Consider the following 72,089-nt stretch of genomic DNA (forward strand, 5'->3'; position numbering starts at 1 on the left):
AACAACGCCATGCTCCAGACCATCGCCCGGCTCTCCTGCTTCTCCCAGGAAACGCGGAAGTGTACGAGCGCGACCTCCTCTTCTCCGGCGTGCACGGCTCTGTTTACAGTTTCTGCGATCAGCGTCGCTCATACATAAAACTTGTTTTCCGAAACAGTTCCAGTTTCATGATGTCAGACTCGCCATCGGTCAGTACTAGCTCAGAAGCTCACGGCTACAGAAACACTCTGAATGCGCAAAAGGGAGAAGCTGATTGGGCGCAAGCACGGAGAACCGCCTTACGAAAGCAGCTCGTCAGAATGATTGACAAACAGACCCACCAGTTATTTAGGTGATCCACCCGGAAATCAAAATCCTGTATTCCACCTTTAACTCGTTATCACGGCAAAACGGAGGAAATAAAAAAGTAATGAACCATGTCCTTTTAGGGTTTCCGTGGTACCGCAATTAGCCACCACAGCTAGCTAGTTTTATTGATCATGTCGGGTTTCTTCCGATGTCAATAGCGTTGGACACTGCTGGCATATTAGTTACGACTTGTGTCAATTACGTAGGATATTGCTGTGTTTTTTCATGTCTTCTCCTTAAACTACACCGTCTCACACACATCATTCGAAACACTATGCTATTACTTTGAAGGCTCGTTGAAGGCTTTTACTTCCTTTTTTTAATTTTCATTGTGCAAGTTGGATAAGGGGAAAGCAGCCGCTTGGCGCCGCTGTGTTGTGCAGAATTGCAATTCACTTCATACGTCAGTGAAATAGGAAATACCCCCGAAAACGAGTGTTTTCTTTGTACAGTGTGAGCAACAACAATGAATCATACTTCATGCATGGACCGGTGAGCCGTCAGGGCCTGCACGGCCTTCTCTGCTGGCCTATAAAGTATCTGAATTACAGACTGATGTAAATTATATTTTGTCCATGAATACTTATTGAATAATTCCAAACGGTATGTTCCAGTTCCTTTCATAGATTTCCCGTGGTTGCGCTGCTTCCAGACATGTTTTTTTTTCATATTAAATCATTTAATCAATCAGATTTCAGGCATCATCTGTTGCTAGGGTCAAAGAAATCTGCCCGAGGCCTTCACTGTCCGTTCCTGATGGCGCAGTGAAGTAAAGTAAAGCGTCAAGCAGACAGTTGCTTCAACCAATCAGACTTCGAGTTGGCGACTCAGCGCCTACACCAACAACAGCAGATCCAGGCCTTCTGATTTACATTCACCAAGAGATACAGTAGGTGGCGCTATGCACCTAAGTTGTTGGTCGCCACCTGCAATTATTCCAAAGAAGAAGAAGAAGAAGAAGACCTGAAGAGAAATAAAACTTAGGCCAGAAATCCCACAGGGCAGCTGGACTTTCAGCCCTGGCTTTATGGAACTGATAATCTATATGACAGAGCAGTTGAACTCTTTTTGAGGAAGGAAAGGAGGATGGATTTTGTTTTCAAATAATCGGGATTTTGGTGAGTAAAATGTTCCTCTTTTCCTAAATAATATTGCTGTTTTATTAAGTTGTTGATGCTCATTGTATGTGCACAGATGTAGTAGGAGACTTGTGCTCTTCAGCAAAGGCATTTATTCTGGCTGCACAAGTATCTATCTGCTGTGCAACAACTCTTTATGTGCATATCTGCATAATAAGATTTTTTTTATATACATAAAGTAGTTATTGAGAGGTGGATTGGTTCGGGCGGATGAAATGCACGGTCCACCACTGATTCTAAGTCATATGTTTTAGGCTTTCTCATGAAAAAGAATCTTTTGTATGATCTAATGGCACACAAATGTATATATTGACCTATTTTTATATTTCTGCTTTTATTTTTCATTATGGCAGTTTCGGTCGTCCACAGCGGGATACAAGCTGTACAATCTGAGGGAGACGGAGTAAACAGACACACAGCTGACACACACTGCACTAATCAGACACACAGGGGAAACAACCAGCAGGCCAAGAGCACTGAGACACAGAGCAGACAGGTGACACAAAATAAATCTGAAAGTGATGCAGACTTAACACGGACACCCTCAGCCCTACAGAGAAGAGAGCGAAACAGAACATGGATGAACACATGGATGGAGGGACAGAATCCTCCCAAAATCAAGTGTGGATTGAGAGACTGTCGTGGAAACCTATATTTTCAATGAAGTTGCTTGATGTGAGTCCTCTGCCACCCAGCCAATACTCGTCTAAAAAAACATACAATAAAATAAAACATGTTCCACATATAATTGACCTTCAAATAGTTGAAGATCTGTTTGTCTTTTCCTGTTTTAGGTGGTCATTCATACTGCTTTTGATGTGGAACTTTGGTTGCGGTGCAGTATGGACAGGATGATTTCTACTGTCACTGTGCTGCATATATTAACACATTCAGAGGACACCATTGATGTGAAAGCCCAGTCACAGTGCTATCTCGCTACTCTTAATTGTTATGGGTGGAAGTAATACTGAGCTAAACAGTGGAACCAATGAAACAAAATTTAACTCCATAATGAAAGTGAATTCTTCCATATTATCTTTAAGGACACCAGAGGTCTGAGAGAGAGTCTCAAGAGGTCTGAGCAGGTTTGTGAGGAAATTCCCTCAAAGCATCCTGAACATGACAGCAGCTCTGAAGTGGCTGTTAGCACCGCTCTTCTCCTTCTCCTCTGGAAGTCCCATGAAGTCCACACTACCTACCAGGTTCTAAACTACTGCTTCTTTGAAAGCCAGCTCTAAAGTTGCTGACTCCACTATTACGAGGGCCTATGAACAAGCTCCGTCCGGACCGGGAGGACACTCCTGTCGGTCCTGCCCGTGGACTGGCTTCAGTTCTACTGCTGGGATCCGTGGTTCTTGTGCTGGACCGTCCAACGGACTGTCCTCAACATAGTCCTAGGCTTTACTTCTTATTGTCTCATGCTAGCTGTTGCCAAAGCTGTCCGTCCCTGGGAGAGGGATCCCTCCATACTGTGGTTCTCCCCAAGATCTCTTCTTTTCCCACTGGGTTTCTGGAGTTTTTTCTTGCCGGATGTGAGGGTCGAAGGCGGTGGTTGCTTTGTTTTGTCTCGTTACTGTAAATATTGACATATTACCATTATGCTTATTCACTGTTTTTACTTTTACCGACCAATGTAACATCTTGAAGCCTCTGAGGCAACTGTTGTTGTGATACTGGGCTATACAAAAATAAATTGATTGATTGATTGATTGATAAAAGTAAACATTGAGAAGATTTTCATTTCATAATTTAATTGTGTTGGTCTTTTAGTGAGAAGATTGAATTAAAATAAAAAGTCATTAATTTTAATTGATATTTATAATTGTTTGTAGCTTTAGTTTGAGTAAACCTTTGCAGAGTAATGTCTTAAAGGGCAACTCTGGTTTTTTGACACCTGGACCTTATTTCTAGGTGTGTCATGCTCATATACTCACTCAGACAAACATCGTGCAGCTCGGAGTCCTTCAGAAGTTATTTACATCCAACCGATTTAGCCGCACTTAACGTGGGTCAGCTAACCGACTTTGGAGCTCCTCTCCCCAGCAGCACTTTGAGTCGGCCTCGGCTGTCGTGGCGCCCGGGCGTCTGACTTCCAGGGGCCGAGTTGGAAAACGGCCCAGAGCTGGTCCACGGAGCTGGTCCTCCGCCCAAAGCCGGCGGAGACGCACGGCTCGCGCGCGTCCGCTGGGCCGCTCCTGGATGCAGCTCCTCGCCGGGACGCTACGGAGCTCCGGTGCCCAGCGGCAGCGGGGCACACGGGGACCCTCCGTGCTGCTTCTGGAGCCCTCTCCACAGCGGAAGGATCCAGATCTCCGCCGCCCAGCGGTTGCGCGCTCTGGGTCGGGCCGCAGGGCCCTGCCGGAGGCCCCCCTTCCGCACGAGGTGTCAGAGAAGAGCGAAGTGTAGCAGATCCCATCAGAGCAGAGCAGAGCTTTGAGCATCCAACCCCGGACCGAAAGGCAACCCGGGGCCGCCACGGGGAGCCCCCGCCCGGCACGGCGCCCAGCGCCGCCACCATGGTGGACGGTTCCCCCGACCCAGCGGCCCAACCTCCAGACCCAGTCGGGCTCCGCGAGCGGGCGACCGGACCCAGGTGGCCACCTGAAGACGGTCGGACGGCGAGGGGCCGTCCGGGGGCCCGCTGCTGGGGAGAGGAGCTCCGCAACATTCCCATCCGAGCTAATTGTAGCTAAGTTAGCGAAAAATGTCGCTATGATAACTTTATCATCGCTTTATCATCGTGAACCAGCTCTGTCGCTTTATGATAACACTGGCGATGGATGAAGAAATATAGCCGAAATGAGCGAATTTGCAGAGATGATGTCCCGCGCTGAAGCTCCCTTGCCGTGGCCCCGCTAAATCAGTTGGATCTAAATAACTTCTGGAGGACTCTGAGCTGCACCATATTTGTCTGAGTGAGTATATGAGCATGCACACACCTAGAAATAAGGTCCAGATGTCAAAAAACTGGAGTTGCCCTTTAATGTGTTGACAATGTTTGTTTTGTAGCCAATTGTAGAAGCAGGGGCAATTTTTTTAAAATGGGCAATACGGGCAGAAAAGCACAAATTTCACACAGTGCATTTAGTTGACATTGTATTCATACCTACTTAGTCACTTCAGTCTAAACTGTTGGAGTGTATTTTCATAACATGGGAGAAAGCTATGCTTGCTATTTTAGGAATTGTTCATAAGTGCATGTTCACAGACTAAATACCAGTTGCGCATTGAATTTTTGTCTCTAAGTCTGTTGTCATTTTATTTAATGGTGTTTGGTAATACGGTTCTGTGTGATACTGACATGTTCTTATTAATCATACGCAGTCATAAGCTGGACCAAGACAATAAATTATGAAAAATACCTGAAAAAAAAGTATTCTGGCTCTGATGAAAATGATGAATGTGCCTTTATAAGAACGCCAGATAGATGGATGGATGACTGATTGTACTCCAAATGTAGTCAACCTTGTAATATACTTTCCCCTTAATTGCTGTAATTACCTGAATAGTAAAATTGAGTTGAGTTGAGTTGAAAATTGAGAAAAAAGCATGTGGTCTTGTTTGAAATGATCCGTTACATTCATCTGTGCTGCACTTTGTCTCTAAAAGCTGTTCTGTTTCATCCCTCCTCACCACCAAATGCAATCAGGAGTGAAAGAACTTGAATGTTCCCTTGGCACATGTGGATTCAGGTATGTATACCAACAGCAGCAGTATGTATACCAAGAGTGGTGCCCACACCTTGGGCCGCCCTGAGGGAAGTTCCCTGGATGACACCAAGACGTTTTTTCTAAGTGGTACAGCATGAAGGCATCCACTGGGTGTGGTCCTTGGCTCTGGAGAGGCTTCTCGGTGAGGTTGGACTCTGGGATTCCTGATGGCTACGTTGGGATATATCATTCAAGTGCCAACTTTCATTTTTCAGTGTGAGTTTAGCAAACAGCGGTAGCTGCTGATCGGCAGGAGGTGAGGTTGATCTGAAGTGGGAGTTTCTAACTGTGAGCCATCTATCAGCCCACATCCTCCACCGGCGTTGCAAGGCATCAGGACAAAGCTGTGGTGTCAGACTGTGTGGGTAATTGTCCTTAATGATAAAGACGACGGAGAGGAAAGTGCTGGAACTCAGCGGGCTTTATTCGTAGCAGCACACAAAACACAGGAACGCCGTCTGCTCTCTGCAGACCCGACTGACTCGTCGTTTCAGAAAACACCCTCCACAGGCCATGTACAGTAAACAGCGCCATCTACAGTATTGGCGTCAACAGTGCACATCATTTATATACATTTTCTTCTCAACACCACAGCTCCTCCTGTAGATTTAAACTTAAGTTTTTATTTCTGTTCTTTATACCTTTTTATGTTCCTTTCTTTCGAACATTTCAGTACAGCCATAAAAAAACAAACAAAAACAAAACAAAAGCAATACACTCAACTCACAAGTCCAATCGCTGAGGCGGGCGTACATTCCTTTTAGGACGCTCCGTGTGTACTGAACTTGGAGGGTTCACCAGAGTCTGATCAAGCTCCACTGAGCTCTGGCGATTCTCATGCATCTGACTACAGACAGGAGTGACAGTGTCTGTGGTACTCGCATCATCTTCAACAGTGTAATCCCAGTGCCCATCAGAATTAGTCACATTTTGCTTTGGAGTGACATTGTTTCTCTTTGCATCCAGCAGCTGATTTACATGTCTCTTTACACATGTTCCATTTAGAGACACCATGTATGTGACAGGACCCAGCACCTCAGTTCTCACACCATCCAACCACTTCTCACCTCCCCTGTAGTTTCTGACAAGCACAGCCTGACCCACAGAGAAAGCTGAGTTTCCTCTGCTGTCGTGGCTGGTCAGGGACATCCACCTGGGAAAACTGAGACACCATCGACTTCACCAGAGAAAGCCTAGTTCGGACCTGTCTCTGTAAAAACAACTCTGCTGGTGTTTTCTTGGTCGTGGTGTGTGGCATATTGCGGGAGCTAAACAAGAAATTAGCAATACAATGCTGCAACGTCATGCCACCAACCGCTCTGTTCTTGTGCAAAGACTTTTTAAAGTTTTGGACTAACCTTTCAGCCAAACCGTTCGAAGCAGGATGATAAGCTGGTGTTTTAATGTGTTTTGCAGCATTCATCCTCAGAAATGTCTCAAATTCACTCAAAGTGAATTGAGGTCCATTATCTGTTACAATTTCTTTTGGCAACCCATACGCTGCAAACAAGGTTCTCAAAGCTTCGATAGTTTTGCTGGCAGTTGTGGCATGCATATGGATTATTTCAGGCCAACGAGCATACGCATCCATAACCACTAGAAACATATGTTTGTGGTCTTCTGCAAAATTCAAGTGGATTCTCTCCCATGGACCCGCAGCACTTTTCCAAGCATGCACATAGGGCTGTCGCGGTAAACCGGTATTGACGATAATCGTGGTATTAAAAAATGAAATTTCAATATTGTGTTCAAAATGCGCACATGACAATATCGTATAGAGCAGGGGTGGGGAACCCTGGTCCTGGAGGGCCGCAGACCTGCATGTTTTCCATGTCTCCCTGCTTCAACACAGCTGACTGCAATGAGGCTCGTTATCTGGCTTTCTGCTGGACTTGGCCATGAATCTTGATTCGATTCAGGTGCCGGCGTATCTGTAACACGGCTTTCTGTTTTCCTCATTTTTCGACACGACCGTCTTGGAAATCGTGTTAGCTTTAAAATCCTTTTGAGAAAACTGCTGTGCGTTTTGTTTTGTCACTTCCTGTGCCAGCCCCATGTCATATGCCACCGTCACCGTCAAGTCTTTTGTGTGACCGGCAGTTAACAAGCGGTCGCGGAGCTCTGTGCTTTTAACTCCGCGCACGAATCTATCTCAAAGAGCATCGTCATTAAATGTCCCAAACTTGCAAGTTGCTGCCAGCCTCCTCAAACTAGCCATATACTCACTTACAGATTCGTCTTCTCTCTGGTTCCTTGTATCTTGTATCTTTCTGCTATGAAGTTTGTCTTCACCACAAAATGTGTGCGCATCAACTCGATGAGCTCTGCCAGACTTTTTTCAGACGGCTTTAATGGCGCACACAAGTCTATAAGCAGAGTGTGGTTCTTTTATCCAACCACCGTCAGGAACACTGCTTTTGACTTTTCATCTCCATACTTGGGCCCGTTCGCTACGAAGAACTGTTCTAGCCTTTCCAGATAGGCTTCAAATCCTTCTTCGTTTTCGTCAAAGTAAAGGTCTTCACTTTTTCCAAACACCACCGCCATTTCCACACGTCCTCCCGTCTCGACGGAGTCTTCGCTTCCTTTAATTACTTGCCAAAACTCTTTTCACCTTCAGGAAATCCCATCCTCGTCGCCAGAAGTCTGTGGTGTCAGACTGTGTGGGTAATTGTCCTTAATGATAAAGACGACGGAGAGGAAAGTGCTGGAACTCAGCGGGCTTTATTCGTAGCAGCACACAAAACACAGGAACGCCGTCTGCTCTCTGCAGACCCGACTGACTCGTCGTTTCAGAAAACACCCTCCACAGGCCATGTACAGTTAACAGCGCCATCTACAGTATTGGCGTCAACAGTGCACATCATTTACATACATTGTCTTTTCAACACCACAAAAGCTGCTTTTTTGTTTGTTTGTTTTTTTTTAATAATAACAACTTTTCAAACAAGTATTGTTTTATAGCAGTGGCACATCCAGTCTGTGACCTGGTCAGAGGACACATCAATATTGTGTTGGGAATCCACCTAATGGCTAATGTGGCTGTCAGGAGTAGTAACAGTGGCGGGCCGTGCATTTCACACTAAGGCCTTCAGAACAGATCCGCCTGAACCAATCCACCTCTCAATAACTATTTTGTCTACAAAAAAAATCTTATTATGCAGATATGCACATAAAGAGTTGTTGCACAGCAGATAGATACTTGTGCAGCCAGAATAAATGTCTTTGCTGAAGAGCACAAGTCTCCTACTACATCTGTGCACATACAATGAGCATCAACAACTTAATAAAACAGCAATATTATTTAGGAAAAGAGGAACATTTTACTCACCAGAATCCCAATTATTTGAAAACAAAATACATCCTCCTTTCCTTCCTCAAAAAGAGTTCAACTGCTCTGTCATATAGATTATCCGTGCGTTTCAGTTCCATAAAGCCAGGGCTGAAAGTCCAGCTGCCCTGTGGTATTTCTGGCTTAAAGCGATACTTCAACATTTTGGCAAATTGGCCCATTTAGGGTAATTCCCCTGTCATTTAGAACAGCGTACTTACTTTATTTGTGAGGGCGAGCTGTTGTTTATTCAGCGGTGGGTCTGAGGAGAGCTTCACGGCGGACATAATGGAAGTGGATGGTACAGTTGCTTCCCTCGTCAAACTCATCAAATACACAATCCAACAACCCCAAAACACTTTGGTGGACACGTTATAATCCACACATTCACTACGCTGTGAAACACCTACAAATAATACTGTAGCGTTACGACACTGAAGCAAATACTGGGAACTACTTTTTCTTATGAGATCACTACGCCCAGACGCCATGTTTAGTAAGTAGTTCCGTCTTAGCAATCTTCGCAAAAACCACTCAATCTGGTAATTTTGCATTAATATTTCACAGCGTAGTGAATGTGGGGATTATAACATATCCACCAAAGTGTTTTGGGGTTGTTGGATTGTGTATTTGATGAGTTTGACGAGGGAAGCAACTGTACCGTCCACTTCCATTATGTCCGCCGTGAAGCTCTCCTCAGACCCACCTCTGAATAAACAACAGCTCGCCCTCACAAAAAAAGTAAGTACGCTGTTCTAAATGACGAGGGAATTGCCCTAAATGGGCCAATTTGCCAAAATGTTGAAGTATCCCTTTAAGTTTTATTTCTCTTCAGGTCTTCTTCTTCTTCTTCTTTGGAATAATTGAGGTAGGCGACCAACAACTTAGGTGCATACCGCCCCCTACTGTATCTCTTGGTGAATGCAAATCAGAAGGCCTGGATATGCTGTTGTTAGTGTAGCTAGCTAGAAGGCGCTGGGTCGCCAACTCGAAATCTGATTGGTTGAAGCAGCTGTCTGATTGGTTGAAGCAGCTGTCTGATTGGTTGAAGCGACTGTCTGATTGGTTGAAGCAGCTGTCTGATTGGTTGAAGCAGCTGTCTGATTGGTTGAAGCAGCTGTCTGATTGACGCTTCACTTTACTTCACTGCACCATCAGGAACGGATAGCGAAGGCCTCGGGCAGATTTCTTTGACCCTAGCAACAGATGATGCCTGAAATCTGATTGGTTAAATGATTTAATATGAAAAAAACATGTCTGGAAGCAGCGCAACCACGGGAGAACTATGAAAGGAACCGGAACATACCATTTGGAATTATTTATTACTTATTTATGGACAAAATATAATTTACATCAGTCTGTAATTCAGAAACTTTTTAGGCCAGCAGAGAAGGCTTTGCAGGCCCTGACGGCCCACCACTGAGTAGTAATGATAATAATAATAATAATAATAATAATAATAACAAAAATAATGATACATGGTTATCAAAAAAAATCTTGGTAAATGAAACTTGATGCATCAGATCAAATATGCAGCAGATGAGCATGGGAGAACTCACTGCACCGTCAAGACACTGTCATTGGAGGATCTTCCAGTAATGAAGTGAGGTGAATGGGCTTCATTAAATGTCTTTTCAGATGATCAACCAGCTGTGCTTCCTCCCATCTCATGAGGAACCTCACAGGTCATCTTGTGTTTGAGCCAATAGACAGCTGCACTAATATGATGTCTTGCTCCACATCCATTTCTCTGAACAATACTTTGGATCTATTTCACCTAAACGCTCCTCCCTCCATAGTTCTGCTACATTCAACCCCCTAGTGGAAGAGGAGGCACATAAGGTGAATCTCAAAATAAAGTCAGAGACCTCTCTCACTTTGAAAAGTTTAAAAGAGGCTCCCCATTCTGTGAAATTACTCTTGGTAGCAGAAAAGAGAGCTGGAGGTGTTAATTTCATGGGTTAGGTCTTAAATTGAGCTCTGCAATTTTCTTCCTGAGTAGATTAGAGGAAGGTCTGACTGTCCCCAGGTGAGGTGGTCCTCTGCTCACTGTGACTCATCATATTCTGATTCCTTCCACTGTGCCTCCACCTCCACTGATCCCCTGCGACACATCGAGCCCTCGGGGGCCAGACGGGGCTCAGGTCTGTCCCCCGGACGGGGCCCAGGTGGGCTGGACTGGGGGTTGGACCTCCAGCACATTTGGAGATTATGTACATTTGTTTACGAGCGCATGAGCTCCAACCCGGCAGTGAGATGCATTTCATTACTTCAATCTGATGAGGTCAGTGTGTGTGTGTGTGTGTGTGTGTGTGTGTGTGTGTGTCTGTGTGTGTGTGTGTGTCTGTGTGTGTGGCAAAAGAGAGCAAGGACGGTCCTTTTATTAATTAGCAAAATATTTGAGTTATACTCACAGTAACAAACGTAAGTACATTTAATTTGTGTGGCACTTTTCACAAATCAGTTTTTTCGGGCTAAAGCCATATTTGCACGCGACCAGTGTTACCTTGGGACCAGTGGTGAATTGTCATTATTGCAGAGGATGTCTGTGATCTCAATCCAGTGTGAATGCACCATGTCTGTAATATGTGAAGTGCAAATATGTAAAGTAAAAAACTATCTATTATCCTGTGTATTTATCGTTTCATCTGAGGAAACACATATAATTTTTTTTAAACAGTGTCCCACTGCTCATGTATCCACCTGTCTCGCTCTGTAGGACTGGAAGCGCTGTGCTCTCCTTTCCTCTGTCTCGATTGGGAATGTGTTCCATCTGGTGGTGTTCAGGTGTTGGTACGTTGCTCAGAGCTGGAAGCATAGTCGTCTGTTAGCTTAGCTTCAGGTTTGGGGCAATTTGTTTGCTGGATGATCGCTGGGTGGTCTCTGCTTCCAGGACGGTGGAGGGGCGACTGGAGTGCTGTGCGTCTGGGATGGATGGTTACTGTACTGCTGTTACAGAAAACAGCAAAAAAACTTTCAAACTTCAGAACAATAGACTGAAACCTTAAAAACACACAAACACACCCAGAGCACGTCTAAGGCCTCGTCTATGAAGCGGGACAACTTGCCACGGATCGATCCTCTTTTTCTGGGTTGACATACCCAAATGTGCACCTACCTAGAGAAAGAGTTCTACTAAGGTAGATACCAACCAGGGCAATTCAACCCAGGGGTTTCCAAAGCTGATCAGTGTAAAACAGTCTCAAAGTTAAATGTTTTCAATAAAGACGTGGCTCTGGATCCACTTTGCCTTTTTCTACAAATGGCTCACCCACAAATCAGCTGGGACTTTCAGAAAAAACAAAACAAAACAACAACAACAACAACAACAAAAACAAAACAAAACTCCAGTATCTCACAAAGCAAATGCATATTGTTGGACTGGATCTCAAATCAGCTGCCATGTCGGCTAAAGATAAAACTGGTATGGATCCCATTCTATGATTATGTGGTACTAAGGATATGTGGTATATTCTGGAAGACACTTCCTAAACAACGGAATGATGACTGATTGTGTAAGGGAGCCCCAATTGTTTATAAAATGGTCAACATCACTTTAAATGATATGTATCTCATTTTTTTTATTCTCAATACCAATGTATTTCAGAATCAGAATTATTTTTATTGGCCAAGTACAGTTGCCCATACCAGGAATTCGATGTGGTGGAGAGACACCAAGGCAGCCATTTGCAGTTGGGGCAGTACTGTGGGATCAGTTGTGGAGTAGTAATATGTGACAAGATGAACTCTCAAATCACAATAAAGATATGTTCCAAAGGAAAAAAATGGATTGTAACTTTTGTCCCCAATTCAAGGACTTCGAGTGTCTCTCCAACAGGGAGTGTCTTTGGAGGACTGCTGCATTTTCTCCACCTTGACAGACTAGTGAAGATGAACGCCCCAACAACATTAATCTTTTACAGATGGGCTCGGATTCAGAATCAGATAAGGATTTGCTGCCTGACAGAGTCATGGACGCGTACAGAGCCTATCTGTCATTAATATGCAGGACTGGCGGTCAGGAGCACATTATGGTTTCCCAACAACTCCCGTCCTGAAAACTGCTCGCTGTGAGAGACTAAAGAAGAAGCGTCAGCTCTCCTCTTAGACAATACCGACAAGCCAGTTGGTCTCAGCAGGTGGTTGAAAAGGAGGCATGGCCACAATAGGATAAATATTTGTTGTGAAAAAGAGAGAAATTTGTTGTTAACATGAACTGCAGTTACACATTGAGTTCATATATACTCCCCTCTGGCTTGAGCCCTTTTCCTTATGTAAAATAAAATTTGATTAATGTAGATTACAATTTTACTAAATTTAATCAGAATTAAACAAAATTACACCCCAACAACCCTGTGATTTGCTTAATAAATGTAATCATTTGAAATCACTGATTTGAATGAAAACTGACCAAAGTAAAAGCCTTGACTGACTTCCTGTTTGTGCTAAATTTTTTGACAAGAGTCTGAAACCTGTGGCTCAAAGCAAAGAGGACAAAACTGCTTCCTGCAGTCTGTGTCTGCTCAAGTTCCCTTGTTTCCAGCAGGAGACACTTGTATTATAATCATAGTCAGTAGCGGCCGGTGGAGCGGGGCGCAGGTGGCGGGAGCGCTTGTTTCGTTCGCCTACACCGTCAGCGGCGGGTGGTGCTGCGTTAATTCAATTCCGTATTGGCGGAAGCGCTCGTTTCCATACCCGCGCATTCCAGGCGGGCGGTGTTGAAGAAACCAGTTTATTAAAAATAATCGTTGCCTACCTATTGTGTTGTTTGGAAAGCGCCTTGAATGTGCGGGTGTGCAAACGAGCGCTCCCGTCAATGCGGAAGTGAATTAACGCCGCACCGCCCGCGGCTGGCGGTGTGGGCGGACAAAACAAGCTCTCCCACCACCTGCGCCCCACGCCACCGGCCGCTACTGATTATAGTCCTAATAAAAATCACCCTCATGGGAGCAGCTGAAACAATGTGATTTCAGTCAAATCTGAACACTTAAACACACCGAATAAACAGGAGAGGACTTCCTTTGTGAACCGTAAAGACAGAAACCACGACATGCCGTCAACTCAGCTGCAATGAACACATACTGTATGCAATCATTTTTAACACAGACAGGAAGACCAAACAAAGGCAAGCCTAAGGTTTCCAAGAATCTGGTTTTGTTTTGTTATCAGAAGGAACCTCGTGGTTTGACACCAACAAATCCACCCCCACTGCAGTGAGAGACATGAGGAAGACAGAGTTTGACTCTTTTTATCTCCAAAAGCTCCCTGAAAGGTATTTCCTCTGCATTCATTGTATTTGTAGCAAATAAAGCATTTCTCTTTTGTAAGTCCATACTTGCATTTTGCACATTAGGATGACATTAATTGCAATTAATTATTTTCTCAATAACAGCATGTTAGCAGAAGCAGATACATATGTTGGGGTAAATCCCAGGATTCCTCACTGACTGATCACACTCAAATTGTACCCTCTTCTCAGTGAGAGATTTTCAAGTGACTGAACACAAACTTATGGAGAAAAGTTGCAAAGTGAAAATGAGAAGCTTTGTTTTCAATGGGCATCCTCGCCTGGCTATAATTCCTAATTAAATTTTCTCATTGAAAGCTCATTTCGGAAAGGTAGCGAACGGCGCTCCCTCTGCATTGTAATTGAGTTGGAAATGAGCAGCCGGCGCACTGAGCCGGCCTGCCTTTTAAAGAATAATGGCGTCATTTGTTTGGTGTCCATTAACAAGGAACGCAGTTTTATTAATTCCTCAACTTGGTTTCCTGCATCTTCCTAATTAATTCCATTTTGTTTTTCCCGCTAAGGAAGCTTCTGCAGATTAATGGTGTGGAACAAAAATGTTGTCGGAATGCTGATGTGTTTCATCTACATGGGGTGAAATTTCTGTCATTAGATACAAATGCCTGATGACGACAACTTTTTTATTCTTCATTCCTTCCCCACACGCTGCCAGTGTCGGGGTCCTTTGCCCGAAGGCTTCATTCTGCCTCTGTAATTGATTGGACCTACCAAAGAAATCAAATGATTGCTATGGAAGGAAGGAAAAAAAAAATAGGAAAAAAAGAGAGTCATGTGTCTTGGCACCCACAGAGACAAAATATGCTCATTTTATGTTGGTCTTGGCTGAAATGGATTTTCTACCCTGGTGAAAACCCATTTCTTTGACAACATAAGAGAGGAAAATAATACAAACACATTGTTTGGATGTGAGTATGTACTTCATTCTGTGGAAATTGTTTATTCAGTGTGATTAAGAAAATTTTCCACACATTCAGCTGTCCATACAAGATAAACATGCACAGATCTGTTAGACAGAGCTGCTTCTTATAACTCACAATCAGAGCTTGTCATCATCAAAGTCCAGCTTCTTTGAAGTAGAAAATAAGTCAGGCAGCTGAGGACGGAAACATCAGAAGCATGAGCCGGAGCTACAACTCACACCAAAAACAGCAATAAATGCTATCAGAAGAAAAGTTCACACATTTTCCTGAAAGACTTAACTAAGTGTGCAAAGCAGCTTTCAAAAAAGTGGCCATGTTTGTTTTTTTCAGTCCGAGTTTCCATGTTTTTATTGAAGGCCTTATGGACGATTTTCCTGGAATTCAAAAACCAGTGACCGTTACCCCCAAATTCCACAGTGTCCGTCTGCGCTCCGCTCCGTTTGTTCAAAACCCTCCGCTCCGCTTTGCGCCGCTGCGTCTCTGTTCCGCCGGCCGGAGAAGCAGAGCAGCGCAGCGCTGCTGAGCATCGACCTCCAGGAGCTGAGCAGTCTGGGCCACACCGGCTTCTTTCTCTGTACGTCCTGTAGAAAGGATGACCGGGGTCAGATAAAGTTTTATGATTCTCCACTTCCCGACATCAGCGTCTCTTCATCCTGGTTGTTGTGCTTCAACACGCTGAATTTCGTGCGACAGGATGTTGACATTCAGGCCTTTCAGAATAAAATGCATACATGGTCCTGAATATGTATTTTGTAGAAAACACGAAATTTATGGACAACAGCCTACAAATGGGCCATATATGCAGCTGTGTAAACATTTAGAAACGTTCAACAATAGCTTGATTACAGGCAAAATAGAAGTTAGTCATCTAAAACTTGAAAGTGTGTTTTAATTTTAGTTTGCCCGCTTTTTAAAGTGTACATTTTAATCAGTATGGTATGTCTATTCGTGATATATCTGAAAATTAATGTGAGGACAAATAAAACATCTTTAAACAGTTTAAAGTTTTCAATAAAGACTAAATTATTTTATTTTGTATAAAGCCAGAGGTTGTTGGAGTTCTCTTTCCTGTTTGGTGCATCTGAACTGAGGAAATTTATGCGTACGGAGACCTGACGGACCGGACCGGAGAGAAAAATAGACCTTGGCTCTATTTTGGACTGACGGAGCGGAGCGGAGGCTGTGGAATCAGCTACAGTCATTAAAATAGCAACGTATTTGCTGCGGGGGTCGGAGCGGAGCACAGACGAGCACAGCAGAGCGCAATCGGACGCTGTGGAATTTGGGGATTAGTGCCTTATTGAATGATGCGCCTGCTCCAGACCATCCTCCTGCTCCTCCAGGTAAAACACCCATCAAATTCCGGGAGTGAGCGTGCACAAGCTCATACTGCTCACCTTTGCATGCACGTCACTGTTTACAGCACTCAGCATCACTCAAACCGTCCGTTGCAGACTTTCCTAAACATTTTAATGATGTCAGACTCGAAGTGGAGCTCATGGGGTGATTCAATACTCGTATGCATGCGCAGCCAGCAGAGCCGGCCAGCTGCAGCATGCTGAGCGTCTTTACGTTAGCGCCTTCCTAATGAAAAATCATTCACACCACCTCAAAGTTTTTCACTTTACCAAGAAGCCACATTGAGACAAAGTCATGGGAGACCTGGTCAAGACAATCAGATAAGGAAGGAATAAAAATTTAAGTGCAATTAAAACATGGCAACAACATTCCGTTGAAGAGTTTGGGTAACTCTATGTATGAAAAGATTCCACTTGGAATGCAGTTTCTAATTACCTCCGCCAGGAGGTTATGTAATCACGTTGGTTGGTTGGTTGGTTGGTTGGTTTGTTAGCAAGATCACGGGAAAAGTAATGGACGGATTGCAATGAAACTTTGTGGAAAGGTGGGTCTTGGGCTAACTTAGAATACATTACATTTTGGTGAAGATCTGGATCACTGTCTGGATCCAGGAATTTTTTAAAGGATTCTTTATCATTGAGAGGTAGGGAGTCTTTCACATGGTTGGTTAGGCCCGCCGACAGGGGGGACAAACGCCTGGTTCACAGGACGCGCCGCTTCTGATGCCGAAGTAGGAAGCGCCGTGCACCGACTGTCAGATCGGCGCCCCTGTTCACCTCTCTGACGGTTCATACAGGAGGCGTAGCGGCTCGTGGCGCTCCGCTCCTCTCTATTTTCTCCACGAGCCGAGCGCCGCGGACCGCCAGCTGTAAAGCTGGACGGAGCAGATCGCACCACACAGGAAGTCTGGAACGGAAAATATAGGAGAATCCGGTCCATTTTCAAATTAAAATCAATTAGAATAACATAAATTATGTTGCTTTTCAGTTTTCCTTTTCAGATAAACACACACACACACACACACACACACACACACACACACACAGGGAGAGAGGGCGACAGAGAGAGGCACCGCACGCTGCAGCACTCAGCTCCGATCACCCCCCCCCCCCCCCCCCCCCCCCCCGATCACAACTATTATATCTGGTGTTCTCATGGTTGTTGGTGACTGGTTTGAGCTGTGGTGGAGGTCTGCCTCTCTGAGGGCCACATTCTGGTTATATTGTGCCATGACTTTATAGTTAAAGTGGCAGCATCACTTAAAAAGTTAAAATGTTTTTCGTAGTTGCAAAGGTCAGGATGTTAATAAATCCTGGTTTCTGTTGGTAATACTATCATCTGTGATGCCAACTAAGAGACATTTAGGATCCCACTGAATGTGAATATTAAAAATAATTCATTTAATTCAATTCAATTCAGCTTTCTTTATATGATGCCAAGAAAAACACTTTGTTTCTCGGCACTTTTACAGAGAAAAACCCTAGAGTTCCACATGAGCAATGGAGACTGAGGAACGGATGACGCTTTATTAAACAGAAATTCAGCTGAAACTTAAAGCAGAGACTGTGTCAGCCTCCAGCACTGAAACTGAGCTCTGGTTCCACATGACAGGAGCCTGATAGCTGGAAGCTCTGCCTCCATTCTACTGTGAGAGAACCCAGGATCCTCCAGGAAGAAGCACCCTGAGATCCACTGTTCTGCTAGATCATATGGGACTAGCAGTTCCTCAAGACCTGATGGGGTCTGGCAGTTCAAAAGGATTTCAAAGTCTTTTCTAGATTGAACGGAAGCTAGTATTGAAGTAATGTGATCTCTCCTGCCAGCGTGTGAGCATTTACAATGCTCGACCGATGCCACTGCAATTTAACACAACACCACATACGAAGAACATAGTTACACATCTTACAATGATGTTTCCAGCAGAGTAGTGAAACACTGGGGTCCATTTTGTTCTCTGTGCAATGCACAATTCACAACTCCATGGAATATAGTCTGATTGCATATGGATGTGTTCCTGGCATTAGACCAGACTTTCTGCCACTGTAAATCCTCAGTGGAAATGTTGAAATCCTTCTGGCATGTTTGTTTTGTAGTTTGTGATGTTATAGGTGACTTTAAGGTCAGGGCTCTGCAGTGCTTGAAGTTTCTGAAAAAAGGTGCAGGGCCAATGGGGGACACCAATGCATTCTTGATCTATCGAGTCTAAAATAACATTAAAAAAAAAGAATCCATGCCACCCCTCTTCTTATAGCGTTCGAATGCTTTGCTGTGATTTGGAGTGATGTCAATGGCAGCTGGTGGTAAATTTGTTAATTGGGGCACTTCATCATTCTTCTATTTCAGGAAATATTGTGAGTGTTAACTTAAATACAGCAGTTTTTAAACCAAAGAGTAATGGGTAATCTGGAAGGAGCATCAAGCCGCAGCCATCAAACAGCTGGTTGGTTTAATTTGATGTCCTTCATTTATATTAATGAGCCACTGGTGGAATTGTGACTAAAAAGTGCCCTAAACTGTTTGTCTGCTCTTCTGTGGCAGATTATTTATGGAAAATGAAGCAAATACATGTTGGCTTAATATTAGTGACCGAACCAAGGAGAACAAAAATCACCACAGCTCAAGGGGCAGAATCTGAACCGGGGACCTCATACAAGTATTTGGGAATCATCACTGACAATAACGTGCCATTTAGGAAACATATTGACAGTCTTGTGGCAAAGTGTAAACTCAAACTGCCGCTCTTCTTTAGACAGGTCCTGTTTTCAGAGATCATCTGATCTCCACAACTTTTTTATCTTTTTTGCTGAAAAGCGCTGAAAGGAAGTGGGCTGGGTGTGTCACTGTGCTCCATGGTTCATCACCGGTTGTGGTCACAGGGTCCTTCACCCTACTGTACACTGCTGCAGCCGTCCCTCCTTGTCTGACCTGAGACAGTACTGGCCCACGGCCCCCCTCTTTTTGCCAGGCGCCACTGCCTGTTGCCTGTTGCAGTGTGGTGAACGCTGGCTATTTCGAGAAGGGTCTGGCTGCGGCCTGGGCGTTCCTGGTCGAGTTTCATTGACCAATCATATATTTTTTCGTTGCTGCAATATTGGACTTCACCAAGAGAGGCAGCAATGTGCCGTGAGGCACCTAGTCTGCCGGAAATTAGCAGAAGAAGAAGAAGAAGAAGTACTGAAAACTTGTTTCGCCCTGTCTTTTTCCTCCCAGAGAGAAGATTACCAAATGAGAGGTTATGTCAATAAGTTCATTTTGTTGATTATGATTTGACAACGTGTCACTGTATATCTCTTGTGTTGTCTTTATTGTATCCTAATATGATGTTCATCATCACGACAAGCTCAGGAGCAGCTAATGCTAATGTTCGTCAGCCCATGAGCAGCGCGGCTATTAGCAGCTATCAGCTAAAGGGTGCAGCAGACTTGTAACGTTCGGCCTATAACCAGTGCCTTCAGTGGGCCGGTACACAGTACCGGCCTGCATTTCTCAATTTTACTCACTGGCGTTCCGGGACTTTTTACCGTGTACCGGGACTTCACATGAGCTCATGACGCCGGGCTCACACTGGATGCGGTCCAGCTCCGGTCCGAACACCGCAACCGAGTAAAGAATGGCAGTTTATTGATTTAATTCATAATGATCTGTGTTCCTCACCGGCTATTTTACCTGTTAACAGTCGAATAAGGGGGCGTACCGGCACTTATTTTTTCACTCAAAGCACTTCCCATAACCAAGTGGGCTTTAATTAGGATGTCATTGTTTTAGTAAGGGATAATGTAGATCAAGCCGGCCACTATAGAGAATAAACCCCGGCCGGGTGCTGCAGGATGCATTATTCAGATGATCAGCTGACCTGATCATTTGAATCAGGTGTGTAGGATTGAGAAACACTGAGCTAAAGTTTGCAGCGATGACTTTAAGGCCTATTACCACAGTGCGTTGTTAATTCGGATGTCATTACTGTATTTTATGTAGATAAGGGTTTTGTGGATGTTTTTTTGTTTTTTTCAAACAGTCATGCAATATTGATAAAGTTAATTAAAACACGGTGTGCATCATTTTTTGAATGGGTGTGTATGTAGACATGTATTGTACAAGCACTTTGAGTGACTGCAATGACTACAAATATGATATCGGTACAGCATTTGAAGGGTGAAGATGTCTAAACTGAGACTGACCGATTGATTCCATATGTCTGTTATGTACAGCGTACAACGTTTCATCTGTCAGTGTTGTTAAGCGGCCAGAGGCCCAAAGCAACAAGACCCCAAGACGAAGGATGCAAACTTCTTCACTGCCCCTTTTGCCCTCTTTACAATGGTGATTATTCAAAAGTGGAGACACATCTACAGTCTCATCTTACAACAGTGGTACAGCATGGAGGTATGTTTACTGCTTGCTAATTCATTGCTGTAGAATAGTCACCTTTTATTATTATTATTCAAACAGTGGTCAAGGAAACAAGTGTTGGTACCAGATGTTAAAGGCATTTTTTTTGTGTGTGTCTTTGTTCTTTCAGATCTCGTAGAGTCTACATGCAGACTGGGATGTAAAAAAGAATCCCACTACCACTGCTGTGCCTGCAGTCTGCTGTTTTGTAAGAAAACAAACTGCAGACGCATCTCAGCTCCTGCCGCCCTCGGCCAGCACCAGGTCAGCTGCCTGCCGAAAGACCACTGCAGCTCCAGGTTCATATGACAATTTAAATACAGGAATTGCAACTTACGCATCTTCCAAACCTTTTCAGTAACCTGGCAAATTCCATTTCCAAAGGACCATGGAGGACACCTTTCTTGGCTGACGAGGTAAAACTTGCAGCTGGTATACAATTCTTTGCATTTAGTAGAGTTGTGTAGGAGCCAATTTATGGTTTCTTTCGTTCACCACCAGGGGGAGCAGTTTAAGGGCATAAATAAGGCACTCAGGTGTTTGGGTACAGGTGTGCACAGAGGGACAGGAAACAGTTTTTCACCAATGTCCAAGCGGCGTGTGGAGGGTGTTCATGCTGTATGGATCCTGGAATGATTGACACTTGGAAAATAAATGGGTCACAGCACCCGAATGTGGAGAGAGTGTGGACCCTTTGATTGAAGCGCCGTGCGGGCACGCGTCCAAAACGATTCTCCCTCTGCACCCTCAGGGAACTCAAAGTGTACAGCCTAAAGGAAAAGGGCTGTACAAGTAGTATAAACACAGACAAACATTCTTGCTTGATTTGATTACAATGTCCTTATACCCCCCCAGGGTGCACCTCACCGGCATATGAGCAGCAGCTGTGGGGTTTTTTGTTGATGGTGAGCTGCAGTATATTCAGAAATTATGACTGTTGACTGAACCACTAACACACTTTTTTTTTTTTTATATTTATTTCAGTATGCATTGTATACAACACTGCACATACCATTTGATTTCAGTGAGGTAAGTTCTTTCAACTCAGTTGGATATGTAACTTACAGTTTTGATCATTACCATGGACCAATGGGCCATACGCCTAACTTTTTTTTGCAGGTTGCTGGAGGAGATTCCAACATAGTCGACATCAATGACTGTGCTGCATTATAACATGTATTTGTAACAAGCTAAAATACCGTACATTTAAAGCTTAAGTTAACTTTACAGGTGGACATGCTCTCTATCAGAAGGTGGTGGTGTGCAAAGCTCCTGGAGATATTTATGCCTGAAAGATATTGTATACTGTGTCCATACATTATTTGCTCATATTTTGTGTTTATGAAGATGGACGCAAATGTCTCATCTCTTTAGCCCTTGCAGGACAAGCCGAGTCTGCCTCTCTGTCTGTCCCTCTCATGATAATGAGTGGTTGATGTAGGGAAACGTGTTGAGAACCTGGATTAATGAGTGGTTGATGTAGGGAAACGTGTTGAGAACCTGGATTAATGAGTGGTTGATGTAGGGAAACGTGTTGAGAACCTGGATTAATGAGTGGTTGATGTAGGGAACGGTGTTGAGAACCTGGATTAATGAGTGGTTGATGTAGGGAAACGTGTTGAGAACCTGGATTAATGAGTGGTTGATGTAGGGAACGGTGTTGAGAACCTGGATTAATGAGTGGTTGATGTAGGGAAACGTGTTGAGAACCTGGATTAATGAGTGGTTGATGTAGGGAACGGTGTTGAGAACCTGGATTAATGAGTGGTTGATGTAGGGAACAGTGTTGAGAACCTGGATTAATGAGTGGTTGATGTAGGGAACAGTGTTGAGAACCTGGATTAATGAGTGGTTGATGTAGGGAACAGTGTTGAGAACCTGGATTAATGAGTGGTTGATGTAGGGAAACGTGTTGAGAACCTGGATTAATGAGTGGTTGATGTAGGGAACAGTGTTGAGAACCTGGATTAATGAGTGGTTGAAAGCTTCTTGAGTGCAGGTAATGCACGCCCCACCTGGTAAGGTGTAAAAAATATGATGGGCATGCCAACTAGGAGGAATGTTGTCTCATTTAATGGGAAGAACGATCAGGATCTTTCTAACGATCTCAGTGTTTTTTATAACTGTTTTAATGAGAATAATTTCAGCTCTGAGGTGTTTCATTTTAAGAATGCTTCTTGTGCCCCCCCTAGTGTCCATATTGATAAACGTGCTGTCACAAAAGCCTTTCGTTCTGTTAAAGAAAAGAAAAGCCCTGGTCCAGATGGGATTGGAGGACGGCTTCTTAGGAACTGTGCCGTGCAGTTGACAGACATTTTCACATACATCTTCCAACTGTCACTACAGCTTCAGATTGTTCCTCGTCTTTGGAAGGATGCTATTATTGTTCCAATCCCTAAAACTAAAACTCCAAAGATACTGAATGATTTTCGACCAGTAGCACTCACTTCTCTGGTGATGACATCACTTGAAAAACTGGTTAAGTTATGGATTCTGTGCAAGAAAGGCTGGATCCCCTGCAGTTTGCCTGTAGACCAAGCCGTGGTGTGGAGGATGCCACAGGGACACTTTTAAATCTTGTTTTTAAACACCTTGAAGGGGCAAAATCATTAGTTTGTTTACTTGTTGTTGATTTTTCCTCTGCTTTTAACTGTATCCAGTAGGGCTGCAGCTATCGATTATTTTAGTAATCGATTAATCTATCGATTCATTTGGTCGATTAATCGATTAATTGGATTAAATATATATTTTTTTTTTTTTTTTTTTTTCAACATTTCTTTTTATTTTATTTTGGCAAGCATAAAACTCACCACGGACAGAAAAATGAACTACTATTAATGCTTGCAGTAACATTTATTAAACTGCACAAGAACACTCATTGCTAGGATGAACATTGCACTTTAAATTCACAAATTATTTGAATAAAAAAAATAAATAAAATACCTAATAGAGGGCTAAGGCCTTAACTTCATTATAAGAAAAAGCACATGAAAACTGATTATTAAAGAACACTTCAAGTACAGCAGGCAATATTCAGTATTATCAAACAATTCCTATTGATATTAATTTCTATCTGTCTTGTGCAAAAAACAAACAAAAATAATAAAACTCAGGCTGAGTCCAAAACAGCACGTTCACCTTTATAAACTGACAGCTGCCCTAAAATTTAAAGTGCATTCAAAGGAGTGCACAACAACAATTCCAGAATAGTCACTTTTTTTTTTTAACATGGACGTGGTGCTGTTATAATCCGCCAGCTCCGCTTGGCAGTGCAGACTTTGCACCGAGCTCTTCCCTTTTTTTCATTTAAAATTGTCCCAAACTTTTGACATTTTCTGGCGTTTTCTTTGTTGTGCTTCCTCCTTTTCGCCAGCATTTTCTTCATTCTGCTCTTCAACGCCCCGACGCGCCGTGAAAATGCATCTGACGTGTTGCGACAACGCGCCGCGTCCGACACGTCCGCGTTACATCGCTGGTGGAACGCGCGTTCCCATTTGTTTTCAATTGTATTTTGACGCAGCTCCATTTCTCGCGTTGTTTTTCCGAGCTGTGCTCCACCTGCTTGCTCCGACATGTCTGTGCAGCTCACACTCTGGTGTGGAAACATGCTGCGCTTTAGTTCCGGGCGCTACACGCTGGCGGTTTCACGGTAGTTTCACTGTACACAATTAATAAACGAATCCTCGAAGCAACAGAATTTAATTCGAAGCTTTTTTATAATCAAATTATTCGATTTATTCGATGAATCGTTTCAGCCCTAATATCCAGCCACATGTTCCAGCAAGCAAACTTCTGAATTGTCTTAATATTGATCCAGGCTTGGTCAGTTGGCTGATGGACTTCTTAACTCATCGGTCCCAGCAGGTTAGACTGAATGGGACTCTGTCGGATGTTTGTTTATCATCAACAGGATCGCCTCAGGGCTGTGTCCTATCACCACTTTTATTTGTCTGTACACTAATGACTGTCAGAGCGTTTATCCAGGTCGCCACATTGTTAAATTTGCAGATGACTCTGTTATTGTGTCACTTTTAAGACAGGGAGATCCTGTGCATGGCCCTGTTTTATTGGACTTTGTAGAGTGGTGTGACTCTGCCTTCTTCAACATAAATGTGGATACAACTAAAGAAATGCTTATCCATTTTGGTAGGTCACCTGTTGTCCTTCCTTCTGCTCATATTAACGACCAAGCTGTGGGACAGGTGGAACAGTACAAGTACTTTGGAACTGTCATCGACAGTAAACTGAGCTTTGAGCCTCAAGTTGATGCAGTGTGTAAAAAAGCACATCAACGGATGCACTTTTATCGAAAACTTAGAAATTTTAATGTGAATAACTCTTTTATGAAAATGTTTTATTCGTGTTTTATTGAATCCATTCTTACCTTTTCTTTTATTTGTTGGCATGGGTCTCTTTCAATCAAACAGCGTGTTAATGATATTGTGAAAGTGTGCAGCAAAATTGCTGGCACTGCTTTGAATGACCTCAGTGAGGTGCATCAGGTCAGGTGTATCAGGTCAGGTGTATCAGGTCAGGTGTATCAGGTCAGGTGTATCAGGTCAGGTGTATCAGGTCAGGTGTATCAGGTCAGGTGTATCAGGTCAGGTGTGTGTCATTGCTGATCCTTCTCACCCCTTATGGCAGGAGTTTTCATTGCTCCCTTCTGGATGCCGACACTGTGTTCCTCAATGTAGGACAAACAGATTCAGAAAGTCCATGATCCCATGTGCAATTGGTCTTTTAAATGCTGCTTAAATTATGCTGATGATTATGAACTATGTCAACTGTATTGTTTGTGTTCTGCAGGTTTGATATGTTGTGATTGTTTGCTGCAAATCGTTTGCTGTTTGCCTCTTGGGGAATAATAAAGTTACCCTTGAACCTTGAACCTTGTTGTTTGCTCTAAATGAATGTTCAACTGATGATCTGAAATTTGATCTCTGCATTTAAAACTCCTCTGAGCTGCTGACGACAGAACAGAATGGGGCAGAGTAGAGTAGGGTAGGTGGAAACGCACCATATGTCTCTGGGCTGGACTGGGAACGCCTCAGGATCCTCTGAGAAGAGCTGGAGGAAGAGTCTGGGGACAGGAAGTCTGAGCATCTCTGCTTGACTGCTGCCCCCGCGACCCGGTCCCAGATAAGCAGTTGACGATGGATGGATGGATGAATGGATGGATGGAATCTACACCAGCAATTTTAAGTATAATCAACAATATCTGATCACTGGCAGAATATTAAAAGCAACAGCAACCAAGGTTGTTGTGGAGAAAAATAACTTTCTAATTCCTCTGCAGGCTCTCTTGACTGTCTGCATCCAAACTTCTCCTTGCTCCTACTTACTTCAGCATCATCAATCAAAAGTTCACATTCTGCTTTGAATTTGCATTTCAGGGCCTGATGCCAGGTATGCTAATAGAAAAGACAAAGCGGAGACAGTCCCTACCACTACATGCAAGTGAACGAACATATTCACAGACAGCTGTAGAAAACTTTATCAAGTACTGTAATGAGGACCATTTAATATTTGGAAAATCACAGGCAATGGTTACACGGTTTATTCCGAATTAAGCAATTTCAAATAACATTCATGAGTTTGGTGTTTACAAAGGAAAAATGCTGGGGTCTGACAGAACAGGGCGCAGACAAGATGTTCTTATGTCAACTGCCAGTGAGTTTACTCTCTCGATTAACTTTGATAATCCAGCTTTAAAAATGTCCGCATTGTTATGCCTCTGTTCATTGGCGTGTTTCATTATATCCATTTCTTTTAAAGCTCCAGTTAAATGAATTGTCTTTGGACCAGTCTCATGCTTGCTTAGGGCCACATCTTGGAATATTGCATTATTGTGAGGGAACAAGCATGTGCAGAATGACCGGAATGAAGTTAAGGTGCAATCGACAGTTTAGATGTCTAATTGAGAAACTTTTAAATGAGAATAAACCAGCCAGTTTTTTCAGAATGAAACTTCATTCCAAATGAAACTTTGTAATTTACATAAGAGTTTCCCTCCAGATCTTTCAGAAATTGGTACTTCACGATGAGGGATTACAGCGAAGTGGGCCCAGGGCGAAGTGGGCCCTCAGCCGACTCAGCCCCACGCGGCCCCACGCTTCTTTTCTCACATACTCACGCCACACATTGAAAACTCAAAAAAAAATTACCGGTAAATTTGTCTGGTGCGTCGCTGCTATGGAATCAGACACAAGCCTGTCACATACCTGTCAATCAAAAAAGGGAAGGGGCGGGGCTAAAATAGCACAACAACCAACGAAAACAAGCATTGTTGTCACGTGAGTCTGCTGGAGGGAGAGCAGACGTCATCTACGTGGACGCCCCATTCACGCTGCTGTGTGTCGCATAGAAGTGACCATGAATCGGTCAGCTTTCAACTTCTGATGGAGTTTATTATAAACATCATACATGGAGGACACACAGACATAAACTGAATGAAATGAAGTCATAAACTCTTCAGACAGACAGAGATTTTTATTGAGAGAATTGGTTTAAGGATGTTTATTGTACTTGATTGTCATCAATATTATGGTTGTATGATTCTGATCAGTTCTAGTAGTTTATAGTAGTTTGTAGATATGCATATGGTTTTAATGAGACGGATGTTGCGTCCAAGGCTTTCCTGTTTATGGTATTTATCATGTTGAAACTTGGTATGAATCAAAATAAAATACAATATAATAATTCATATGGAAACAGCAATACTGTGATGATTAAAAGATGACAACGGCAATAATAGGCAAAATAGCAACTATAAAATTTAAATATCATAAAAATATTAATTAGAGTAATTGTGATAAAAACATGTGATAATAATAGATATAACAGTACAATACTATAATAATGCTGATGGGGCCGACGAGGTCAGTACCGACTTGTTACTGGTTACCACTATTCACACATATTCAGCATTAGTGCAATATCTCTTAGAAAACAGGGAAGACAGACAGGCAATATGTACCATTTAACTACTATTAAAAACCATAACTGACAGTCATCGCAGAACAGTTGAATTACAGATACTATTGAATATTTACTAGATGAGACAAGGCCCACCAACACTGTTCCTGGAGAACCCTTGTCCAGCATGTTTTGCTTCTCTCCCTGCTTCAACACGGGATACAGTAGAGGTATATGAAATCCGTTTTATTTTTTCCCCAATTCCGTTTTTTCCGTTTTGATATTTCTGAATTTGGTATTTTGTTTTTTATGCTCATTTTTACCATAAAAAAAGGTGTCTGGTAAGTGGAAATGAATAAATGTCCACAATTTAATAGGATATAACAGTCCATTTAATGTTTAAAGTCCTGCAACAAAGAAATACTTTTCAATTAGTCGCATGCGTCTTTGCGAGGATTTACAAAAAAGCTTTTCCCCTGAGGCATAAAAGTCCGTGTACTGTTCTGCTCTGCATTTAGCGCTTAGCGTGGAGTTTCATAACTGTTTTGAATGTGTGAGAGGGGAGGGAGCAGCTGGCTTGGACATCGTGTTGTTGCGTCGCGTCTCGTCGTGGCTGGAACGCACGTTCACATTTGTTTTCAATTGTATTTTGACGCAAAATCGCGGAAAGCATTGGGCGGTGTGAACGCAGCTTTAGCATGTTAGCAGCGCTGTGGAAGTGACGTACACGTTGCAGCAGCTCGGGCGGTCCCCCCGGCATGTTTGCTTTGCACTATAAGGTTCCATTTTCTCCCGGAAACTGAATTTCAGACCAGATTAGGACGAATTCCGCAATATTCCGCGTTTTATTTCAATTCCGTTTTTATTGGTCATTTCCGCGATTCCATCCGCGATTCCATTAACACGGATTTCATATGGCTCTAGATACAGTCCGGTCGGCACCAAACCAAGTGGGCCCCGGCCACAAACCCGGGATACAGTCAAGTAGGCATCAAGCCAAGTCGGCCTCGCGGGGGGGGGGGGGGGGGGGGGGGGGCTCTCAAGTGGCCGAATTGGTCGGTGCCGACTTGACTGTGAGCTGCTTACCAACTCGGCCAAAAGCCTCTTTTTTTTTTGATCATGATGGCTGCGGTGAGAAGCTGTTTTGATTCCACCCTGTTAGGAAAAAATCAAAAAGAAAAAAAGAAAAAGAAACAATCCATGAAAGAATGTAATTTTTTTTTTTTTTTTTTTTTTTTTTTTGTTAAGGGACCCCAGTCGCGTACCTGTCGCTACAGGTGGGCCGTAGGGGGACTGGCCCCCCCCACAAAGGGCCCGTGCCCCCCCACTGGAGTCCCACGCACACACCACCGCCACCCCCGTCAATAGCAACTTGCTATTGTTGCTACTCCCCCTTGCTCCGACGTTACTTGCGAGTACCCCCCCCCCGCTGAACGCACATTTGTGCCCCCCCATACATTTGATATGCCCCCCTAGAGACTGACTGATGTCCGGCGACGGGTGTGCCCAGTTGTACCTTTTGTTTTTCCTGACAGTGCAGAAACTTAAATAATGGTAAATGGATTTCAATTCTACATTTTCATCACTCCGAAAACCAGTAAATTTTGAACAATTAATGTCTTTGTTCAGTCCACCCAAGTGGCTTTCAGACCCCAGACGAGACACCACTGTAAGCCTCTCATCCAGCTACCAGGCCCAGGCATCCCTTGCTCAAATGATTAAAACATAACATTGAGTACGTAATGAATGCTAGCTGTTCACTGTTACGGCTCTTTTGCTGAACCTGCACTGCATGGCTGCTCTGTATTTTCTTTAGGACTGTTCTGTGAATTGTTTTTCCTATAGAGTGAATTCTGCCACGTCTTGGAAGCTGCACACCTAAGATTAAAACTGGAGAAGAGAAAAAAAGCTTATTCTCAAAGGACTTTCATGATGCTAACTATGCTGTGCAGAGGAGTGTAAAAACGGCCTCCGTGCAGACAGCCAGGGCATCAATGGCAATTAATGCAAGTGGTGTCTCAGACAAGGAGGCTAATGAGTTTTAATATACATGCAGGTGAGGGCGAGCTGAGTCGCTGAAGCCCTTAATGAACCCATGACAGCCTAATTAGCCACAATTTACAATTCTGGGATTCTAATCAGAGGCACTGAAATGCTGCCACACATCTTTGTATGAATGAGTCTTTTTAATGCTCCGATCTGCTGTCTTGATTGATAATTGCCTGTTCTTTCTCTCTTGCTTTTCTTGAATGTAGATCGTCTCTCGACCAACTCTGTAACGATGGGGAAGATATCTTGATAGATAGTCCTTAATATATGTACACACACTTAGAAAACACCAGCTTTGCTGTAATCAACACAAACGATTGGCTTCATTCTCAGTTCTGAGAACTATTCTGTTGTATGAACTATGAACTATTCTGAGGTTTGTCGTTTTGGGTTTTTAGCATTTCCAGACTTCATTTTTCATACAACCCTTAGACACATACAGAAGGAAAAGCTCACAGAAGAATAAAGCAATCTTTGTAAAAGGCCATACAAACACTGTTGGAGCGTTCTGGTCTGAACCTGGTTCCTGACAGCTGTCCATTCTGCAGTTACGTTACCTTCCCTACTTAATCCCATCATGATGCCTGGGCATTAACGCCTGCTGCATGGATATAACTGCGCTCTCCAGGCGTGAAATTACAGCTAATCTTTTCAGTAGCTTCTACACCATGTGTAATGTCCAACTAAGCAGATTCCCATCTTGTCCTTGCAGAGGTAAACACACGCAGTGTATATCAGTTCCATCACGGCTGAATGATTACACACTGTGGTAAGAGTCCAAACAAAGGTGAAGCGTGTCGAAGCATTATGGATATTCTCCGCGGTGCCCCCAAACAGGGTTTAACACAAAGTTAGGCCGCTATTAAAGCACATCCTCATGTTGGCAGAGCACTGGGAAGACTGCACTTATAATGATTTCAAAGTAACTGTGAATCATGAACCAGTGACAGACCAAATAGAAATAACAAAACACAGCAGAAGACATTGCACTCTGTTAGCCAGTGGTCCTGTTCAATGACTTTTGCTTTGAGAGTCAACAAAAGTGCAAGTGTGCCACAAATGAGCAAACATCAACCAAAAAATAGAATAAAGAACTTGATGTACAGAATACTTTGACCTTTTTTAACTAGATACTAAAACTGACAGGCATGGCACTCACATCTGTAAACAAAGTAAATAAATAGAAATTATATTCAAGCTTTTCATGATTAAATAAATACAATACTGAAGTCAACACATAAAAAAGGGAAATCTAACAACAAAGCATGAGTTCAACGATGAAAAGAACTCTTGGAAAACTATGTCCAGGTTCGGACTCTGGGCTACCTGAGGTCTAGGCTAACATGTAGATACAGTTTGGGCATTCTGATCACCTCCTCCTCTCAACTGCCTCAATCTTGTTACATTTTAATTTCCAGTTTTTCTGGAGGCAAAATCACAAATGACATCCTCTTGACCAGCTTTGTTATGAAGAACTGCAAGTCCACCACCAAGTCATTGATGATCTGAGGTAATTAAAAAAAAAAATCTAATTCAGTTTTGGAAAAGCTCGTTTAGCAGAAGAAAATGACACAGATGCATAGGACGCAGGCAATCTTGATAGCAACCTAAAAATTTGGAGAAAGCTGACATTCCTGGTTTTCTGAGGACTGGTTCTCACAACTGGATAATCAGGCTGAATTCTGTCCTGATCTCTTAGGATCAGAGCCAGCCATGGCCCGACTGACACGGTGTCAGCTGTTCCTGTGGTGTGAGGTTGTTAATGTCAGAGCAGAGATATTATACCTTGTGCTTTTGTATTTGCAGATTGTTTTTATTGGTTCATTGTGTGCTTTCAGCCACTCCACGCCCTTGTAATGAAGCTCATATTGGCAGGACAAGTCCGATTCACCAAGGTGTTGGTGGTGCTGCTTTTAAAGCTCACTTCTCAGATGCCAGTGTGTGCTGGAGGCTGTCAAACATGGAAACGTGGCCAGCTGGGGTCAAACTCTGTGAAAGGAGGAGGAGGGGGAGTTACAGAAAACCCCTGTTTCAGCGTTTTCAGTCAACTCATAAATGACAGGTTTTTCTATAATTTCTGGATAAACAAAGAACTTTTTTTTTTTCTTACTTTTTGTCCAAATGCCATCTAAACAATCCCAAGGTGAGGACATGAAGGAGACTAAACAGTCTGTAAACTCTCAGATAAGCCTGCTTGGACCAGTGGAGGAAGTGGGTGAGCTACAGAAATTAATAGAAAAAGACAAGAAATAAAATAAAAACTGTGTTTTAGAGAGACAAGTGGCTGAACTACAACAAAACATGAGAACAGATGATGTGACTGGGCTCAACACCAGATGCCTCGCTTATGTGAGAGTTGCAGTTGGAGCCTGTGATGGAGGAATGCTCGGAGGAAAGCTCGGAGGAATGCTCTCTCTGGGGCAACAGGTGCTCCAGTTCCGCGCTTCAAAGGATTTTCATGTCAACAGCAGCACCGTCTCAGCCTGCCACGCACTTCCAAGGAAGGTACAACACAGCCAAACTGACTGTCATTATCCGGTTTGTGAACAGAGAAGACAACAGTGAAGTGTTCAGCAGGTGGAAACGTTGGAGGACATCCTGCAGGTCTGCGGTGGTGGAGCGTGGCTGAGCTGGACGGGAGCGGGCTCAGGGACAGGTGGTGGGAGGACGGATTGGGATCACCTGTGGCTGATGGTTGATGGTTTCACCCCCTCTCTCATCTGGTGCTGGAGGGACTTAAAACAGCCGCTCCAGAAAGGAGGGGCAGATGTCAGACATCTGCCTCGCCCATTTTAAACATGAGAAAGCCAAAAAGCTGAGCTTGTGCAGCTTTTGATACGTTATTTTTTTTTTGCATGTTTCTTTGCTAGCAAGCTTGAAACATCTGAAAAAAACAGGGCTATTGTCTGGAACCCCCACTTTTGAGGACATTTGTAGAGGCTATAAAGAGTGCCAGATCTCCCATACAGCAATTTGTGGTCAAATGTTTTCTGAGTCCTCACTGCAGTTTGAAACCACAGGCCGCAGACTGTAAAGTCTTCAGGCCCCGACATCCTCCACAAGAACAAGAACACAGCTCGGCAGGATGACGTCATCAAGCTGCCCAAGAAAGTTCGTCAGCCTGCTGACATTTCATCCTCCAGCCGAAGCGAGAACTCAAAGGCCACGCCCCTCTGAGGCCACGCCCCCTCAGTGCTGGCTCCGCTTCTCCAGCAACTTTTTCCAGCAACTCTCCATGGCTGATAGTGTAACAGTGGCGTTTTTATGGAAGAATTGGTGGAGGATTACTTATTGAAGCTTGTCTTCCATGAGCAGATGAAGAAAAGAGGACTCCAGTCTCCTGGTTCAACACAATTCACCACTTCATCATCCTCATTCAGGTATTGTTGACCATTTAATCTCTTGTCGGTACATACACACACTTCATCAAAGATTTTTTTTTTTCCCCAATCTAAACAACTATCCAATCTTGAATGTTAAAACAATGATGTCAGAAATTTCATGATTTAAAAAAGTAGCTTGTATTTGTTCCAGGTGGCTGCTTCACTCGGTAAAGTCAAAAAAACAAAACAACAATAAGCTGAATTATGAAACACCGGACAGCAGCAGCCTGATCACTGTGGCTGCTGTCTTCAGTCACCAACTTCTTAAATAAAATGTCTTTTAAGACAAGAATGTGTGTGAAATGTGGAAAGTGCAGTTTAATAAATAATTATAATTCTGTATTGCCAACAATTTAGAACCATTTCAATGTTGTGAATGATGGCTTTTCCTTAGAAACGAACACATAGAAGCGCCGACTGTGAGTATTAACAAATGTTTGATAAGACCTGTGATCTGAAAAGAGCCTGAGGAACCTGAACGCCTCACAGCTGCAGCTTCACTCCTGAGATCACTGAACATCAAGATGAAGATAAAGCAACAACAGAACAGTAAACAGCTGCTAAACCAGAAACTAAACCTACCAGAACCATGTTTCCCTCGTTCCCTCCAAGCCGCCGCCTCGCCGCTCAGATCCTTCCTCTCAGAACTGAACCGTCCGTCAGTAACAACCTTTCCTGTTCTGTCTGAGACGCTCAGCTTTTAAATCTTCTTTCCACCGTCTCAGAAGTTGAGATTGCGTCTTGTCGACTGATGTTTTAGCACGAAGGAATTGTTCAAATCCAGCTAGTTCGTCGGTGGCTAACAGCTAAGCTAACAGCTGACTGAGGCGTTTAGCAGCAGGATGCGTTTACGTAGTGTCCCTGAACGCAGCACGGTGCAGCACAGAGCGGCTCAGGTTGTTCACTGAATCAGAGGGTTTCAGGTGTTTCACAGGTAATGAAGGCGGTTTCGCCATCTACCAGTTTTTACTGTTTGTAATGATGGCTACAGGAACTTAATCATATTTACAGAAGAAGATTATCAGCGAGAAGTATTGAAGCCTTTAAACAGGACCTAGAAATCCAAGACTGGAACACTGTGATGAGAGAAGAGGATGTGGACAGTGCTTATAACTTATTCTTGGACACATTTTGTAACTTATATAATAAACATTGCCCTGTCCAAAAACAGAAAATAAACAAAAAACGTGAAAAATGTCCCTGGATGAGCAAGGGTCTGCAAAATGGTTCTAAGAAAAAAAATAACTTATATAAACAGTTCTTGAAAGTAAGATCAGAGGAAGCTGAAAGGAAATATAAAACCTACAAAAATAAACTAACATTGTATTATGAACAGATTCTAAATAGAAATAAAAGCAACATCAAAGGAATCTGGAATATAATGAATGGATTACTCAAGGAAAATAGGAATAAAGGTGATACATACCCAGAATATTTTATTGAAGATAGTAATGAAAATTATAATATGCAAAGTGTTGTAAATAATTTCACTGAGTTCTTTGTAAATATTGAGCCTGACCTAGCAGCCAGAATCCAGGATAGGAAGGAATTCACTCACTCATTAACTGAAAGAAATCCTAACAGTATTTTTTTGTCTGGCGTTAATGAAGAGGAGATCAAAGCAGTAGTCAATAATAAATGTTCTATCGATTGTTTTGATATAGACATGAGAGTTGTTAAAAACGTCATGGACAGTATCTTAAAACCATTTACTTATATATGTAATATATCTCTGCAAAGTGGGAAATTCCCTAATAAAATGAAAACTGCAAAGGTAATTCCAATTTTTAAAACGGGTAACAAACACATCTTTACAAACTATCGTCCGGTCTCTCTCCTCTCTCAATTTTCAAAGGTGCTTGAGAAGCTCTTTAGTAATAGACTTGATCATTGTATTGAAAAACACGGATTGTTGAATGAAGGCCAGTATGGTTTTAGACCTGGTAGGTCTACATCTATGGCCATTATTGATGCAGTAGAGGAAATTTCAAATTCCCTCGATAAGAAAAAAAATCACAATTGGAATATTCATTGACCTTAAGAAGGCATTTGACACGATTAATCACTCTATTTTACTTGAAAAATTGGACAGGTATGGTATACGAGGAGTGGATAAAGAGTTATTTAACAGAGAGACAACAGTTTGTAAAGATGGGTAAGTACAAATCAACACACAAACATATTAAATGTGGAGTACCGCAGGGTTCCATACTGGGTCCAAAATTATTCAATTTGTATATAAATGTTATATTTAAGGCATCAACACAACTGAAACTGATTTTATTTGCAGATGATACAAACATTTTCTATTCAAATGAAAGCTATAATGAAGCTATAAACTGTTAACAAGGAATTAGCTAAAATAAAAATATGGATGGATAATAACAAGCTATCACTGAATCCGCAAAAAAACAAAAGTTATGATGTTTGGTAATTTTAAGGAAAGCACAAATATGAATATAACCATTGATGATACAATTATAGAAAAAGTAACTGAAATTAAGTTTTTAGGAGTAATTATAGATAAGTGCTTAAATTGGAAAGTGCATATTAATTACACTCAAAAGAAAGTGTCAACAAACATAGCAATAATCAACAAAGCAAAGTGGGTACTGAACTATAATGCTCTCTATATTCTTTACTTTAGTCTTGTTTTTCCGTATTTGACTTATATAATAGAAGTATGGGGCAACGATTATAAGAGTACACTACACCCACTGGTAATACTTCAAAAGCGTGCACTACGAATCATCCATAAGACGGATTATTTGGAACACGCAAATACACTCTTCTTGCAGTCCAAAATACTAAAATTTTTAGATTTGGTGAATTTCTACACAGCTCAACTGTTATTCAAAGCCAGTAAAAATGTTCTTCCAGCCAATATTCAAGGCTTATTTATGGAGAGGGAAGGTGATGGCTTCAATCTGAGGGGAAGTGGTAAATTAGTACCACCAGCAATAAGAACTGCAAGAAGAAGTATGTGTGTGTGTCAGTGTGTGGGGTTCGTCTGTGGAACAGTTTAGGATGGAGTCTAAAACAAAGTACAAACATTCATCAATTTAAGGCTAAATACAAGGAAAGTATATTATTGCAGTACAGTGAAGGATGAAAAGTCTTATTATAATTTTTGTTAGAAAATAAAGACTATACATTTCATTTTATTTCATCGGGGATATTTCCTTCTAACATAGTTAACACTATTATTGGTATTAAGCAACCACCAATTACAGATGGTACAGTATGTACTGGGGGTGGGATTGAATAAGTATTTACTTCGGTAACACTTTATAAGTGCACACTATAAGCATTAGTAAATCATTGATAAAGTATTTGTAAGTGATCAACTCACTATTAATTAAACATTCACAAAGCATTCTTTGACATTAGTTAAGCATTTATAAGTACATAAGTAGATGCCTTACTAAATATGTACAGGCACATATCTAGTCTCTTTATAAACATTAGTTAAGGGTTTTTTAATCCTTAATAAATTATTTAAAATGCATTCATAATTGATGATAAACTATTTGTAAGCGCAGAATAACGTGTTGTTCATTATTTAGAACACTTTTGCAAATCCTATTGAGCTGAAAATAAGTTTTGATAAATCATTAGTTAATAGTTAAATTATGATTTGTAAAGGATTTACAACGGACTTAACATTTCATTCGTTGTTAACAGCATGTGTAACCTGTTCAAACACAATAAGCATTAACTAAGCCTTAATGAAGCACATGTCAATGCTTCATTTGATGTTTCCAAACACATTAATTACCTTACAGTTATAACTGTATGAACCCCTCAGACAGTGACACTTTTCCTTTTGCCTAACTTATTTTTTATAAATAATTTAAAAATCATTCATAATTGATTGTAAATGATTAACTAGAAAACGTTAACGTGCATTTCCTGAAGAAAATGTAAGTGTGAATGCTGAGCTGAAAATGTTAAACTGTAATGCAGAAGAAGCTCAAGAAGTAAGGTTTAAAGAAAGCTGAAAAAGTAAAAAAAAAAAAAAAGCTAAAAAAAAAAACTTGAAACAGGTTGAAAAAATTGACAAAGGTTGAAAGAGTTGAAAAAAGCTGAAAAAACTTGAAAAAGGCTGAAATAAGGTTGAAAAATGGTGAAAAAGTTGAAAAAAGTTGAAAAAGGTTGAAAAAGGTGAAAACAGCTGAAAACAGCTAAAAAAAACTTAAAGCTCGTGTCCGGAGTTTTGAAAGAGAGAGGTTTTTTTTTTAATCCAATGTCTCGAGGTTCCCCCTCCCTCTGCTTTCATGAGCGACCAAGCCACGCCCCTTTAATTGTGCACGCTATTATCTGTGGGGTGAAAATGAGAGCCTCTGTGTCCTGCAGCATCCTCCATGTTGAGCTGTTTCCGGTGGATGTTCAGCAGACGGTGGATATATCCGAGGTGAGCGGGGCGGCTGCTGCAGAGCTACCGTATTTTCAGCACTATAAGGCTCACTGGATTAATAGGCGCACAGTCAATGAATGGTTTTTATTTAAAAAAAATTCATACATGGGGCGCACCACATTATGAGAGAAATACATATGGGCAGTCTAGGTGGTGACATTCTCGGTTGAAATGTGTGAGTAAAGCGACATGTCAGAGCCAGTCTGACTGAGGATCGCTCCTCTTCACAGATGTGCAGCTCAGAGCGGCCACGACTGGTCTACTCGCTCGGTCAGCGGGGTTCAGCCAGCTGCCGTCTCCTGAGTGAAGCCCCCCACCGACAGCTCAGCCGCTCCCGGCGTCCCGGCGGCGGGCTGCCGGGCGGGGCCGGCCGTTCTCGGAGTGGCAGCGTGCAGGCTGCCGCCCGGCGTCCAGCCGCTCCCCACGTCGGCCGGCTGTGCAGCCGCGTGCCGCGCTCCGTTCTGTTTCAACTAGCTAGCTTAGCAGCTTAGCAAACGGGGGTTGTTTGTGCATGTGATCAGGGTGATTACCGTAATTCCCGCAAAAAAGGCGCATGGAATTATAAGGCGCTCTGTTGGATTTTAAGAAAATTACAGGCTTTTACGTGCGCCTTATAGTGCGTAAAATACAGTAACTCTCAGTAGTCCGATGAGGTTCATTAGGCCTTTTTTTGTATTCATGTTTGATTCTTATAAACAGGCCAATGATGATCTTGCTTACCTTTACATGTTTCGGCTGTCAACCTGCAGCCTTCCTCAGAAGTGTCACGTGAGCAAGATCATCATTGGCCTGTTTATAAGAATCAAACATGAATACAGTAACTCTCCTCTGCTGGGCGAGCGGCCGTGCTCTCTGGCTGCTCCAGCTGACTGACAGCACGACAAGGCGGAAGCTCGAAATCTATTGGCTGAAGCTGACCGGCGCTTTTTCGGATAACATGGGGGTCTATGAGACGAAGGTGGGGCTCATAAATATATTTTTATATTGCTTTATGCTAATATTATATTGTAGTATGGAACCAGACTGACACATTTCAGCTCTGTTGAAAAATGATTCATACGTTGGAAATGAACGGAAACTCCGGACACCAGCTTTAAAAAAGGTTGAAAAAGTTTTAAAAAGTTATAAAAAGCAGAAAATGTTAAAACGCTTTAAAGTTGACAAAGTAGAAGAGATCAGTAAACAGCAGTGGAGTCAGTGTCAGAGTATCAGAGGATCAATAGAGCTCCAGACTTAATGGAAAAATCCAGACTAATCAAGCAGCAGTCAGCACAACAGGTGTGTCTGCGCCGCGGCCGGAGCTCTCTCCTCACCGGGAGGAAGTGTATCTCCGCTCCCCGGCGGATGCGCGCTCCGAGCCAGGCCGCGGGACGCCGCCGGAGGCCCCCCTTCCGACCGAAAGGCAACCCAGCACCGATGGAGGAAAAATACAGCGGAAATGAGCGACTTCGCAGAGAGCTCCCCTGCCGTGGCCCCGCTAAGTGCGGCTACATCGGTTGGATCTAAATAACTTCTGAAGGACTCCGAGCTGCACCATGCCTGTCTGAGTGAGTATATGAGCAGGACACACCTGGAAATAAGGTCCAGGTGTCAAAAAACCGAAGTTGCCCTTTAAACCCATCGCGATTCAGTTTTTTTAAGATTGAATCTATAAAATGCAGTCTCAAATCACGTTGTGGATTGAAAGCCCACTGCTAAGCTAGCGCTAGTTAGCGTTAGCTTCCCATAACGTGCTTGTATTTTTTTTATCTTTTAGTGAGAGGAGACGTGCTGAGGAGAGTTCATGTGCAGCAGCTCATGTTTGCTTTATCCACGTTCACAGGTACAACAGTGGTCAGTGTGGAACTACACCGCGGCTGTGGGGTGGTGGGGGGGGTGGGGTGGTGGGGGGGGGGGTGCTCACTTACGTGTGGCGGCGGCGGGAGGGGGGTGCGCGTGCCTCGGGGCCAGTACGTCTGTTTACAGTGACGTTTAAGGCATAGCGCCCCCACGCTTCAATGGTGAGGACAAGTACTGCACGCAGGCCGGCATCTTTATTAAAGTGAAATAGTGATGCGCAAATCATGCATTAAAAATGCCCTAATTCTGCATATAATCCATGATTATGATCATACAAAAAGAATAATAACAAAATAAAGGAAATACACGGGGAAAACAGTATTTTGCCATTATTTAGGGCCCCCCCAAAATTTCACAAATCTGCGGCCTATTTTTGTTATTATTATTATTATTGTTATTATTATTATTATGGGGCTGCACGGTGGCGCAGTGGTTAGCGCTCTTGCCTCACAGCAAGAAGGTCCTGGGTTCAAATACCGGCCGGGGCTCGGGGCCTTTCTGTGTGGAGTTTGCATGTTCTCCCCGTGTGTGCGTGGGTTCCCTCCGGGTACTCCGGCTTCCTCCCACGGTCCAAAAACATGCATGGTAGGTTAATTGATCACCCTAAATTGCCCCTAGGTATGAATGTGTGAGTGAATGGTTGTTTGTCTATATATGTCAGCCCTGCGACTGACTGGCGAACTGTCCAGGGTGTACCCCGCCTTCGCCCACAGCAGCTGGGATCGGCTCCAGCCACCCGCGACCCCGAAAGGGATAAAGCGGCAGAAAATGAATGAATGAATGAATGTTATTATTATTATTGTTGTTGTTGTTTTGGTATGCAAAATTGTACTTTAAGTTTACTTGTTTCCTGTGTAACTTCAATTGACAACTAAGTTTGAAATAAAACGATTGATTGATTGATTGATTGATTGATTGATTGATTGATTGAAAATAAACACACACAAAATACAGCAATCAATGTGAATAATTTCTGCCATGTCTTTTAAAAACGTTTCATTCAGAAATATATCGTTTTTTAAATTCTGGTTCAATTTTTTTGGGAGAGATGTGAGGACTATGCAAGTTGTATTTATTTATTTTTGGGGGGGGAAATGTGTTTGTGATATCTTGGCAATAAAGCCATTATGGTTGAAGATGATCAGAGTGGTGAAATCCATCTTTTGGAAATGTGTTCACTTCAGTCATTAAATAAAATCGGTTTAAAAATGATCTGAGTCCAGAATCATTTTCACTGTAGTTCTCTGTTGAACAGTGGTAACATTTTGTTAAACAGAAAGAGGTAAAAGTAGTGTAATCATATACCTGGACAGTTAAATAATTCTAAAGACGAATTCAGCTGACTTTATGAGGGACTGTTGGAAAACTTGGAGCTTTCTGCTCCATTCGATAAAGCACCGTCTCTTCATTCAGCTCCGCTTTGACGATAAGTGGGAGTGTCGAGGTGAAGCAGGACAATCTGACCAATCAGAGAAGACTTCCCGATCACCCAGCCGAACAAAGTTCTTACACGAGGAGGGCGCCAGGCTGCCCAAGTTTGTTCGGCAAGGAGGCGGGGCCAGAACAAAATGACGTCACTTTGTTCTCGCACCGCCTCCCAGCCGAACTCTGTTCTTGTTCTTGTGGAGGATGAGCAGGTCTTTAATGCCGGGCGACATGGTTCCTGTTCCACATCCCTGTTCCTCATGTGTGTCGACTTACGTACAGTTCAAGTTACACACAGGCCGATTCTCAAGCTTCTGTTGGTACCGCTGTCTTTGTGACGGCTGCCGCTCCAGCTGAATTTAAACAGCATTATTGTGCGGTCTGTCAAAACAATAAGTAAGCCGATTTGTATACAAAGGAACAGAATGTAATTATGAAGGAGAATTTGAGTTATTTATCCCTCCTCACTGCCTGTGACAGGTAAATCAAGTATTTATGGATAAGGTAATCATATTTTCAGAGTTTTTTTTTTCACCACTGACCTGCTCCTTCTTTCTTTTTGTTAAACGACATCATGAGGATTAAAGGCAGCTATTAAAGCCAAATCCACTTATGTTTGCCAGAGGATGATGTGAAACTTCAATTGGAGTTTGGGCTTTAGCAGTTTCATTTTGATTTGGATGGGATTTCGAATAAAGCCACAAAAGAGCCCTGCACCTGCTGCGAAGCTAAATTAATATGAATGTTTTATTTCATGGGGATTGGAAGAGTCAATCATTCCCTGTCAGGAGGTATGGAGAGCAAAGAGCGAGGATTACTGCTGGGACAGTCTGTGCAACAACACACACATCATGTACAGTGTATGACGGAGATTCAGTTCAGCTTTTCCTCTGCTTTGGAGGTATACCTCCTCAGAGGAGCAACATGGCAGCAGCTTTCTGTTCATTTCTGCAGAGTGGGATCAGATCACCGTGGATTCAGCATTCACCACATTGGAAAATGTTTTTTCAGCTGTAATTTATAAATTATTGACAATGAGTGGTGATCTCATTTGAAAGCTTGTTCTGAAATTTGCTATTTTTAAACTATTTCACTATTCTGAGAAATCCATAAAAAAAAGAAGCAACTTCTGGGTTCACACCTCTGCAACATCCCATCAGTGAGTCCCGCCTCACCTGAATGATTCTCAGCGACAGTGCTGCACTGCTGTAAACCTAATCCCAAAACCTCATCCCTATATGACCCCAGATGCAGAAACGATGCCGCTACGATGCACTGCACAAGCCGTTAGCATTAGCCGTTAGCATTAGCCCCCACTGTAATGAACGGCTGTCTTCGCGGTGGATGCAGTTCAACAAGCGGAAAGACGCTGCAAAAGACAAGACAGCTAGAAACACGTGAGTGGCAGTGGTGTGAAAAGGTGAACAGCATCTGGCCTGCCTGTCTGGCTTCATTCAGGACACCCATCGGTTGAAAGAAGACACGGACAAACAAAATACTGTGGCATGACTGGTTGAGAGATCTGTTGCTATTGGTCGACCTCAGTTCACGAACCCGCCCCCCATCACCACCACCCACCCCCTCTCCTCCAATCACACACCATAACACCATTATTCTTTATATTTCATATGTATTGTGTAAATTATGTATAATAGTTAACCTACATCCTTGTGCTAAGCTGGCCCACAGTCAGTGACATTAATGTATTCATTTATTGGGAGGGAAACAGTATTTACAGACATGTTTAAAAATAAGAGCTTTATTGAACAGTATGAACAGATAAAAGCAAAACATCATATGCAGTTGTTCTTTAAAAAAGGAAAACATAAGCGAAAGTGAAACAGTAAAAATACAAAATATCACTTCAAGACTGATCATTTTTATCGACAAGATGGCAGCGGCACAACTTTGCTCATCAATCCGCTTCAAATGTGTCTTTGCTGCCGCTGAGTCGTGTTGATGAGTCTTCATGCAGTCCGGCTGTCGTCCCTGCAGACGTCTGGATGTGAAGCTGTTACGGGAGGATGAAGCCCGGCACGCCACTCTGAGCCTCCATCAGCACCGGCCGGCGCTGCTGGAATGGGAAAATACAGTCTGAAGGGCCTGCGGTAGTCTTCTGACCACGCCCTACACTAAACACACAATGTAATGAATCCAGTAATATATCTTACTCTCTACTGTGGAGACTCCAGGCAGAAGACTTCATGTCCTCAGCAGCTTCAGCTGAAGCTAGCTGCTGCTAGCTGCTAGCTGGCTGTTTGGAGCTCCACGGCGTCTCAACATATGTTTTACAGCTGCTGAAAAACAATGAAAAGTGGACCTGCAGCTAGAGTTTTCACCAAACGTGGCGTCACTCATTGTGAGACGAGCCCAGTCTAGGAAATTCAGTCATGAATTGAAACATGCAGCAGAATAACTACAGAATTATTTAGGTCATTTAGAAAGTTTAAAGTAGCGGAATCTTTTTCTGGGCTGTACGGTGTGATCGCCACCACTGCCCATCCACTGGGCGTGGCCTTTGGCTCCGCAGAGGCTTCTCAGTGAGGGTGGTCTCTGGGATTCCTCATGTTGGTATACCTCATTCAGTGCTTTCAGCACCGCCCTCTACTGGTCGGGAGGGATGAAATTGAATGAAGGGTGTAATGTAACTGTGGTTCTATGAATCCCAGATTACTGTCAGAGTGCTCTGTCTGTCAGAGTCCTCGTGATCACACAAGAAGTTTCTGCAGAAGCCCAACCTGGGATGACCTTTGCCGGGTCACCCAGGGGTCACAAGTGATGCTGTTGCGATGCATGCTCAAACTGCGCATGCGCAAAGCTGAACATTCAGTGCTTCCACCACCATCTTCTGGCGGTCAGGAGGGATGAAATAGAACTGGCATTTAAGCTCTGTGAGAATGGTGAGGGAAGCCTTGTTGGCACGTGTTCCTCCTATTTTCTGGAATGTTTGATTGTAACAGCGATTATGCTTTCCTATTGTTTCATGATATTCTCATTTCACCTGTTTACTTAACTGAACAAACTTAATATTACTTATCAGGACATATATCGTTCTCTCACAGCTTTTTGAAAGTGACTCTGCCATCTATTGACTCCATCTTTGAGTATGTCTCTCCTGTTGCTAAAGAGGGTGGAGACTGAAGCTGATGAGCGGCTAGTGCTGCATTCAAGCACCCTTGGATGTTTTTTAGAGTGAATTTGATTGTGGCCAGTGTGATTGGTGGGGGTGGCCTGTGAACACCCCCCCCCCCCCCCCCCCCCCCCCCCAAGACATGACCCCTGACCCCTCTCCCGACAAGCTAAATTCAATGCCTGAAGTGAAGCTCATTGGGCATTCATACAAAATTTTAATTTATGGTATTTTTTTGTGTGACCAACAGCTTTCATTGGCCACAAGATGACATAAATTACAATTGAGAAGAAGATTCAATATATAAAGATGTTGATAATAAATCTGTCAGGTCTAAATTTATTCTCACACTGAGCATTTCTATAGTCTTTAAATCACTCAAACATGCACTATGGTTGTAATATTAATCCCAATAGACCCATTAATTTGATATCCTACCTTCATGTTGTAAGATTTCCAAATTTATCAACTGTTGTGCATTCAAAGGATAAGAAAATTATGACAGGAAAAAGTGTGATTTTTCACCTTTTTCTCTCTGGGGCTGGACATGAGAAGGTCAATATAAAACTTTACAAACACTTGAGAGAATTTGATGTCTGCAAAACAAGTCATATTGGATTATTGTGGTGGGATTTTTAAAAACTAAGATCCCACCAACTATCTCTAACTTGAGTAAAAGAAACTGGAGGAAGTCTGGTCTTTTCTTGCAGTAACTTTTCATGGTTCATGTTTTGTCCACTGTTTTTGTAGTGTTTCTAACCCCGGAGTCTGGTACAGATCTTTATTCTCGCAGTCCTCCTGTTATGACTGGGAAGAGCCACAACATGATTAAAGGTGCATTAAGGAGTTTTTCAACTTTAAAAATACTTATGTTACAAATATTAAATGGTGTGCACAATGTGCCCTGACATATTCATTACCAGTACCTCTAACAGCGCTAAATTGTCACTTGAAAGTTTCAGTGCCGGTCCGGCTCCAGAATTTTTTGGGGGAGAATTTGAGATGATGTGACGTAATGCGCCTCCCGCTGGCCTGATTTCCTTAAGTTTCATTTTGTCCGCCATTACTCCGCCAGATGCTTAGCGAGCAACAACTGAGCAGTAATGAGGATGGAGCTTCCAGAAAGTCAGAACAGACTGGCTTCTAGCACTGCAGCTCCACACAGACTCCACCAGGGAAAAGAAACTTACATTTTACCCGAGCACTACTAAAAGAGCGAGGAAGGAGTTCCTCTTTTCCGTGCACGAACATGGACGCAAGCCACAGGCATGAGTGTTTCACTAAGCTGCAGTTACGCCCAAGGCCTGCAGGGGCCATTGTTTTGCATAAAAGTTGCAAGCTCCTTAATGCACCATTAAAGCAACACTAAGGAACTTTCAGTTTTCGTTGATTTTGGCGGCGCCAGTGGACAAAGCGGTAGTGTTTTGCCTGAAGGAATACTACAGTTCCCATGAGGCCTAGCGCGTGGCGTGGTAACATGCTGCTCCTGGTGGCGTGCTGTCGGACTGAACTCGCCTTCATTTGTTTCCAGCGGCTGTGTGAAGGACGGATAGCGACGAGGTCATGAATCTAATGGTGGCTAAACAATGTTCTATCGTGATGTGACTCATGCCGTAAAGCAGTCCGCACATCTGGAGTCTTTTAGTGTGCAGGGTTCCTACCACCCTCCTCACAGCTGCTCAGTCCAGGTGAAGCAATGCTGACGCCCTCAGGCTGACAGAGGCTCATTCAGCTGGCTGGAAGTCGAAATATCATCACAAAAGATATTAAAATGTTTTATTAAGGTTGAAAAGTTCCTTAGTGTCGGTTTAACTAATCAAAGCCCACAGAAATCAGCTTAAGTCACAAAAATGATATTTAGGTACAACAAATCAGGGAGACACTGAAAAAAGTGATTTTGGAGAGAAGTAAACATAATCTAGTCAAACCGAATAAATTTACTTGATTATCGTAGTCAGCCAAAGAAATAAAAAGTAATGGGTAAATTTTGCAGATACTACCTACTTGATGGTAATTACAATTTGTTGTTAATTTAGAAAATTATGAGATTTTCCCCTTCACTTGTAATCGGTGTGAGTTTGTGTTGAAACAAAAGAATTTCTGGCGGCGCCGTGGCTGTTTCACCGCTGAGACAAACCACTGCATGGAGAAAATAAAGAGAACTGATCCCAGTACAGAGCGCGGATCTGCCGGGAAGCAGGATTTGCAATGAAATGTGTTCACGGTGTGGTTTTTACAAGATGAGTCAGCATGCATGACTGTCTGCTGCTTGTTTAGGAACTAGTCGACACCCGGTCTTCGCTGCCCACAAAAAGTCCCATCTTGAAAAGATCCAACAGTTGAAGAGTAGGCTATGATATGAAGCAGCGAGTTACAATGCATCAGCTGGCTGGAAAAAAACTCCAACATGTTGCCAACATCGGAAATGCCTTCCACATGTGTTCGCTTCCCTGTCAGCTCTGATAGCAGCTCGTGTCGCTCTGCAGCGATCCATTTATTAGAAAAAAACAAACATCTGCGCTACAAATGACCTGCATGCCTGTGCGCTGCGTCGGCGGCTCCCTGAAGAAGGCCCAGCTGGCCGCAACGTTTCGCCGGCAAAACGCCAGACTTAATGGGGACATATTAAGATTTTTTCACTTTGTGAAGAGTTTTTATAGCAGTATGTGTTGCCGTAGCCTCATTATGACGTTCAAATGTGAAAACTGTCTGTTTCCTCCCTGTCTTGCTGCACCGCATTTTGTGACAATGAAACTGAAACTGAAGCTGAAACAGTCGAGTTTGAGTTTGGTACGTTTATCCTGAAATAAGCGGATTAACTCCTCCCCCTGACTGTGCCCCCACCATGTGTGTGTGTGTGTGTGTGTGTGTGTGTGTGTGTGTGTGTGTGTGTGTGTGTGCGTGTGTGTGTGTGTGCGTGTGTGCGTGCGTGCGTGCGTGCGTTCTCGTATTTCTATCCTTGTCGGGGCCAAATGTCCCCACAAGGATAGCAAAACGTGGAACGACGTGCCTTGTGGGGACCTTTTTCCGGTCCTAAGTAGGAGAAACAGTGTTTTCTTGACCATGTTGTTGTTACTGAAAAAAGTAAAAGGTCAAAAACATTTCTTTAGGGTTAGGCTTTGTGGTGGTGTGGGTTAGGGTTAGGGTTAGGGTCAGGGTTAGGGGCTAGACATGAATGGGAGTCAATGGACGGTCCCCACAAGGATAGAAATACAAGACTGAGCGTGCGTGCGTGCGTGCGTGCGTGTGTGCGTGCGTGCGTGCGTGCGTGCGTGCGTGCGTGCGTGCGTGTGTGTGTGAGGTGGGCGTGGCCAGATGTGTTCAAGTGCATACCGGGAAGCAGGCTCAGGAACAGCTTGTTCTCAGGAGGCTCCTCAGAGCCACTTTTTAGACCCTGAAACTCCGAACAAACTTAAATACTATGTTTTTGGGCTTCTGAGATCGATATGATGTGACTGAAAAATAGCATCATATGTCCCCTTAAAGTTTCATTTCCATTTTTTTTTTTACATTTGTACTCCTTATTTCAGTTTGTGCCTTTACCTCGTGACTTTTTCTGATAATTCAGTTCAATATGACAAATGAGGAATGGACCGTGTTTCGACAGCAGCACGGTGTGAGACTCTCGCGGCGCCGGGAGAGATCCGGCAGGGATCACTGGGGGGGGCGCGGCATTCCCTGTCCTCAGCTAGGGGCAGGATGATCACTGCAGAGCCAGTGAGCAACAAACTTTCAAAAAAACAAGAAAAAAAAGTGTTAACGCCTGAAATAATAATTGTCGGCATGAAGGAACCAGTGCGTTGACATGCCCAGCCCTAATTTAAGTATTTGATAGCTTTTTATGTCAGTTATTTTACTCAATATATCAAATTAAATCTACCCAAAAAAAGTAGAATCAAATTGTTACCTCACATTTATTGGGTAAATTCTATAGGTTGCTTTTTTACAGTGCAGAACAACCCAACCAAGATAGGAAAATTAACTCAGTAGTCATTGATGTAGAAAAAAACAGACAAATAATAGTATTAAATGTCTGTCTGTCTGGATAAGTTACGTGCCACCTTATTCTATGTGTGGTGTCCATGATAAATATTAACTTTTGACAGGTGTGACGGGTTCTGGGCATCTGGAGACTCCCTGAGCAGCATGGCTTTCAGTTATCCACGAGGCCACTCCATCCTGACACATGGTCCATGTGGCGGCACGTGGCGTCAGGGACAAATGGAATTTCCCAAATTGCTTGGGAGCTATCGGAAAAAAGTAAACATACAGGCAACAGCTAACTCTGGACCTCAGTTTTTTTAAAGACATTCCATTGTGTTGATGGCTTGAGTGGATGCTGATTACAGGTTCAGAGCCATTCAGGTTGGTAGCTGCCACACGTTTTCACCTTAAATGTTATATTAAATGACAGTGTGTAACACACTACAGTACCTGGCTTATTGGACCCTCCTCCCATTGACCTTTCTTCCACAAACGTGACATAAATGCTTCTTAGCCTCTTGGTGTTCTTACACCACATTAACCTCATAACTATTTAAAAGAGAAGAAATGTGTAGAATTTAAGTGTTTAATTGCACTCAAATGTAATCTTTTTATTAACATAGAGCCATTAAATTGTGAGTATTTGTTCTCGCAAGTCAAATATGCATTGAGAAATAAGTAAGTGACGGGAAAGTCACTTATGGCCTCCGGCCACTTCCATATTTTTTTATATGTAAAGTTCATTAGTGTAAATATTGCTAAGATCACACTTTGTTATGAATATCCCCAAATATACACCAGATTTGGCACTTGTGCAAGGTGGCTGTGTGGCGTTGAGTCCTCTACAGAGGAGCTTTGCCATTCCCCATCGGACGCGTCAGCGTTACCGAGTCCCTGCAGAGAAGGGACTCATCGTGAGATAAGAGAGGATAATGCAGGAACTCCTTCATCTCACGAAATTTTACCCGCCACAACTGTAAAGACTTTTACATCCATGCTGTGGAGAAAACGCTCCAGGAAGAGCTGGAGGAAGAGTCTGGGGACAGGAAGTCTGGACATCCCATCTTAGACTGCTGCCGCTGTGACCCGGTACTGGATAAGCACCATAAGATGGATGGATGGAGAAAAGAGACAATAACTAATAGTGACTTTTTATGGGGTCCACATAATCAGGAAAATGATTTTTCATTTCATAAACCTAATATGGCACCTGTAATTTGACCAAGGATTTAGAAAAATATCACCTTCCAAAAGACCTTCATTACATGTAATGTAATAAAGGCCTCTTAGAACTCTTGCTAGCTTCTGTTGTTGTTGTCTACAATTCTACAATTCTGCAATTTCATTTAGCAGACGCTTTTGTCCAAAGCGATGTACAACACAAGCAAGAATTAAGACATAAGAAAGAAACTTTTAGTAAGTGCTTGGGGCGACTGTAGCTCAGTTGGTAGAGCAGGTCTTCTTATAACTGGAAGGTTGGTGGTTTGATCCCCGCTCCAAAACTGTTGTTGTGTCCTTGGGCAAGACACTTCACCCACCTTGCTTAAGTATGGAAGTTGTGAGAGTGGTGGTTGGAGGGGCTGCTAGCGTCAGTCTGCCCCAGGGCAGCTGTGGCTCCAGCAGCAGCTTACCACCACCCAGTATGGAGAGAATGAATAATGCAATGTAAAGCGTCTTTGAGTGTCCAGAAAAGCGCTGTTTAAAACCAATGTATTATTATTCAATTGCTTCAAGTATGATTGGTCAGAGGAGTTGCACGGTGCATCAATCTCACAGCCATGCTTAATTACATACATGTTTGGGTAATGCCCTGTTTGCATGCACCTGCAGCCACCCGTGTAGTAAAAAATATCATCATGCCAGGAGGTCCTTCGTCTCCGTCAGCCCATTATAACTGCTGGGTATTGACCCTAGTTGTCACATCATGTACCAGCTTACACTCTGTATTGCCATTCAAGCCCATAATTAATCACTGTGGCAGCACATTGTAACGAACAGCGAGGAGCAGGCAACTGCCGACTTGATAAATCACCCACAGATCGAAGTATACTCTGCGCCAAAGGGCTTTGAACAAAATACAGCCACCTATGAGACTGAGATCAATGAGGCTCTTGACCTGCGCACTCACAGCTCCAGGTTCAGCTTATAAAAATGTGCCGGTCCGCTGAGCAAAAAATATCGACCATGTGTGGAAATAGTGCACTTGACGGGAGTATCTTCTCTGAGACAAACCTGGCTCTCAGTTTTTCCTCTTTTTTTTGTTCTTTTTCTCTTCCACTGCTGTATTGAGTAATGTGATCTATCACCTGCAGCACTTTACTAAAGACAAATCTATTTAACTAGTATAAAGCCAATTTCAAGTCTAATCAATATGCAAGTAAAAAATGAACATGGTCAGAAGGCCCAAAAAAAGACTTGGTACAGGCTCAATGTCCGGCCGGGCCTCTCTATTCCAAGGTGATTCTGACTATTTGGAATGAGACAGAGAAAAAAAGACACTTAAACAGCTGGCTACCTAATTTTTGTACAAGCAGCCATCATTGGCAACATGAGTTTACCCTGTGGTAGAAGCCTGCTGCTGGTATCGAAGGAGATTTGGAGATTTAGATGATACTGAAATCGTTTTGAGTCACTATTCAATATGAGTAATGCATAATAAGTCGATCTTATTATTGACTATAAAGTCAGTGCTTACTGAAGTAATGACTAAATGCAGCTAATTACAGGCCCATCAATATTCTTCCAGTGGTTTCTAAGGGGGCTGAAAAATGGGTCCAAAAATGGTCAATGAACATCTAAGGTCTTTGCTCCTTACATCCTTTGCAATTTGGGTTCCGCACCAATCACTCTACAGAGTTTGCAATTAGTTTATTTTTAGAAAAAATTAAAAGCAAACTAGATAACAACGCTTGTGTTGGTGCTGTATTCTTAGACCTGAAAAAGGCATTTGACACCGTCAATCAAGAAATTTTATTGTCAAACTTAACACTTTTCGATTTTTCACCTGATGCTGTTCAATGGTTCAAGTCTTATTTATCCTCTAGAAAACATTCTGTTACGATTAATGGTGTCAAACCCCTGCTCTGGATGGCCCTGTAGGAGTGCCGCAAGGGTCAATACTTGGTCCACTGTTGTTCTCCTTGTATATAAATGATCTGCCAAATACATGAGCTGAAGTGGACTTTCAAATGTATGCAGATGATGCAGTTGTCTTCACACATGCAAAAACTCCTAATGAGGCGTCTTCCATCCTGACCTCGGCTATGGAGCAGATAAATCAATGGCTTTTTAAATCTTGCCTGTTGCTCAACAGTAAAAAAACGGTCTGCAGGATGTTCTCCAAACAGTCTTTAAACATTACCCAGCCTGGTGTATTTTTAAGAGGTGAAGGACTAGAAATTGTTCCTGATTTTAAATACTTAGGTGTGATTCTTGACACAACACTCAGTTTTAAAAAACATGTCAAGAACCTATCAAACACAGTCAAGTTTAATCTACGAAATTTTAGGCAGATTCGTCAATATATAACGCTTGGAGCCGCAAAAATGTTCTTACATTCAATCAGTGGCGGCCGGTGGCGTGGGGCGCAGGTGGCGAGGGGCGCTTCTTTGATCTGCCTACACCGCCAGCAGCAGGCGGTGCGGTGTTATTTCACTTCCGCATTGACGGGGGCGCTCGTTTCCACACCCGCGCATTCACGGCACATTCCAAACAACACAACAGGTAGGCAACGATTATTTTTAATAAACTGGTTTCTTCAACACTGCCCGCCTGGAATGCGCAGGTATGGAAACGAGCGCTTCCGCCTGGATGTGTGCCGGGAAATCCTCCAGCACACTGAAGAGGATCCTGGGCTGCTGGGCAGAGTCATCACGGCGGATGAGACCTGGCGTCACGCCTATGATCCCGAGACGAAGCAGCGGTTGAGCCAGCGGCGACACCCGGACTCCCCTCGGCCGGAAAAAGCACGCCAGTCCTGGTCAGCGGTAAAAGCCATGCTGATCTGCTGTTTCGATGCGAAAGGGGTCGTCCACAGCGAGTCTGTGCCGCCTGGCAGTCTGTTAACCAGGACCACTACGAGGGGGGACCCAAAAGTTCCCGGACTGTAGTTATAACTTTTTATTTTTTAATCTTCGCAATTATTTGAAACTGTCACCTTCAAAATACTCTCCTTTGGCTTGAATACAACGCTGCACCCGAGATTTTCACTGTTCAGAAGAGTCGCCATGACCGTGCGTAACTGTGCCGGAAAGATAGAACTTCGATTTTCCCTCCCCCGCCTGTATGCCTGTCTTACCTTTCCGCTGCCGCTCCAGTTTCATCTTTGACAACAAAAAGCAGTCGCCCGGGGCCAGATCAGGGGAATATGGCGGTGGGGAGGCTGGCTGGTCACGGTTTTAGTCCAAAAATATGCTTTACGCACAACATTTGGTGCTATTTCTGTGCGTAACGGGGCGTCCTGTGGTCTGCTGTCTGCTATGATGCGGCCATTTCCGGGCGCCTTCGTCTCACTGCTTCTAATAACCGCCTGAGGATGATCAGTCTGGATCTCTACAATACTCCCATCAGATCTGCAATGTCATCAAAAGTCCTGCGTGGATCTACCAGGACGTCTTCTTCAGTTTTTGTGACGTTTTCCTCTGTTCTGGAAGTGGATTGTTGTCCTCTGCGTGCCTGGTCTTCGTGATGTAATCTGATTACTCTTAAAGGGCCCAAACCACTCAGACACCCTAAGAATCCTTCTTAAAGAATGTCTGCAGCATGGTGAGTGTTTCTGCCGCTGTTTTCCCAATAAAAAACAAAATGTTTTGACAGAGCGCATATCCGTGGATATCCGCCATCTTGAAAAATCGAAGAGCGGGGTGTCACTCTGTCAACACAAACAGTGACTGTCAGCTGACCGCATCACGGGGGAAGACCAAACCTGGCACAGTTATGCATGAGGCTATCCTGTAGCGACATCTAGCGGCCAAAGTCGGAAATTCATTGTATTTTTTTATTAATAGAATCAGTCCGGAAACTTTTGGGTCCCCCCTCGTACATCCAGGTCCTGAGGGGCTCCGAGGAGCAGTGAGGCAGAAGCGTCCGGAGCTTTGGCGGGATGGCGAGTGGTGGCTGCACCACGATAACGCGCCGGCGCACCGGGCCCTGCGCGTAATGCAGTTCCTGGAGAAAAACAGGATGACCTGCTGCCTCATCCGCCCTATTCGCCGGACTTAGCACTGTGTGATTTTTTTCTCTTCCCAAGAATGAAAAAAGAGCTGAAGGGGTAAAGATTTGAGGTCGTCGAGGAGGTTAAACAAAAATCGAAAGACGCACTGAACGGGATCAATACGCACGAGTTTTCAAACGCCTTTGAAAGCTGGAAAACACGGATGCAGCGGTGTATTCAAACCAGCGGGGATTAGTTTGAAGGAGACAGCTTTGAATAATTGTTCAAATAAAACAAATGAAAAGTTATAACCAGTGTCTGGTTATTTTCCAGTTCTCCCTCGTAATTGGCATCAGAATTAAAACCCACAAATGTCAAATGTTGATTGGTGAAGACCTAGGACCTCATTTTAATACATATCATAGGCTCCATACTAAAGGTGTCCGTGTGCCCAATAGCCCAGAATGGTTGGGCGCCCCCAAAAAAGTCGGACTAATAAAACGGTGTGCAATCCAACCGGAACACACTTTTCTCTTTATAAATCACAGTCAACTTGGGAGGTTGCTCAAGTGGGTTCATGTCCCGCCCTGAACACACCCACTTCCTACCGTAAATGGACAGTGCAGAGTGCTGATCAAAGGACATTTACATTCAGTGGTGTCAGAGAAGACATGCAAAATGTAACTAAAGTGCTTTTAGTCTGCTCCAAGCAGAGAAGAAATGACATGAAAACATCAGTCTGCCCCAGGTAGGGTCAGGCTACACCCAAACCCACATCGCTGCTCAAAACAGCCTCCATCTGCTGGACGGCCGGCATGAGTCAAAGTATCAGAGAAGAGATGAAAACATGAGCAGCTGGAGTGACCAAGAACCTCCATGGAAAAGAAGGCTAGAGGCAAAAATCATGGCAGTACGGAGAGAAGTTAGCTTCCTGACAGAACTAAGCAGACTGCCCAAGAAATACAGAAAGCTGTCAATAACTGAGGCACTGGAGACTGCTAAGCAACGACTCACAGCCCGAGCTCAGATCAACCAGCTACTAAAATCATGGACCCCCTCAGAGTGACTAACCCAAGGTCGGACAGTCCTCATCCTGAAGGACACCCACAAGGGAGCACATCAGGGGCGCCAAACACCCCTGCATGCACACCAGTGCATGTGTGCAGATATGCATATCACCAGCAGGATAACAATACAGACAATGTAAGACTTTGACACAGCTTAATGTTATTGCAAATTTGTCATACTTTTTTTGTTAAAGTTTTAACTTGTATATCCCTACATTCATTTATTTTTTTAACCTGTCCTGTCCAGCATGAAAGCAGCAGAATGGCAGTCTGGCTGCTGTTATGTGCCTGACAGATTTGCTTTTCCAAGAGGAGCTTATCAGTCCCTACATTTCAACATAGTATGTGATTACAGGAAGAGTGGACTTGTATTATCTCTGTATCCAAGGGTGTGGAACGTTCTAATATCCTTCTTTTGTAGTCTGGCCTTCATCTGTGTTGCTTTTATATGTGTTGCCCCAAACTTCCACACACTAACTGAGATCTGGCAAAATATCTATTTTAATTTCTACCCTCCATAGGGTGCTCAAAGATTCATGGGAGTTCGCCTGACCAGTTCATATGTGTTTTGTGGACTTGGAGTAGGTGTTCAACCTCGTCCCTCGTGGTGTCTTTCGTAAGGGGTGCTTCAGGAAAACAGAATCCGGTGCCCCTAGTTAAGGGCCGTCCAGTCTCTGGGCCGGAGTAGGAGTCTGATCCACTGACCGAGGACACACTGGAGAGACTATGTCTCTCGGCTGGCCTGGGAACGCCTTGGGATGCTCCCGGAAGAGCTGGAGGAAGAGTCTGGGGACAAGGAAGTCTGTGCATGTCTGTTAAGACTGCTTACCCCGTGACCCGGTCCCGGATAAGCGGTAGAAAATGGATGGATGGATTTAGCTTTACCCATCTCTTTGTTAGTCTCGACCACAAGTTGTTGTAAGTTCTCCACATAGCTTATTATAGTGGTGTCATCGACAAATAGAACAAACCTCAGTCCCTCTGAAATTAAATATATATCACAGAGCACTCAGTTTGGGATGAGAAGCTGGAGTGTGTGACTTTGAGACTCCTGACAGTATGCACAGTTCAGCGATAAGCTCACTTTCAAAGTTCACCCCCTGATCAGAGTGGATCCATTCTAGAAATTCATACACAGGCGACATGATCGCACAGCTTTTTAGCTACTTGCCTGGCAGTCTGGTTTGCACATGGAAAGGCATGGACTAGCTTTGTAATATGTTGTAAAATGTCAAAACAAGAACATCAACTGAGCACTGCTTACTGTCTTCTGCACTCCAAAAGTCCACCTTGGGGAGAGACGTTCTGATGCTTCCACGTGAGGCTCTAGCAGATGGATTATGTGTTTTTGCTAGAAAGCATCTTGTGCCAGAAGAAGCGCTGTCTTGCTATGTGTAGAGGTCTTGCCTTCCCCTGGTGTCAAGCGACGTCATGGATCCCATGCAGCGCCTTCCCCTTGAGACTCTCCTGGCAAGACAGACTGATGTATTCTTTGTTTACTGAGGGGCTCTTTAGTCAGACGGTACAGGACACCACTCTGAATGTGAAGTCTGTCCCACTGTTTGAGTAACAGTCAAGACCTGCTCTTTATGCCTGGATGGTCAGCCCCTTTCATTGACCTCGATTTGACACCTGATCTGTTGTGCTGAATCTCACAAACAGTACACTCATTTGGTGCTTCAAACGTGAGGCCTGCTGCAAATGCGGGATCTGGGGAATCATTTAAGAGCATTGCTTATGCTCAAAACGGGTCCTGGAAGTGGTGCACACCACTACCTACACCAATGTTGGGTTTTTTAAAAAAATTACTTGTCGTGAGAATGAAGTACTGCTACACCGACTTTTACCCTGGAGGACAGAGAGTTTGGACACAGGAAAACCTCACTACACAGATGGTGAGGTGGAGAGCTGAACCAGGCTCATCTCATATATTTAATTCAATCCCTTATCAGACTTTCAAGGGTCCCAGGGCTTCATGAAGCTTTCATAATCAGTCAGCAGTGTTTCATTTTTTTGAATAGCATCTTTAATTAAGCAGCATTTTCAGACATCACACACATGACTATACATATTTATTGGAGTCCATCTCTTGCAGTGATGGTGTCTCTGAAGCATGGTGTCAGCCAGGACACTTCAGGACCAGGACACTTCAAGACCAGGACACTTCAGGACCAGGACACTTCAAGACCAGGACACTTCAGGACCAGGACACTTCAAGACCAGGACACTTCAGGACCAGGACACTTCAGGACCAGGACACTTCAAGACCGGGACACTTCAGGACCAGGACACTTCAAGACCAGGACACTTCAGGACCAGGACACTTCAAGACCGGGACACTTCAGGACCAGGACACTTCAAGACCAGGACACTTCAGGACCAGGACACTTAAGGACCAGGACACTTCAAGACCAGGACACTTCAGGACCAGGACACTTCAAGACCAGGACACTTCAGGACCAGGACACTTCAGGACCAGGACACTTCAGGACCAGGACACTTTAGGTGCACCATGCACCCTGGATGCACTGCTGCAGAGAGCTGCGATGTCAAGACACGCAGTGTCATTGTCATGACGAGGAGCTTTCCCTGATCCTGCTGCAGGAGCACTGCATTTACTTATCAGCTCATCACTTATCCCTCACTTATCACCTCGATAAATGCTTTCGCTATATTATGGACATGTGTTGCATGATGCCCAAGTTGGGCTGCCTCACAAGACAGAGACAATTTGACGGGACACATTGTCACCTCCTCGTCTCCCACCGCTTCTGAGGACACAACACATCAGTCCTCTGAGGACACAATGGTCCACTGAGGACAAAACAGTCCACTGAGGACACATCGGTCCACTGAGCCTTTTCTCAAGTCCCTGCTAATTAATTAAAATTAAATAAAAAAAAAAATGAGGAAAAGGACAAGACAATCAAAACCCTAGACAGCCACATGGCAGACCTCGAACAATATTCAAGTACAGATGATGTAATTATTACCGGTCTGGAACTAAAACCTCAGACCTAGGCACGAGCGGTGGGGTCAGGCGTAGAGCCTACTGAGAGTGATCATGAGTCTATGAAACAGCAGACAGTCTCCTTCATGAACATGAAAGGAATTGCTATAACCTCACAGGACATTGAAACCAGCCATTCACGATCACGAAACGACAATCAGCAACCAAAAGCTGCATTATTGAGATTTGTAAACAGAAAACAACAACAACAAAAAATGCAGCTCTCAAGCCGGGGAAAAAACTCAAAGGAACGAACGTGAACATTAATGAACATTTGATAAAGAAAAATGCAGATGTTGCCACACAAGCCCGCTTTTTGAAAAACGAAACAAGATTCAAGCAACATGGACTTCAAACTGTAAAATATTGATTAAGCTGAATGGGACGCCTGTGTATAAGGGATGGTCAGCCACTGGGTAAATACGACTGACAGGTGATCAGTGACATTCCCGAGACACGCTGATGACGCTTTCCATAATGGTTATAGATTTTCAAACTTTAAAACGGGTCACTTTGACCCGTAACATAACAGGAGGGTTAAATCAGAAGAGCACAGGCCTGCAGAACATTTATCTAAATACTTTATATAGTCTTTCATTCTATCCAAAAAGTAACAAGGCCCACTAGAATAGAACATCACATAGCTCTATTGTAATAGACAATACATTAAAAAATGTGTTAAACTGTAATAACTAGTGGGATTATAGTGAATATTATTAATGTTCACTTGCCTGTATCTGTTATGTGTAATACTAATGATACAAAAAGTCAAAACAGAAGTGATAATTTAGGTCTTCCAAGACCCAGAAGACTCAGGACTGAGGACTCGTTAGATGCATTTCAACAAAGCTTATTGCAACAAAGCTGGAGTTCTGCTCTGGCAGAATCTGATGTAAATGCAGCTTATCCATTTCTGTCAACTTTTTTTAATTTATACTGCACATTCTCCCATAGTAGAAGGTAAGACTATAAAGATAAATAAGAAAAGACCTTGGATGACCAAAGGATAAGTAAATGCATGTAAGAAGAAAAATGCTCTGCATAGATTATTCTTAAAAAATGATCACTTCAATCACAAAGTAAATATAAAAAAATATCCAAACACACTGACACACATATTAAGAAATTGTAAGAAGCAGTACTATAGTAGATTATTGGGAAATAACAAAACAACATTAAAGGTCTTTGGCGTGTTATAAGGAATCAAACCACAGCTCTCTCCCAGTCTATGTTATTCAAGACAGGAAAGTGGACAGTATGGATGTAAGTGCAAATGAATTCAACACACACTTTGTAGACTGTGGTCCAAAACTGGCAGCTACAATTACATCATGAAATTTAGATTGAGGGAGTGACTGTATCCCTACAAATCTAAATCTAAAAACCTTTCTTGTAGCATCAACTGAAAAAGAAATAATATTGCTTGTGAATGTAAAAACAAAAAATCCATATAGCAATGATTTTGATATTATCGTCATCCATAAAGTCATTCATGCTATTGCAAAACCTTTGTCCCACAGATACAATCTGTCCTTTTTCAATGGCAAATTCCCTGATCAAATGAAAATTGCAAAAGTAATTCCTGTTCAGAAAACTGGAACCAAATACAGTTTTTCTAATCACAGACCTATATCAGTTTTATCACAGTTCTCAAAAAACCTACAAAAACTATTTGCTTACCATCTACAAACGGTTTAGGAATGACAGATCAACCTCACTAGCCTTATTAGAACTGGTAGAAGAAATCACAAATAACTTGAACAAGAAAAAAGACTTCAGTTGAATTTTCACAGATCTAAAAAAAGCCTTTTGATATAATGAACCACATTTTATTACAAAAATGGTAAGTTTGAATCTATCTGCAAAGCCATTGTCTGTGGAGTCCCACAGGACTCTGTATTGGGAACTAAACTGTTTTTGCTGTACATCAACAACATGCATGAATTGTTGCCCCTGAAGTAGAAATACAAATGGCCTCAACAAATACAGACTGATGTTTCTGTGTAATGCAACAGTACATGACAACACTGGATATACTCTTTTCCAGCTCATGATTGGTCGTATTCCAAGTCTCCTCGTAGATAGAATGTTTAAACAATGCACGTACGCTTAAAAATAGATATATAAAGCTGTTTGTTTCCTTCCAGCTACGGTCCTCTGCCAGACTAGATGCTGCTCAGGTGAGTCACGCTTACTGTCTCCTGGCCATCCGGCACCATGTCCAAATATATGATTAGGATCTTTGAAAGCCAGGTAACAAGAGTGAGACACCTCAGGGAAAGTTAAAGCCACTGGAGATGAACTAATGGTTGGAAAGGTCACTGCATGTGGTGGAGGATTTCAATGGTTTTGAGGTTTGGAAAGATGTACATTGTTCTTTCCAGTGTGAAAACAGATGAGCACAACAATCTGGGTTGAGTAATGCAGCAGTCCCCCGACCACTGGGCCGCAGACGGTGCAGGTCCGTGTGTCATTTAGCAACGGGCCATTAGGAGAGAAGGTTTTATTTTGAAAGTGCACATTTAAATTTCAGTGACTCAGCATTGAGTTTCATTTTGAAAAATGCTTCACTTCCCCCAATGCTCATTTTGTGTGCTTAACGTTGTAATTTTTTTCCATGCATTGTTAAGCACTTGTTATACACCTTCCTGCCCATTCCACAGAAAAGGTATGTTGCTCACTCTGCTACAGTTCCACAGGCAACCAGTACTTGATGATTTGCTTTCATTCAAGAAATGCAATTTTTGTAATTGAACTTTGAGGAACTGCTGTCTGTCTGGCCACTCATATTTGGATGGAAAAGACGGCTAAGAGTTCAGACTAAGATTGACTGGTTTCTTTTTCTAAAGCACTGACTTTTCTTTCACAACAACACTTACAAGAGTTAATTAAGTCACATGTGAAAAAAGTAAAGAAGGCAAAAATCCAGAGTATAGAATAGACTGGAATAGAAAAACACACGATCCAAAGTGGGTCAACACCTCCGTACAGGTGTCCTCTGGGATTCAGACAAAGTCCAAGGAGTCGATACATAAGTCTCTCTGAGATGCACACAGAGGAAATAAGGGCCCTTTCCACTGCTATGTAAATCAGTGGAGGTTGTAATCAAGGGCAAAAATACAAGGGAGAAGAAAAAAAATAGTCAGAAAGCAGATTCCCTGAAGAGAGCTGAGCGTGAGAGCTAATAATCAGTTTGCACTTTGCTGATTACAAGCTAATCACAGCCTGAATACAGGCCCCTGTGCCCTGAATACATTTCTGAATTTCACACTCTGTTTCTTCACTCATGTATCATGTGATCAAACTGGAACAAGAAGAGAAGGAAATCAATGTCTATTATTCATGACACAGGTTCCCTGGAGTTCTTTGGCTGATAATATTTACAGTTTGCAATTAAAGGTCTCATTTTGTGAACACACAAAAACAAGCACAAACACCGCATTGAAGCAGCAAAGACACAATAATCCCAAAGCAGTCTGGTAACTGTGTTAAAATATTTGATATTTTCAACATCTCTCCTAATCAGGGTCAAGGCCTGAATACCCTGAGATGACAAGATTGGGATTAGTGGTGTCAAATCATTGTGATCAGTTCTGCTTGTGTTTGTTGGACAGAGATGGTGACCATTAGTGTTTTTGATTCACTGAAAAGTTTCTCAGGGTCGATCTGTTCAGTTTGAATGGAATAAAGTTGGGAGCCACTTACCCAGAGCGCTTTAAGCATACATTGGACTAAATCATTACCCCATCAGTGATAATGACCGAATGACTGACTGTAACTGAAAACACAGCAAACTGTTCCCTGTCTCTCATCATTCCTGCATAGAGATCAGCGTTCCTGACTGATACTGAGGAAAACCTGGCTGACTGCAGGCTTTCAGTGGTGACTCCTGTTTGACTCTGTTCCACAATCCAAAAACATACCTGACAGACTGGAAGTATGTCCAGTTCACTATCAGCCGGATAAGGTTCTAACCTCTTTCACTGACTAATCTGGGGACAGAAGGTGGATGGAGAGTTGGTCAGAGGTTTGAATGTTGCTCTCTAAGACTCTGCTCTTCACACCCGTCTGGTGTCCTGATTGGTGTGAGACCACCTGACAAATCACAGGACAATCAGTGCTTATCTTTGAGAGAGTGGGCTTGTCCTAAAGTCAGACCACAGACGAGCAGAGACAGAAGTGATGGGCAGATGATTCTCCAGTTGGGGGCAAAAATGCAACAATTCTACTCAGCAGTGCTCCACTGTGGAAGTGGTACAGTTACTGTAACTCCACAGGATGTTGGACGTAGTCCTCATGCTCAGTGACAGTAGGTTGAGTATTGAAACCAGATGAAGATTGGTTGTGCTGAAAAAAAAAAAAAAAAACCTTTCTGAAGAGCTGTGATTCTGGATGTTAGCCCTCAGACACCAGAAACACAAAGTCTTCAGGAAATGTACTCAGAATCATGAGGAATCAAGCATTATGAGTGTGGATTAATAATTCGCTGCTGAGGAGCCATACCGTGTCCCTGTAGGAGTCGTTGTGCGGTGAGCAGAGATCTCTCAGGTTCTTAAGCACAGATTCATGCATCTCCTTTTCATTAGGCACATGCAGCACGCCAGAGGATGGCAAATTGGGCCGAACTAATTACAATTTAAACGAAACCATAATTGGACATTTTGCGCTTGTCACACAATGAGCGACAGATGGGTTTGTAATTACATTACAAGTCTGACATCATGGCGGCACACACCTCCCCATGCCCTTCATGGAGGCTGGCGAGAAGTGGCCCACGTTCAAAAACAATTTACTGTTGATTTCCATAATCAGTCAGCGTTGACAGTGGGATGCTTTATCAACCAAATGAGGATAAATCACTGCCTTATTAGGTTTATGGATTTTCATTTCGTGTGGCAGTATGGGGCAAAGTCGGAACATTTCCAAAAGTGTCAATATAAAAGTGACCAATGTGGTACTCAGGGGTGAACACACCCTGCTAGATCAAAATCACAACAGAATACCATACATGGCTGTGTTACAAGGCTTTCAGTCATTGTGGTCCACTCATCCCTTAGCAGAAACTGACATTTATAAACCTAGGAGCCTCGGTCTATGTATGTTCAGTTTAAGAAGACTATATTTAACAGAGCTTTTAGTGTTGTAACATCAACACACTAATTTCACACATTCCCTGGTTACCTCCTCATGATGGGGCAAAGGAAAGATGTGTCCTCAAAGCTGGTGCATTGGAGAAAAATGTGCATTTATTTGATGGAGTTTATAAAGACAAATTGCTGTTGCATCAACAGTGGTCGCAGCGACAAGTTCACCGGGTTCAACAACGCACACAGAAAGTGAAGGACACTCCAGCTACAGCTTCCTGCAGAAAAATGACGGAATACATGGCAGCTGCCAATGCTGTTTCTCATCCTCTGTCTTTTTATGCCTCTCTTCATTATGAACAGGAACAATGGCTAGTAATATTTGATATAATGTTATAATTTGAGATAAGAGGTGGGTGGATGTCCTAAGTTCTCGTCTCTCTGAGCTCTTCATAAATTTCACGTAGACACGAATAGATTGCATTGTCACTTTCCATACATTTTATTAAGCACAAAAATCTGAGTTACATCATGTGCAAAGTATTCAACTGAGGGCTTTGCATGAAGTACATCAGATATGGTGCATTACTTCCATGTTCAGTTACCTTTCGCTCTCATGGGGAGATTGGATGGAGTGCCAAGCATTAAAATGATGATGTTGGGAGAGAATGTTATCAAACCTGTTACTGTGTCACAGCAAACAAATCTGAATGTGGAAGATGATCTGTGACAAAGTTAAGTCAGAAGTTAAACCTACACTAAGGAACTTTTCAACCTTAATAAAACATTTTAATATCTTTTGTGATGATACATTGACTTCCAGCAGCTGAATGACCCTCTGTCAGCCTGAGGGCGTCAGTATTGCTTCACCTGGACTGAGCAGCTGTGAGGAGGGTGGTAGGAACCCTGCTCACTGAAACACTCCAGATGTGCGGACTGCTTTACGGCATGCGTCACATCATGATGGCATGAAGGCTGGATTACTGCAATGCCCTCCTCGTCGGGATCCCTGGCAAGAATCTGCAAAAGCTGCAGCACATTCAGAACTGTGCTGCCCGGATCTTGACGAGGAGGCGCAAATTCGATCATATCACACCGATACTCAAAACTCTCCACTGGCTGCCAATCAAATACAGAATCCACTACAAAGTCTGCCTCCTCACTCACCAGTGCCTACATGGAACTGCCCCGTCCTACCTCCGCGAACTACTTACACCCCATACCGCCACACGAAGTCTCCGCTCCTCCTCCTCTTCCACCTACTGCCTCCAACAACCCAGGACTAAACTCTCCACCATGGGAGGCGGGGCCTCCAGGCAGCGGCCCCCCGGCTGTGGAATGCTCTCCCTGAGACGCTGAGTGTGGAAACCTTTAAAAAAGGCCTAAAGACTTTATTGTTTCAAAAGGCCTGTTAGATCCATTGTCTTCTCCATCTTGGTCTTGACTTGAAGTTTTAATATGTTTAATATGTTATGTTTTTTTTTTTTTTTTTTTTCTGATCTTTGTATTTCTGCCCGAGAATTGTTTTTAATCTTGTTTTGTAGCACTTTGAGATTTCTTTTGAAATGTAAAGCGCATTACAAATAAAATGTATTATTATTATTATTATGATAGAACATTGTTTAGCCACCATTAGATTCATGACCTCGTCGCTATCCATCCTTCACACAGCCGCTGGAAACAAATGAAGGTGAGTTCAGTCCGACAGCACGCCACCGGGAGCAGCATGTTACCACGCCACGCGCTAGGCCTCATGGGAACTGTAGTATTCCTTCAGGCAAAACACTACCACTTTGTCCACTGGCGCCGCCAAAATCAACGAAAACTGAAAGTTCCTTAGTGTTGCTTTAACTTGTGTCCTGATAACTGAAGTTTACAAGATGCAAGGATCAGTCTTACAGAGAGCCAAGAACCTCAGAGGAATGAAAACCTGCATGAGTGAGGACTACATGGACACGGTCAGACTGAAACAAAGAGCTGCCTCCAAAGCTGACAGCTTGGGGTGTCAACGTTTACTGTTTTCTACGTGTAACCAGGACTTCTAAACGACGTGTAACCGGGTATCTCCATTCAAATTCCTCTTAATCCCACTGAATCAAGCCATTCCAGTAGTTATCATACAAAAACGTCTATTCAGCGAACAGAACTTAAGTAGGCAACCTATCTTACCTCACTCTTCTCAGACTCCTCATGACAGAAAGTACATTTTTTTGTTTTTAAAACTGATTTCACTGTTTAGCACTTTTTGCTGTTTTGAATATGAAAAAGTGCTTTACAGATAAAGTTTCATTGATTGATTGATCGAGTGGGCGTTAGCGTTCTGTCCTGTCGAGAGGAACACTCAATGGAGAGCCAGAGCTTGCAAGCTCTAAAGGCTGAACAAACTGTAGACCCGACAGAACCTTTAGGAATCCAGGAATCCAAGAATCCAAGACCACAGGGCCCTTGAAATGCACAGTGCCCTCCCTGAAAATCTTCACCACTTCACAACTTTTCACCTCCTTTGGTGCTGCAGCCAGGTGGACGGTGCTCTGACATTCAGGATGTCGCCTGACAGGCCGGTCAGCTGCTCAACGGCGCTTCGGGCCTCTCAGCAGTCAAGGCAGAGTCTCTGAGGACTGGAGTTCCAAACCTGACCTCTGCGCTGTTGTGGAAATGGGGTTGGGACCACGTTTTGCTGTGCAGCATGGAAACCATGCCTGAGCTGTACGGAAGTAAATCTGTGCCATCTGATTTTGAAATTGAATTTTTATATCTGAATTATTTTTGCATTGAAATCAGGCTTTGAATTTTAAAAGTATTTGAATTTCTAATAGTGCTTTTTTGACAATGTAAAAAAAATATGTCAAAAAATTCAATGCAAAAAAATTTGATATCCAAAATTCAGTGCCAGAAATTCAAAGTCAAAATCCAGGTAACCAAAGAGAAGCAACTGATCCACAAATCCAGTCATTCAACATTCAGCCAATCGGGTTGCGTTCCAGCTCCGTCCTGAGACCCACAACAGGAAGGCTCGGGGAAGTGCTGCATGAATAATGGAAGAGAGAGTAGGAAGAAATAATAAGCAACAATGGACAGGAAAAAAATGGAAAATACATCACTCCCTTTGTTATCTTCTATTTGGACTGTTGTCTCGTTGACTTCGGTTCGACTTCTGTGTAATGTTTTTTTGTTTTGTTTTGTTTTGTTTTGTTTTCTTTTTGTTTTTTGTTTGTTTGTTTTCGTCTCATACAGCGGTAAGATAAAGGTGGGCAAAATAAGCTTCGGCTTTAGCCCTAAGCCTTCTTCGGTCAACAACAAGTTAACCATGTATGTATATACGCATGCACATGTACATATGTATGTATATATGACCATGTATATGTATATGTGTGTATGTGTGTGTATATATAGATATATACACATAAATGTCTTGCTTGCTGTGTATTTCTTATTATTTATTTAATTTTTTGTTGTGCTTCATGACCGAAATTAAAAAAAAATGTGGTAACGATGGCACTTCTGTGAGTTTAGTCAAGTCAAGTCAGATTTATTTATATAGCACATTTACAAACGGTGTAGGCATGCCAAAGTGCTTCAAAAACGTGCAGACATTAAAAGCAATCATAAAAGGTGAAAAGACAACATTAATAGACAATCATTAAAACACATCTTGAACTCAAACACAAAAGAGACTAAAAACAAGGTAAGACCTACCTGAAGGCCTGAGAAAAGAGGAGGGACTTCAGCAGGGATTTAAAAATTCCCACAGACTGGGCTGCTCGGATGTGGAGCGGGATGGAGTTCCACAGTCTAGGGCCTGCCACAGAAAAGGCTCTGTCCCCCCTGGTTTTTAACCTGGTCCTGGGAACGGTGAGAAGGCGTTGGTCAGCCGACCGTAACGCTCTGGAAGAGTTGAGGGGTGGAGAAGATTGGCCAGGTAGGGTGGGGCCAGATGATGACAAGATTTAAAAACTGTTAAAAGGATTTTAAAATCAATCCGGTAGCGGACGGGGAGCCAGTGGAGGGAAGCGAGGACCGGGGTGATGTGAACGTGTTTTCTGGTGGAGGTGAGGAGTCGAGCGGCAAAGTTCTGGACGAGCTGCAGTCGGTGGAGTTGGGTTTTTTCGATACCGGTATATAGACTGTTGCAATAATCCAAGTGAGACATGACAAAGGCGTGCAGGGCCTGCTGTAACCCTGCCTGGGGAAGGTAAGCTTTGATTTTGGCCAAGGTCCTCAGGCTGAAAAAACTTTTGACGACTGCGCTGATCTGTTGCTCAAACTTGAAAGAACTGTCAAAGATCACACCCAGATTCCTGACAGCTGGCTTGGACTTTATGGCAAAAGGACCCAGAGCGTTGGAGTAAAGAGCTGGAGGGGTTTTGCCAAATACAATAACCTCTGTCTTATCCTCGTTGAGGTTGAGGAAGTTGGCTGTCATCCAAGCGTTAATGTCTGACATGCAGTCTAGCAGAGGCTGGAGAGCAGCAGAGTCGTCGGCCTTGAAGGGAGGTACAGCTGAATGTCGTCTGCATAGCAGTGGAAGGAGATATTATATTTATTTATGTCTCCTAAGGGCAGTATGTATAACAGGGGTCGGTAATTAGCGGCCCGCGGGCCAAATGTGGCCCGCCGAACCGTCCAATCCGGCCCGCGAGAGGATTCCGACACGCGCGCACAAACGCACGCATTACCCCGGGCTCTCGAGCGGACACACACACCCCTGTTGGAGTGCGATATCTGTCATTGTGTTGCAATAGACAATCTTTGAAGGATGTGTTGTTTAGTCCAAAAAGGTTCATTGGTCTTTCCAAGTTATAATCCAAAACAAAGGTTCTTTTCCAAAGACCAGGGAGGTATGTTGTTATTTACCTGACGTGACTCTCTGAAGAAGACAGCTGACAGCTGCCGAAACCGTCAGGTAAATAACAAAATACCTCCCTGGTCTTTGGAAAAGAACCTTTGTTTTGGATGTGTTGTTTAGTTGTGGTTTCCGGTTTGTCACTGAAAAATAAAGAGGAGTGGCGCCTCGTCTGGTGAACAGAGAGCGCAAGTGAGAGTGCTGCACCGAGCTCACCGTGTGTGTTTATTCTCCAGTCAGTTTGAGTGTAACGGTGTGTTTCCACCGGACGCCACGCAAATTTTTCGGTCGACGAGATGACATACAAAGTCACTGTAATGACGCGATTGTCGCTCAACCTTGAGCGGCAGGTGACGGACGCGAGCGATGACGCGGCGAGCGGCCGGCGGCGAGCGTTTCCAGGGAAAAATCCGTGCGCCCGTCGACTTGCACTGCCACTCGCTGCCGCCCGCCGCCCGCCGCTCCATCGCTCGTCGCTCAAGTTGAAATAATCGAACCTTTCAAGCGAAGTCGCACCAGGACAGCCTATCAGCGTGGAGCTCTTCACGAACGTGCTGACGGAGGGCAGCAGGGCTCCGACCACCAGAACAGTTGGCATGATGCCAAGGCTGTGCGGCGCTGACTCCCCCATGCCAGATACAGAGCAGCGATGGCGGCAGGCGGAGCATCTCAATCTTTATTTGTAAAAGCACTTCTCATATTCATAAAAGTGCTGAACAGTAAAAACAGTCATAAAAACAAAAAAGAACAAAACCCGCACCATCGATCAGTATGCACGCGCACAAACACACACACACACACACACACACACACACACACACACACACACACACACACACACACACTCATACACACACAGACACACAGACAGCCGGGTGCACACAGGACTGTGGGACAGACATCAGAAGAATCCTGTCCACTGTGCAGGAGACGGTGATGAGGAGCTGTGATGTTTCTGCAGGATGTTCTGTGTTGCATATTTGTTCCAGAGTGACGCGTCGCGCGAATGAATTCACACATCTAGCGATAAAACTCGTGCATCTAGCGCGGCACGGTGCCATTTGTCGCGCGAAAGCAGTCGCGTGAAACGCGTCCGGTGGAACCCCGCCCCGGCTTTCAAGTCCGCGGATGGATGCGTGCGCGAGCCGGAGACCCCTTGGCCCGCGATTGAAGCGCCCCCAAAAAAAGTGGCCCTGAGGCACACCACAGGAGAGGGGGGCAGCAGAAGAGGTGAAGTCTCCCAGCTGAACAGAGAAGCTCCTGTCAGTCAGGTAGGAACAGAAAAAACTCCAGGACTGGACCTTTGAAGCCCAGGTGTTGGAGGCGAGACAGCAGGACCCTATGGTCCACTGTACATATTACTGGACACATTTCACATTAATGGAAGTTATCGAACAGTTGCTGCACGGAGCTTTTTTTTTGAGGTTGCGCTCCTTAGGTCACCAGGTCATGATATGGCTGGCAAGAAACAGCTCACAGTATGTACCCAAAACATCAAAAAACGTAATTACAGAGTTAACTAGTGACAGCATGGGTTAAATTAGCTGGTAAGTCAGTGATAATAACTACAAATTAACAGATGTTTCTAATGAATGAAACAGAGGCTCCATCATAGAGGAAGTCCAGAGTTGGCAGCCCAGCTGTAGCTCATCGAGGGAGTTTTATCACGGTCATCTTCAATGTGCAATAAGGGAAGATATTTCATTTCCATTTCTTTATATAAATGAAGTTTAAGGATGGTGAAAGAAAACAAAAGCATGCATAAAGGAAAATATGACAAAACTTTATGCTAATTTTACAGCGATCCACGGAATTGGACAATAGAATATAATTGTTTTTGATGTATGTTTAGAAATCCTGCAGTCTCTATGGCTCAGGGCTGCCTCATGTGGCATAAATCCTCCTACTTTCCAACACAGGCATTCACTTAAGGAGAAAGACAAAGCACTAACAATAACTTAGGATTATTAACGCCACATAAAAATGTTTAATTGGATAGATCACTTGACAATGTCTTCAGTAATTATGTAAATAATCGTCTCTGTTGTCTCATAGGACTGTCAGCTGGAAAATGTCCTAAACCCAGAAATATGGAATAAACTGATAAATTAGCACTTCTCATATGAATTTAATTGAGCTCATTGTGAAAACTCCGGAGACGTTTACTTAGTTAAAACAATACAAATATAACATAATCTTGGGACCCTCTGGGTCCTGCCCCTTTGGCTGGGTCTCCCTTCAGATTGTTCCTAGTGCTCGTCCTCTGCCTCTCCGACTGTCTGTGTCTGCCTCTGTCCCGCTCTGTCCTCCCAGCCAATCCCCTTCCTCGTGTTCTCATCATCCTCATGTGCTGCACCTGTGCCTCCCCTGAGGCCCTGGTCTCGTGGGTCTGTCGGTCTGTTCTGTCCCTGGTGACCATCCAGCATCAGCTCAGCTCAGCTCTTCACTGTGTTCCTCATGTTTGTGAGAATAAAGGAGTAGCTCCTGACCCTCTGCTGCCTGGCTGTGGTCCTTCCTCCTGCACCGTGACAGAACTGGACTCAGCGGCAGTGAGTTTCTGGAGCAACCTGCCCTCCACCTCAGTGTCCGTCCCCTGCGGCGGTGGAGCTCCACAGGCGTCAGGTTTGTCTCCAATGGTGGCAGTGGGCAATCTGCTCCAGGGTGTCTTCCGCTGGTGGCGGTGCTCCACCTTGCGTCACACCCAGCTGGCTTGGCGTGCCAGCTCCCCACCAGCTGGTCCTGGAGCTCTAAGTCTGCAGCCCTGACGTAGCTGGTCCCAGATCTTCAGCCTTTGGTCCCCGGCACAGCTGGTCCCGGCTCTTCGGTCACCCCCGGCGACAGCACTGGTCCCGCCTCGAGCTAGCGGCAGCACTTCTCCCGGCAGCACTTCCCCACCAGCCGTGGACCACAGCCAGGTTACACTGGTGAACAGGGGGAACAGATCAGACCACTCTCCGTACAGGTGACACCATGAGTTGATTAAAGCCGCCCCAGCGCCGCACAAACCACAGCACACCCACCTGCAAACAGAAGAGACGGGGGAAACATCTGGCTCCCATGTAGTGGCCTAGGCAGCAACACATGGGCAGCAACACATGGTCATATACCCAGAGTACCTTTGTGTACCTTTGCAAAGGTTTGGAACCTAATCTGTCTGTTCCATGTATGTCCGAAGTTTGGGGGTGTCCAGACACACAGCATACTGGCACATGGCTGAGTCTGATCTCTCAGTGAAGGCACTGAACAGCACGATGACAGATGAAGAGTTACATCAGCATGTGAGAGAAATTAAACTGAGGCAGCCTCACGCTGGATAACGAGTGATGAAGGCCCTTCTCCCAGCCAGAGGACTAAACGTCCTCTGTCTGTATTTAATCTCCGGTCAGCTAATATGTTATCTCTCAGCTACTGCCATCACACCACTGATTAAATAAATCACTTGCTAAACTTTACAATACATGTACATTTCAGAAGTGGTTCTTCAGGTCCTGTCTCCTCCGTCCAGCCCCCAGTGGAGGCTCTGCTGGTCCCTGGTTGTTCAGGTCCTCTCGTTACACCAGCAAATCAGACGTCACTCCATCAGCCAGTGCAATATTATGTAACTTTACACAGGCCGAATTCTGCGCTGAACAGCAGCGTTTCTCCCGCTGGGTCTGAGCTTCTGATGCAGCTCAGCAGCAAGGTGTCTTTGCTCACTGGCTGTTAAACCAGCACTCCTCTCTGTGGCAGGATGGACCAGGAACTTTTAAAAGTTAAAAATTCTTCATTAATCGAACAAGAGGAAATTTATTAGATATTCTGTGAAGGCTTTCTTTATTATTTTTTTTTTTAATTCATTTGAGGTTTGCTTTGTAATTATGTTCTCATTCTGCCCGGTTTGGCTGTGTTGATCCACAAATCCATCCTGACTCGAACTGGCTCCAGGATGTCAGCCCTGTGCTGAGATTTCATTTTTCCGTACGATCAGGATCACATTGATGAATGCCGATCCCGTCTTTCATATGGCCGTATGCCGCCGTACAATAATTTCATAAATGAGGGCCAGTGTCTTGGTTTGTAACATTTCAGATGTCTAGTTATTAGCTCCACCAAAGCAGTTATTTTACCCCTAATAGTCTCACATGGTTTCATTTCAATCAATGTTCAAACCCAAAATGATATAAATGTGATCTTTTCTTTAGGGTTCACGGTGATGGGGGAGTGGACAATGTGGATGTTGCATGCCTCGTGTCTAGAAAGAACAGCTTTATATCTGAGAACCAACGGTTTGTTGAGTGGAATAGATCCTGCTAAATAACGCTGCCGCCTCACCGATATCATGTACAGGTAGCATGTTAACATGCAGCTGCTTGCAGGAGGACTAGAACTGGCCATATTGGTAGAGTGTAATGGCATGTAGTATGTTGTTATTGGTAAATGGATTACTCTTGTATAGCGCTGTTCACTGCTTGAGCACTTTACACTTTATTTATTATCACATTCACCCATTCACACACTAGTGGAGGCGTCTGCCATGGAAGGTGCTCAATCCATCCACTGTGAGCAGTTTGGGGTTTAGTATCTTGCTCAAGGACACTTTGGCACATGGGTGGATGCAGTGTGAGAGTTGGTGTTGACTGCAGTCTCCGATGGTGCAGATTGTCCTCGCTTCCGTCACGCTATCCCGGGGTAGCGGAGCCTACAGATGTCGCTGACCACCATCAAGAATGGAATGGATGAATCTTCACTTTGAGTTCACTGAACAAAGGCTCTGTATAAACCAGTGCATTTGTATGTCTAACAAGACTATTCTGAAAACAGTTTATCAGGCATAAACATAGAATAAAGTGGATAGTCAAAGGCATTGTCCAAGCTTTTACATTAGTGGAATAATTGACATTTTATATGTAAAGATTTTTTTTGTCTTTTTGCACCAAATCATGTAAGGCGAGTGCTAATACAGGCCAGAAAATCATGTTTAAAAGATGTATAATCTTTGTAATGCCCTGGGAGGTACCAGGTCTCGAAGCAGGTGGAGACTGTAGGATATCTGGCCTCCATCACTTCCACGGAGAGACTTGGTAAAATCTCCCATCTGGTCCAGAAGTTCACCAGGTTAGTCAGTTCAGCCGGTGACTAAATAATAATAAGCCGGTCATTAAATAATGACAAACATATGCATGATCACTGTCACATTTGCATGATCACGCTGATCTTTAATCACTCTTTACATTCTACAAGTGGACTCAGTCCTCTAGTTGTCTTGTGGTGGGTTAGACTAATGGCGGTCTGTAGTAGTAGGCCTCTG

At 43.5% G+C, this 72,089-nt stretch overlaps 1 long non-coding RNA gene across 1 annotated transcript; it reads right to left on the minus strand.

Annotated features, from left to right (window-relative positions):
* Window positions 1–36,468: 36,468 nt before the first annotated feature.
* On the minus strand, window positions 36,469–48,797 carry LOC115409149 (uncharacterized). The gene is made up of 3 exons (XR_003933902.1): window positions 48,786–48,797; window positions 47,724–47,729; window positions 36,469–36,629 (listed from the first exon to the last, which is right to left on the minus strand). It is a non-coding gene; the product is annotated as an uncharacterized LOC115409149 (long non-coding RNA).
* Between the last annotated feature and the right edge of the window lie 23,292 nt (window positions 48,798–72,089).

This window comes from Salarias fasciatus, chromosome 22, assembly GCF_902148845.1.
Source record: "Salarias fasciatus chromosome 22, fSalaFa1.1, whole genome shotgun sequence".
In the NCBI taxonomy this organism is placed as follows: domain Eukaryota; kingdom Metazoa; phylum Chordata; class Actinopteri; order Blenniiformes; family Blenniidae; genus Salarias; species Salarias fasciatus.